Source organism: Pleuronectes platessa, chromosome 12, assembly GCF_947347685.1.
Source record: "Pleuronectes platessa chromosome 12, fPlePla1.1, whole genome shotgun sequence".
Lineage (NCBI taxonomy): Eukaryota > Metazoa > Chordata > Actinopteri > Pleuronectiformes > Pleuronectidae > Pleuronectes > Pleuronectes platessa.
The window spans coordinates 8,197,270-8,267,643 of record NC_070637.1 but is presented as its reverse complement, the minus strand read 5'-3'; the positions used below and the strand labels follow the sequence as shown (position 1 = coordinate 8,267,643).

Here is a 70,374-nt window from a genome sequence, read left to right as displayed (position 1 = left end):
AATGTGCACTGCTGCACATTGAGATGAGATCTGTTTATATTGTGTGTTTATTTCTTTGTCATTTCAAATGAAAGCATCATAAAACCCCTGGTCAAGAAAAGAAAGTTGATGTTTCCTGAGTGTGCAGTTTGACTATAGGACTTTTATTAACTCACGAATATTAAGGAATAAAACCAGTCTGCCATATTGGCTCTTGCTGAAGGATAGTAAAATACAGTGTAACCTAAATAACAGATGGAATCTAATGTTATTCAACTAAATAAATCAAATCCTCTTCAATAGACTCATCAACACATTCTATCTAATTAACTCATCAGTTCTATTTTTCTTAAACTTTAGCATATTACTTGCCATTGCGATGGTAATATGCTTTGTCTAAGAGACTCTGTAGCAACGGGTGTAAAGAAAGATTATCTTTTTACTTTGTGCTCAGTGATCAATCTCATAATTTAAGTAAAACTATTTTAATTTAAGGGACATGAACTTACAAGGAGGAGTCCTGTGCTCTTACAGTCTATAGTTAAAACCAAGTTCTCCATGGTTCACAAGCAACATTATCTTAACTTGTACCTCACTCTGTTACTGAACAACCATGTATTTAAATGTTAAACTTAAGAGAATCATTTAGCTAATCTCAGCTATTATACATGTTCTGCATCGCCCTGTGAGCGCTTAATAATATGTTAACTTATATTGTTTTCTCATGGCTGCTGCATTCTAACATTTTTTATTTTTTTGAAATCTGTGATATAATAAACAGCAAATTGTTATTTAAAAAAATTTGCTTAATTAATTTAAAACACATGCTTGGAGGAGAAGCTGAGCGGAAAATTTACGAAAACCTCCAGATGCTGGTGGATTAAGTGCTTTAAAGCCTTATTGAGTCTCTTGAGATGATAAGTCCCTTCTTATTGCTTTATTAAATTATTGTGTCATATTGCATCAAGATATAAGATGCAGCAGTTTCACAAACGTGTCGAGATGTTCATGTGGTGTCGGAATAATTATAGGAAATTTGTTCTTGACTCTGTAAGCTTACCAGAACTCTCACTTAAAGGTTTAGTGTGTAGAATTATGTGACATCTAGTGGTGAAGTAGCATGTTGCAGCTGAACACCCCTCACTTCACCATCCCCTTCCAAACATGAAAGAGAACCTGTGGTAATCTTCAGTCATCACCAAAACTCAAAAGATGTTTATTTTGTCCAGTCGGATCACAAAATGGCGGCCTTCGGCGAGAGGACCTGCTCCTGAAGTAAATATTAAGTATTTAAATATAAAGGGCCCGTTGTAGGGTAAAGAATTATTCGTACAATTTAGATGAAACAACTAAGTATTCTAGCAAAAAGGCTGGTAAAGGAGTTGGCGAGCTGCTGATGCTCGCACTTACAATTAAAAACCCATTGACATTATTCTACAGTCAGCTCTAATCTAAATACTGTGAATTTGTCAAATGTTGTGTTTTTCTCTCATCAGCACCCACACCTATAACTAATGCAATTTTTGTATGAATGTGCATATAAACTATTTATGTCACACTTAATCCTTTTTCTTTGCTCTTACTTATCATGCAAATATTGGAAAAATCATAAACACAACACATGTTGTTTGTAGCACCCATGTTTTTTCCATATTTCAAGCACAGTAAATATGAAAGTTTTTTGCCGTTTTTGCAACTTTAGAGTTCTGAATAAGTTAAATATAATTTGATTGCAACTTGAGATCAAACCATTTCAAGGCCGACTTCAATCTAAAGTTTTCAAAGAGCAGGTTTATGATTTCCCACACCAAGGTGTGTATGTCCCTGGTCCTGCTGTCTGCAGTCTAATGGAACGCATTAAGAGCTCCGAGAGACAATGGTGGGACAGAAGTGAAAATGTTCTATGAGCCCATATTATAGGAAAATAAGCAGAGGTTCACAGAGCAGTTTACCCCCCTGCATCTATACCAGACAGGGATATTGGGCTGCACATAGATTTCACTCACCCATGATATATTTATTAATAATTATTAGTTAGTTTTATTAATAAGTTTTTTGTTGCGTATTCATCTTCTAATACTGCCTGCATGTATCTCTACAGGAAGGAACTGTATGACAGCTGAAGGTTGTGAATATTCAATGTCACATTTGCAGCATTTATTTCAATTTCTGAGGGAGCACTCAGCTTTTACAGAGAATCACTTGAAATAAAAGCCTTGTTATCTATAAGTGCATTTAGACTTTCTGCTTAATATGGGCCCGTTATCAACAGCGCGGTTCATTAGTAGATTTCCGATTACCCCTTTTCTCATAAAACCGGGTCCTTTGAATTTCTGCTGTGAGAATAAAAAGGAAATTCCATCCCTCTGTTCCTCTGATGGTGTCTTTATTCGTCCAAATGCCACTGTTCTGAACATTAATTCCACCGGACAGCTGCTAAATGCTGGTAAAATGCTTTGAGGTTTCCATTTGCACCTTCCACAAGGATTTCTAAGCACATCACCTCGAATCCATTAAATCCAGCTTTGAATCTCTTGACAGTTCTGCGAGTCATCCACATGTAACATTCCCATGTGATTACGACGCTCCTTGATCAATCTGAGTGAATCACTTCATGATTGAGCGCCTGAGTCTCCAGAGTCTGGGGCCTGAAATTGTCCTTTATAGATTTGGTATTATATCTGCAGCAGCACTCCTCCTCTGCTGTTCCCCAGACTTTCACGTTTTCAATTTCACCTCTCTGCCTTGTCTTGCCTCCAGATGAGGGTGACACCATTGCACCCCGGCCCTACATGTATCTGTAGAGCACATCAAACCTGCAGGGACTGATACTCTTCAATTAACTTCGACTGGGTTTTTAGAGGGCCGGGAATGGAACCCAAACAACCAACTTGGCTCTTCTTTTGTGTTTAAAAAGTGATCTAGGCCCGGGGGAAAGCAAATCCCCTATTTTCTCTCTGAATAATATGGGTTGAGTTTAGGCAACTGCAGGTTCAATCTGGCCCTATCCATCACACACTGTTACAGGGCAGGTAAGTGAGTGATAAGGCTCCGAGCATCTTGGAAGGACAATGTTTCAGCGTTTCATCCGCAACAATGTGACCTGCTTGCTGAACACATTTTAAGTGCCGTCCAATTCAGTGGAGCACTGCTGAGCCACGCACATCTGCATAAGTTTCTGTCAGACTGGAGATAGTATTGTGAATTGTTGGGTTATCATAAGAGAAGCCGCTTTTGTCTCACCCCTGCGGAATGCTAAGTTTTTATATTTGCGGCACAAACATAGATCCTGGGGTGTTGTTGTTGTGTATTTCCTATGGCCCTTATATGGTAATTCATCATCCAGCTCCTGATACATACTGTGAGAGTGCCCAGTGAATGTATTAGGTACCAGCACACATGCTGCTGCACATTACCTTGGGATATTTTGTATGTGAAAACAGGAGGGATGTCAGGCCTAGATGCTGTTTTGCATTCTCAAAGAGCATGAAAAGCCCGAGCTGACAGAAAGGAAATGGAGGCTCAGGCTCTCTTGCTTCTTTACTATGTTTGAGTTTCAAATGCAGGTAATTTCACTTTGGGCAGAGGTAATGGAAACAACCTAGGTGGGCGACGCGCCGCAGGTTTAATAATGGAAACCATGGTCTCGAGGGACAAGTCCATCTTTGTGAGCAACAGAGAAAGTCCATTACCCTCAGTGTTTCTGCGCCTAATGCAACGTCTTATTCGTAATTGAAAATCAGAGGTGTGTTATTGCACGGGGATCAAAATGTGAAGTGGTGCCGTGTACGCCCACCATTAGACAACTTGTGATAGAGCCAGAAATATCCTTAAAAGTAGAAATGATCTAAAACAGTTCTTCCAACCTTTTATGTCTGACGGAAAGTAAAGCATTCCTTCATTGACACCATCCCTCATGATTTTAAAGTAGATGTTAGGTGACGCTACAATGAATTTAATATTTAAGTTAGTTTGGTGAAGTTTTTCTTTTCTTAACTCATACTGGGAGTGAAGCTGGACCCTTTAATTATTTACACAACATTCTAGCCAAGTATTTTTTAGTGTCTGTCCATTATTTTTTAGCTGACTTTTCTAATATTTATCCATTAATTTTACCAAAGTGTTTCAACTATATTTCCACTCCGATTAGCTATTTTAACTTTGTATTTATAACTTCGCTAAAATTGTAACCATTTATCTGCTCATTATTGCTAAATTTTCTTGGTTTGACTGTATTTAGCTATTTATCCATTCTTTCAACTAACCATTCATTTTAGCTATTTATTTCACCTTTTTATCTAGGCCCTATTACATTTTTTTTTTTTTATCAATTAGGCTTGTAAGGTTAGACTCCTCTCTAAGCCACATCCATCTAGTTTATTGGATATATTCATTTTTACTTAAATTTTTTCAAATGGTGTAAAAAAAAACATAATTTTTCCAGTTTTAATTGAAATGTACTAAATGAAAAACTGTCAGTTAGCCTCTGAGTGAGTGAATAAAAGAACAAGTAAATAAATAAAGAAGCTTCGATTATGTATAGCTGTAGTCTTTTAACGGGATCAAGGAACATATTGACTTTAACTTTCTCTTCATCAAGTAAATGAGCCTAGAATGTTGATGAATTTCTATGTGTCCTACTTTTTGATTTGCACTTACAAATCCTGTGCGTTAGAACTGACTGTGATACACAATTAAATGTAACCTGGACAATATGGCAGAAAGTAACACTGTGACCAGTGCCAGGTAATTGTTTACTGGTTATCAATTATTTATTAGTTCATATTTTAGCTGTGTGGTTGGCCTGCCTGCTAACTAGGTTTCCTGGAGTCTGCTGGGAAAACCGTGGCCTGCGGGTGTTGACTCAGTCTGGTGTGAGCTGTGCACTGTAGCTGGCCATACAATTACCAAAGAGCAGCAGCAGCCCATCTCTTTGTAATCCTGGCTCAATGCTAATTATCTCCCAAGACAAATGAATCAAGATATTTGTGAAGAGATAATCATTTAATATTTCCTCTGCCCTCTGTTTACTCTGTCTGAGGTTTGAGAATTGCTGATTTACAGCAGCACAATGTCAGCTGATCATTGTTCTGTCTGCAGCGTGGTGTCTATATGTTTCCATGCATGATAAATGCTTTGAGTATTTTATTTGAAATTATTACAAACCTCAGTCATTTGGTTAATAACTTGCTTGTTGATCATTTCTGAGGAGCACTTCATTTACATCTTCGAATCATTACGCCTCCCTTTCATTCTAAATAGACCTCCATCTCTGGAAGCTCAAGGGTGTGCTTTCTTGTAAACTAATTAATGTAATGATGAGAGACCTGAGGAGGTGACGCTTCTTTTTTCCGATCACCACAAGTGTTTTTTTTTCTCATGCAGCCTTCTTTCCAAAAACAGGACAGGCACTGACATCTCAACTTACTCATGATGCACAGCTGCTTGTGTATCTGCCGAAGTGACATTGCATTATGCTGACTCTCCCCTGGGGAAAGTTAGCATTAAACATCGTGCTCATGCAGCATCATGATAACCCCCAGGGTGGCTATGCTTTGCGGGGGAAGAGCGTGTGTGAAAACCTCCATATTAAGAGCTTTATAAAGAGCAGATTTTTCCACTCCCGCCTCCCTCATGAAAAATGTACAGCGGCATATTCATTACTTCATTGAGCTAACTGAGTGCGACAAGCGGAGAGCTGCAGCGACGGAGGGCAGGAAAGCAGCACTACAATAAAGCCTTTGGCCACTCTCTGAGGACATGGCTACCCCCGCCACTCATGGCAGCTTCATCTCTGCACTCTGTTTGGATTCTTCCAAATGGGCGAGAGTGCCACATATGGCATCAGACAGAGTTCACTTCAGCCAATTTGCCCTCTAATCCAATGCTTCCGTAGTCGGCGGCCAGTAATCAATTCTCTGCTTTTACAGTGTGATGAATATGACCCGTGAGCAATGACTTGGGACCCTTGTGCTATAAATACGGCCATGCATTTCTATCAGTTTACAACACATACAGACATAATCCCAGAATGCATTAAGCATCAGACACGGGGCTCTTTGCAGTAGCTGCATTAAATATCATGGATACAAAGAGACAGCTGAATATAACTGTGCTTAGATATCAAGCCCTATATTTGTGTCTGCAGGTGCCTGAAGCATCAAAGATTTGCTGTGTATAGAAGTAAGATGAACAAATGCAACCGTATCAGTGTCAGTGTTCCCATGTTGAATGATTCTGTCCATCTACATTGCGGAGCGTCCTCTCTGCTCTCAGATGATCCATCCCCTGCGCCCTGAAGCCATATCTCCTCCTGGCCCTGCCTGTCTGATCCCGGGGTGTCATCCTGGGTCACCCTCTGCACTGTTAGTCTGATTAACAAAAAAAAATGCTCGGCCCAGAGCAGCATACTGTCTGCAGCCACAACACCACAGTGGTGACTTTGCTTTGATGACCCCCAGTCTGCAGCAGCAATGCCTCGTAATCCAGAGCAACAGTTCCTCTCAGATGGATTTAAGTTCGCAAATGAACAGATACTGCACTGTGGAATTGGGCCTGGCACCATGGGCGAGAAGTGAGATTTAAATAATTTCTGAGAGCGTGGAGGAGTGTGGAGAATGGCAGACAAGCTGACTAATAACACAGGATTCAGTTACAAGGGCTGCTCTGATGGTAATGACTCCTCACACCAGAAATATCTGATTCCCCGCAAAAACACAGATATCTCATGGCTGAGCTGGGATTTAAATCCTGCTACAAATTGCAAAAATAATTCCCCCTGAAATAATTGGGATACAAAGCAGAGAGGAGGCTTTATTTTGGCGCACCGGGGAGTTTCTGTTGTGGGAATAACTAATGGATTTCAAATGCAATAAATCTTGTGGACCTCTGGACCTATATCACCTCATTTATTACAACGGTATGACGCTACAATCAGCACAGCTCTCATGAGACCCAAGATTGATGCAACAAATGGTATGAGTTATATTCTTTCATATATGTGGAGAGTGATTTTCAAAAGGAGATCTCACAAGTGTCATTTGTGCTCTCCTTTTGTGGAGGAACACTGGGTGGGAGTCGGGCATATTCACCACTCTGCTATCAGAATAACTCTAATTAGGCTATTTTTAACACATCCTTTTCAACAGCTCTCGGGTGTTTACATTTGCTAATGACAGCCTGAGTAGAAACTCATCTATCAGCTAGCATCACCATCATCGTCGCAAACAAATGAAGATGAATTCTCTCCCCGGAAAAATGCCACTTACCCAGACTGCCTTGGCTATTCCCCTATTTACATAAAGCATATATGTATATATGCAGTAGCTGAGTTGATCATACTAATGTATTTATGTAACATATTTACATTTGACATTGCATTTCAGAAATCTAATTAATAATAAGCACTGAGGCACAGAGTTTTGATGGTATTGTTTGTTTGCTGTTGTGACTGTATAGGACAGCTCCTTCAACTCATAGCATGCACCACATTACACCCTCTGTAATTACTCTTCTTGCATCCTTGGGATTTTTTCCTCTAAAAACACAGCATACACTTCTGAGTGTAAAAAATATCTTGTTTATCGTTCATGCACAAAGTAAAAAATAACTTTTAATATTTCTTCAGGGGCTTGAAGGGTGTCTGAGATATTCAGCAGTGGCTTTATGGTTACCTTGTAGTACAATAAGGCTATCTCAAGCCCATAATGCATCATCATAATATTACAACTGGGACTTGTACATTTCTGCAGTGATATTAAACTGTCAGTTACAAAGGCCTCGTTCCAGTGGCAACGTCTGACAATCCAGGCTCTATCACGCCATCTAGTGGCCAGCAGCAGGGAAAGCAGCCAGTTGCATTCTCCTTCACTTTTTCTTTTCTTCTTTATTAAGAAAATAAACAGATGCTGACCCATCACAAGAAGCAATGTAGCGGTCTCTCAGGAGGGTCACTGAGACCTGAGGCGAGCCCGAGCCCTCTCATTATTATTTGCCACCAGAACCCATTTGTGCAGAGTAATGTTCAAGGGACAACAGCCGCCTCTGAACATGGACAAAACAATTTTATTTGGTCAGCATGATGAATTAGTATTTGTGGGTTGACAAATTAAAGCAGCTCAGAGGAAACATTTTTGGTCACGAATGCCCCTCAAGGTGAATCATCGGCTTGTAGCGTCCGAAATAGATACCAGGGGAGGATCATTAGATCTTTGCTCTCCCCTTTATTGTAGCAAATAGCAAATAAATGTTAACACATAGATTTGATGCAGAGGTATGTGAGGCTGCGCAGCCGGCAGATCATGTGGCCTCTGTGCAAGTCAGCCATTTGATCTGAGCTGCAAACAAAGACAGTCTCTGGGCAACCAGCATTCACTGCATCATTATCGCTGACAGCAGATCTATGACCTCCTCTGTCAACCACACACTCACAGACACACACACACTCTCCACTGTTTCTGCACTGGCAGGAATGAGTGCGGTTTGGGATCCCTTCAAGCCTTTCCCTGCAGAGCAACATGTCATCAGACGGCTGAACTACAGTTTGTATGGGACTGGTGGTAGAAACGGACCAGCACGAGAAGCTGGAAGAGCAAACTCTCCTTTTGATAGATTTCGGCCGCCTGCTGAACCTGTCACCCTGGCTCCTTCGCGCAACGACGTCCCCCTGCTGGATCCTTGCACTGGTCAGCTGAGCGCAGGAGCGGAGGTGGACCTGGGGGTCAAAGGTCGACCGAAATTCATAGATTTCCATCATGTGGCCTCTGCCCTGTGGGTCCCTCCAGGTTTCAGAGAGAGGGCAACAACAGCCCCGAACCCCCCTTGTGTCTGCTTGGACCTGAGTGAGAACAAGGCCTTGAACTACAGGAGGATCCCTGATACAGTCTTCAAAGCAAGAACCAAAGGTAAAACTACAGTTAACAGTTTTTATTTGAGACTAGACTATAGATAGAGCCCATCCCAATTCGTATCAGATGTTGCATTGTTGCGTTGGTAAGATTTATGAATTTGGAAAGAATGAGCAGTAGTAAAGAATGGATTACCAACAGAAATACTGCCCCAGGGCCCTGAACATTGGATGAATAAATCATAAAACAGATTTTATGTTAATCTCATCTTTAAATGTCAGATTCTTCTAATTAAGGGGCCAGAATTTGAACCGAGGGTCCAATTATATTTCTAACATCCATGTACAATTTCTGATTCATTGAGAAGCACATGCTCTTTATCTTTGAGAATTGTTTAAACACACTCGTACAAATTATCCTATTTATTGACAGTAAGTGACCTGTCTATAAAAAAAAACAATACTGATAGGAGAGGGGCACTTCAGGGGTCAAGCAGGGAGGGACTGGCCCACCCCTGGATCCGCCCCTGTGCAATGTTGTTCAAGTTGTTTTGTTTTGCTAAATATCCGACACTGGGCATGCTGAGTTATAACCCTTTAAATGAACACTACCAAGACATTTTCAGTTTCTAAGTCAGAGCCTATGTTGTTAATGTTATGTGTAGTGGTTTGACTCTGAGCTCTTCATTTCTGTTTGTGCCATTATGCAGTTTTGTGAATGTAAGTATTAGAAGCTTTTGCCTGGTGTTTATTTGGGGACTTACCACTGGCAGCAAACGTCCTTTAGTTCTGAAATGGACAACTCGTTGCAAGGACAGTGTATTAACCATTTCAGCTGTTTTCATTGAGGTCTGTTTAACCAGATTTAAAAAACAAACAGACACTAAGCAAACCATGTGAGTAATCAAAAAGAGAATTACCCGTGGCTATCTTCAAATGTGTTTTGTGTTATTATGCAATATGCTGTGTGTGTGCTCTGTACCTGATGTAGAGGAACAGAGGGTCAGTGGGAAACTATGGCTGATTTCTGTGTCAGGTTCTTCTTGTAGGGTCTGGTTACAGATGTGCTTATGGTTCCCAGTTTGCAGAGACTTGATTATTGTTCTATTGTCCTTAGGTTCAACCACTGCTGATAAAGTTCAACCAATGCACCTCAGGCTCACTGATAAACACACTGGACCACAGGTGGGTGATAACTGAAATTGATGCCCTACTAAAGTGCGGTTACTTGGAAATAATACTCATATTTCAACTGCACTGTAACCCCAATAGATTTCTGTTTTCATTCTCCTTGGTTTCCTCTCTTTCACTCTTAGGGCATTGAAACACTGACTGATTTATAAATTGAATCTGCATTGCGGACAACACAATCATCTGATTGAACCAAAGCTCTGTTTGTTTCTGGTTAATTAATCACTTCACTACAATGACACATATTAAATATGAAAGAGCATCTCTCAAACACACACACACACACACACACACACACACACACACACACACACGCACACACAAACACACACATACACACACACACACACACACACACACACACACACACACACACACACACACACACACAGACCTCCCCTCAGTTCTCCCCACACAGGTTGAATCCTCAGCCAGTAATTATGTGGGCAGATGTTCACTTTGAGAATATACTGGGGCTTTATTATTTAGTTTGTCACTCAGCTAATTAAAGTCGTCATAATTACCTTGACATTCATTATCCTGGTTTAGGAGACTCAGTTGTATGAGGAGAGGAGGTTTAATGAAGGTCTGTATTTGGACTGTCTGACTTGTGGGAGGAGAGAGGTGAACACAGTGCTGCTCCCTCAAGTGTTCAAACAACACATTGTCTCATTGATTCATTCAGATTCACTTATCTGGATTTTTCACTTTTGCTTTGTAAAAGTCATCCAGCACCGTCTGGTTCAGGTCGAACAGAATCAGGCTTCATCCTATGTTTTAATTTGAATGTGGCAATTTCAAATCAAATCGATCTCTATTCACTCAAGCGTTTTGGCTTCTTATCAGTTTTATCCTCATCAATACTAACATGCCTGAAAATGCACACATGACCTAGCACGTACACCAGGCATGCGTGCACCGTTGTGCACAGGACATGCTGGAACAGCTGTTAGCAAAGACAAACGGGTCAACAATGCTTTTAATTGATTATTCATGTTCGTAGGGAAAGAAGTTGGTCATGTGACAGGAGCCTATCAAGTTAGTGATGGCTGCTTTCAGACATGTTTCCACTCTGTTGGGCTTTTCAGTCTTTGGATTTTTCTGTTCACCACTCTGGTCCAGACTGAAATATCTCAACAGATTTGGAGGATGAATCCTGAAATCATTATAGAAACACAGACAGAAATATCACAGTTTCTTTTCATGGAGGAATTTAAGCTAGGTTGAATATAAAGATGTGTCTCAGATCTAGAGTCATTACAGGCTTCAAGAACAGAGGTCATATTTAAGATCACCCCACTGGTGTTATGTTGTTTACAGCTCAAAGAGATGGTCTAATTAATCATTTGAGATTTTAATTGGAAAGTGATGTTTGATTTGTAACTGGATTTACATATTGTGTTGGTTAAAAAAGTATATATTGAATGGATAACAGAAAGAAAGAAAGAAAGAAAGAAAGTTAGCTATTGACCTCTGATTGAGTATTTGGTTTGGTTGTTAGTTTCTTTCCGACCACAGATTAAAACCACTGACAGTATGAATGTTGTTTTCCAGGATGACATCTCCTCTGATGTGAGACTGTGGACAGACCCAGTGGCAGTGCGACGCTTCAGATACACATCTACAACCCACAGGTCAGACACACTGACCTTTCATTGTCTCCTTTTAATAATAATAAACTGAAACAAAGCTCAGTCCCCACATCATTCATTTAATACAGTCCACACACACACACACACACACACACACAGACACACACACACACACACACACACACACACACACACAGTGTCGTTTTGCATTGAGGGTTGTTGGGGGTGATCAGGTTTGATTTTGTGCTCCTGAGATGTCATCAGGGAGCAGTGCTGCTTCTTGTTGTGTTAATTACTGCTCATTGAAATTATGCAGATAAACTGTAGCTTTGCTTAAGGCCTCCGGGAAGAATACGTTCCCCTTTGATCAGCTGTCTACTCTACTTTGTGCAATGAACGGGACTGTTTAAGAATTCAAACTGAAGCAAATAACGTTTGGAAATCAAGTGAGTCCATTATAGAGCTCTTGATTCAAAACTTCTCTTTCAGGACTTATGAGAAAGTTGGTTGGGAAACGAAGTTCCCACGGTGCTTGAATGAACCAGAAACATCCCTGACAAGAAAGGCTGACCCGCTGAGTGAGGGTCCCTCGACCAGGCGCTACAATAGTAGACCTCAGCTGTGGCAGGTGAGCCATGGAGAACAACAGGTTAACTCTGGGTGGTGGCTCTTAGAGGTTTACATTAATCGCCACAATTAACTGAGAATTTCTTTTTTTGGAATACCTGATTATTCTGAAAAGGCCAGGATGGGCTGATACCTCTGCTGAGCTGAAGTAACTCTTTCCACACTTGCAATAGATTAACCTCCCTCTGTTTTAACTTGGTGTCACAAGAATGGAGAGTGAAGGAAGGGGATAGGAAAATGAGGGTCAAGGATATCTTTATTGTCCCCGTTAGATGGATTGTACAGACAGTATCCACACAAACCTCAGACACACTGTAACATAAGAGATGGACGATACTAACAATATAAAAACCTTATAATAACACACAAACAGGAAAAAAACTAAAACCATACAAAACGTCAGGGTCTCAATAATTTTAAATCACAATCAATTATTGAAAGAGGCAATGACACCCGGGACTAATGAATTGCTGTGTGTATTTGTCCAGCCTATAGGCAAACTAGGCCCCTTCTCAGAGTCTGGGGTCGGATGGTATTCTATATTTAAACATAATCAGGATATGTAAATTAATTTGTCCTGTTTCACAAAGACACATGTGCATCGTGGACATCTTACATACATGGACTGTGAGGAGGCAGTGACTGAGAAGAGGATGAGAGCAAAACTGAAGGCTGTCATGGAGCCTTTCATCCCCTCTCTGCTGAACTGAGGCAGCTCAGGAGCACGTTCAGTCACGGACTCATCCAGCCACGTCCCTTAAGCGGTTGGGGGGAGGGGGGGGGGCTGCTTTGTGGCATCAGCCATTAGATTGCACAATGCCACAGTACCTACAGTCAAACATTGAAAACTTCAGGAAAGAACGGCTGCACATTTTGCACTGCATATATCGCAAGGAATGGACAAACTGCACATGAGCACAACCTTGATCCCCATCTCTATGCTGCGCATTTCTGAAAAAACTTCAGTGTGTATATATAGCATTATTTCTTCCTTTTTATATATAATATTTCTATTTGTATTCATATTTTGAATCTCAATATAATTTCCCCCATGTACTGCTTCTTTATTGTGCTGCTGTGTCATTTGTGACTTTCCTCTCCACAGGATATATAAAGGAACATCTTATCATTACAATAAATCACTGTGTTGTGTTCCTCATACCTTGCATAGGAACCATAGGGATTGGGTCTTTTGTAGGAGTTTGAGATAAAATAGGAAAATATAGACTATGACCCTGAATATCTTCAGATTGATGTGGTAAAAATGTACAAATGACAAAACACTGCATGCAGCCTTATTTGAAACAGCTCGGTGTAGTTGGGAAGGTCAGATTGTGTATTACAATACATCTATAACACAGGTTTACACACTGTTAGGGGGTATAAGAGAAAGATAAAATCAGTCCTTCCTGGTGTAGATGTCTGATAGACTGAGACAAACGATCTGTTGATGCTGTCCTCTGTAAGTCTATAGGAGCTGAGTGGAGCCGGCAGCAGCTTCGACCGAGGTACGATGCCAAGAAACCCATATCGTTGTAAGTTAAAATAATAATCAGTGAAAACTCTGTTCCTGTCGAACTAAACAGTTTTATGCTGATCTGCACTGACCTCATGTGACCCCACTTTCTCCTTCTTTTCAGTTGCAGCGGATGTCCAAGGTCGGGTCAGATCCCTCTGTACACGTGAGTACATGTGTCTGAGAGGTCACCGCCCATGAGCGTCTGACTTACATGTTGTAATGAATGATGAGGCATGTACCCACAAAGCTGACCCTGACCTACCTTAACATGCATGCTCTCATGTATGTGCAGTGGTACGATTGGCTCAAAGAACATGGATAGTATTGACAACATGGATGACACCTTTCAGCCGCTCACCCTGAAGAGGAGCATCGTGCCGCCGTACACACCAACAGCACGGTGAGTTCGACTTTCATGACTTTCTCCAACATTCAATTTATTTAGTTTTAGATTTTTACACTAAATAGTTTTAAAACTCCTCTCACATGGTGATAGTCGGCCTCATTATGTGTGATCTTGTGATATTGTGCCAGACGAACCACGATCCCTGGTTACATAGGCCGGGCTGCCTATGCTGACGGTGGTGCTGATGCTGCACTCCCTGTCCTGGCTCCTGCTCGCTCCTCTGGGTGAGTCCTCACCGTGACTGGTCACAAACAACTGAGGCAGCAAAACAAATCATTGCCTCAAGTTTGCCGCTCTGTAGGCCAGTGTTTCTTGTTTTCTTTTATTATTCAAAGCAAATACTTTTTCATTAGTTAGATTTGACTAATTAATAAATTCTTTCCGTTTTTCTATTCTGTATTGTATGTATGTGTTGGTATTATTTTTCTTTAATGCCACTGTTGGAACGTGGTCTCAGATTTTTGGTTTTAACTGTAAAACACATATTTGTATAGGCCTGTGGATTAAAGACCTGGGACAAGAAATATTCGAAATGTCCACTGGAGGGCGATCTAATGCACTCCACTGACATTCTGCCTCAACTTCTAGTCACACTTCTATCGCATTTTAATGCACTTCTGTCTGTCCTGTCACTGGGATCCTTCACGTCTCTGAGGTTTTCATGTATTTATTTCTACAGTTTTTTTGTATTTTTATGGTTAAGGACAGAGGACGTTGCACCTTGTACAGATTATAAAACCCTATGGGCAAACTTTGTGAATATAGTCTGTATACAAATATAATTTTGTTGACTAATGGATATTTAACTGCCTGCCTTCCTACATGCAGGCAGGAATCATTATTATTCCAAAATTATACAAATGGGTCATACACGTAAACATTTTTGATGAATAATTGAATAATTGAAAATGTTTGGTACATTTTAAAGGTTGTTTAAGTATTGACATCAATTTGCAGATGTTGGGGGGGATACCAGGGACACCAGGGACACCACAAACTAAACACTCCCTACCCCCTAAGGTTAAACCTAGAAGTCAGAAGTTACCCCTAGGTTCGGTTGACAAGATGTAGAGGGAATATAGTGATGACCATATGTCAGACATATGTTATTGTTATTTAAATGTGGACAGACAAAGAGACATAAAAAAGTAAAACCAATTACAACTAGGGCAGAAAAGAAATCTTTTAACCTAATCCTGTATCAAGGTCAAGGTCAGGCACAGTCAATTAAATAAACACATATCTTTCTGTTATCTTATTTCCGCATCCTTCCTTCTTTCCTCACTTCTAACGCATCCCTTTCAAATTCTGTTGTTTTTTGTATTTGCATAAGTGTTGATTTTAAAATTGTTATGAACGAGCTGGTAAGATAATTGTCACTAACAGTAATTAGAAGCGTTCATTAGAAATTTTTAAAACAATGGAAAGAAGGGAACATTTTGGTGAAATTAGGATGAAACTAAATGAATTATTTAGTAAAAGTGTTAGTCATAGTCAGTAATAGTCAGCTGAACTGAGACCATGTCAGTGTGCGTGAATGCAAGTGACAAGTGTTTGCCTTGGCTCTGGGAGTGCTCTCTGTCTGTTAAGGAGGCGTAAACCTGTTTCCTAGTTGGGCCTCACTTGAGCGAACTTTACCGGCTTTTGGAGCAGGCATCTCCAGATGGCTGAATCCAGAGCAGCTCGTGGTAATCGTGGTTTTTCACAACCCAGATCCATTTTCCTGGTGCCTGACACCCCCCGAGATCTGTTTCCTCTGCTGATTAGGCTGGCCTCCCGTATTTTTTCCCCAAAACAGAAGAAAAGACAAGCACTTGGATTGATTAACTGTCTGCTGCAACGGTTAGACGCCTTGGGATTTCCACTTGCAGAGCTCGCGCCTTACACAAGTGTCTTTGGGGATTTTTTAAGTCTCAGTGTGATATTGGGTCTTTCAAGATAACTGTTGGGTTCTTGGATTATTAATTCATCCTAAATGATATAGAATTTAATGACTGTTAAAATATTTTCACAGGGCAACCGAAGAAGCGGGGAGGCCGGTTTTCAGCCACGCAGCGCCCCTGTCCAGAATGGTGACCACAGCGGCCCCCTGTAACCCCTTCCTGAGACTTCCTGTCTCACACACCAACACACGAGGACACATTAGACAAAGCAGATGAGAAAGTTTTGAAGGTGTCGGCTTCCTTTTTATGCGCTCCAATCTGTTTATATGAATACGTCTATAATGATGTGATGTCAGTGACTGATTCGCAGGGAGTTGGAGAATAATGAGATGCCCCATTATCATAATTTCCCTGATTTAGATGAGTGGTTTTCTAACTCTGGGTAGTGAGCGCTTGCATTGTGCTCTTAAACATTCACTCTCTCACCGACTCGCTCACTTCTGTGTGTGTGTGTGTGTGTGTGTGTGTGTGTGTGTGTTTGTGTGTGTGTGTATGTGTGTGTGTGTGTTGCATATTTCTACCCATGCATTGTGTTTCTGCCGTGAAGGGTAAATACTGACAAAACAGAGAAAATATGGATGGAATCAAGGATTTTTTTGAGTTATGTTTCATACTTACCAGTATAAGTTATGGTGTGTGTATAATGGATCCATTATGAATTACATTTTGGTATTAACCCAGGATAATTTGCTCGTTAAAGCCACATTATATACACAGTCACTCTTTAAACAGCGCACAGTTTGCTATAGATGTGACTCTCATGCAAACTGACATTACTGTTGTTTTATGTTTTTTCGTCTTCATGCTGAGGACGGTCATAGAATGAGATAGTTTTTCCTTTTTCTCTTCATCTACACTTTGTTTAGATTTAGATTTCCAGGGATTCCTACAAGAACACTGATGATTTTCTCAGGCTTTAACCTCATGTGATCAATAATGCATTCATTTTCTAATCCACTTCTCAATTTGTAGCTTAATGATGTATTATTTAAATTCTGTAAAACGAAGGGACTTCGTGGAGCAGAGGCTGATAAAACCTTAAGTTTTTTTTTTTTATAATAGTCCAATATTAAAAAAAAAGGTTCAATTAACATAATGCAGCTCTGTAGCATTCTTTATTAGAGGCCATCAGTATTGTGAACCTGTTATCCCAGGACTGAACTTTTCCTTTAGGCTTGATATCAATGAACATTTCTGAAGTTAATTAATGTATCTTGACCACCAATTTATGATCTGGACAAACTTGAATTGAAGCTTAAATCTAGGAAGCCAATCCCAATATCAAATGATGGAGGGACCAGACTTTACTGCAATTGACTGAAGAATTTGGGATCGTGGTTTCGGACTTTTATGCTTTGGACTTGGAGATGTCAGCCACTTAAAAATATAGTTTGATGTTTTGGAAAACAAGCTTTCTTGCTCAGAATGACATTATAAGATTATTATAACTCAGTTCTGTACATGAGGCTATACAGCAAACAGCGGTTTGCTAAGAATACCATAGAGACTCAAAGCAGGGAAATAGCTTTTTCCTATAAGTCAATGACAATGTGTTTCCAATTCCTCCCACTATCAGGAAATAAAGGTAAAACATCCTGGATTTGAACGCTGCCACCTTGAACATTTGGAGTCAGAATCTGTGCAGTAGCAATCGGGGGAGGTAGCCATGGTAGCAAGGTCCCATCAACACAGACATGACCAATTGTGACTCAGATGACATTTCACTCTATTCATCAAATTCAGACCAAACTCACTGGAATAATGAACGCTTGAACAAATCCCTAACCTGACATGACATTGAGAAAAATGTTTTGTATGTGTAGCTTTTAGTTTGGTCAATATCCAAGCAGTCAACATAGTGGAGGCAGGAATTATGACCTATACTGCCGCCAGCCACTAGATAACAGGCACCTTCGATAGCAGTCATGTTGTCCATCTTTATATACGTCCACTATTTGCTCTACAGCTACACAAAGTCAGCAAACAAGTGGTAATTTGACCATCTACTGCACAGTGAAGAAACTCAAAATGCTTCCACACGGTTTGGGTGCCGTAAATCTATTTACTGTTTTCATGACCTGAGGAAGATCTGCGTAAAATTGGGTCTGCACTTTTTCCACAGCGGGAGCTTCTCGCTCAGACGCATTCAAACAATTTCATACACAATTTGTAAAGCGCCTAATATAACAGTTCCTACAATGAGCAAGCATTTTGGTGACACCGGTGTCAGCTCTTATCACCACAAACTCTCTTGACATCTTCGTTGGTGTTAGAAAGGTCATCAACTCCCAACTCACTTGCGGTGAATACTGCAGAGGATCTCATGCTGTGTTCTCACATTGGCTCCTCCGGACTTTCTGCAGACTATAGGGGACCAGATGGTGAAAGACTATGGCGGCTCCCTCTCGGACATTTGCACCCACACGTACATCTCCTCCGGAGAAACTACGTAGGGTCTCCGGAGTTCAGAACATGTCTGACAGCAGGTGTAGTTACTGCTGGGTCAATAGGGCAGGCGATAAGTCAAACCATTGACTGTACATATATATATATAGATGGAGGAATACATGTTAAATACATTTTCCAATCATTTTGATTTAAATTAGTTTTCAGATGCTATAAAAATGGGGGGGGGGGGGGGGGGGGGGGGATGTCATGATTGGCAGCTGAGACCTTGCTGCCGCAGCTCCTTTCCCCAATCACTGCAGCGCAAACTGACTGGCTCCAAAGGTACAAGATGGCAGAGTTCGTATCCGGGATATTTTGACTTAAATTCTGGATAGTGGGAGGAAGTAGACACATGTCGTTAATCTTCAAGGAAATGACTTGTAATGGTCTGATGTACTCATATGAAGTCATTACAGTTCAAATACTCATTTTTTCCAACGTTTGACTGAAAATTTGAATGAACCTGATAACCATCACCTCTTTAACTCACTAATTAATATGTTATAGTATGACTCTCAGGTGCCTGATGGCTCTTCTAAGCCGTAATGCTAAACCAAGCCACACCTTCTCCTGGCTGTAGATTATTATTAAGCAAATAGACTTATGGGAGGTATCAATCTTTTTATCTATCTCTCAGCACGACAGCAAGGAAATGTTAAAGCGTTGCATTAGTGTACCCAAGATGCTGTTTACTGTTGTGTGTGAGACCAATAAAACTGAGTAACCCTCCTCACAGCAATCATAACTCTATTTTCTAAAAAAAATTAAAAAAGGTCCCCCTCCCCTCATTTTCCAGCCTGTGGTCTGCATCTCATCACTAGCTCCCTTTCAAAACAGCCTCACAAACATTGTGATTGATTCAGCCACTATCCTCCAGGATCTCTCAATGCCTGCCTGGGCTGGAGATTAATTTCCTTTTCCTCATCTTAGTTTTTACTCAGCGCCTCTCTATAAAAAGGCTAAATGTCAAGCATGCCTGACTCCTTCTAGTGACACGTCTATTCCAGCAGATAATTACCATAAGGAAATTGATGCTTTAGTGTGCAGAGGGGAATTTAATTTACTCTGACATCCTCACAGCATAATGCGTTCCTAAAGAAAGAGAGTTTCTCAGTTTGCAATTGACTTTTTAGATAAATTGGACTATTTAATGTGATTATCAGTCTTGAACGTCTTTGACTTATTAAGGTGTTGAAACCAATTAAGGGTTACATGCTGCTCATGCTTCCAAATGTGAAACAGTGAATACTGCTTAAAGATCCATGAAATAGGAACCAGCCGGAGTCTATTGTTCCGTAGTCGCCCTGCTACGTCGCCTGATGATGTTTTGAGACTTTCCATAATGATATTAATTACAGCAACATCAGGTTGTGGATTAACCTGAGGGAGCAGAGGGTTTTGTTGAGTTTGAATTGTAGCAGGGGGTTGCAGCTTGTATGCGAAGTGTAATCTTTAATGCAGCAGAATGCATAAATGATGTTATGAATTGTTGGAGCCCTCTGCAGAAATCGGCTTTAATTTGCAGGCATTTGCATATTAGCAATGACAATTTACAAGCTTTGTCCAAATCATACTGCAGGATGAGTATCAGTAACTCAGCCGGAAGTGAGAAGCGATTCTGCTTTTGCAGTAACTTAATTTTTTAAGTTAAAATGACATACAAGATAGACACGACAGAGAGATAAACATGAAACCGTTAAAATTACGTATAAGAAAATGAATGATTTAATAAGGGTTTCTGGAGTAGAGATAAAGTAGGGTGTGTGTGTGTTTGTGTGTGAGTGTGTGTGTACGTGTCCCTTGTGCGTGTGCGTTTGTGTATGCATGCAATGTCTGTCTTCATGGAGCATGTCCATGTTCAGTGGACAAGCTAATACTAATACACACATGCTGTCACACATCTTTATAATAGTAATAATAAACCAATGTGCTATGGTATAATACTGTTACTATCACCATTATTGTGTGTGTATATATATATACAATAAAAATTGTAACATTAAAAAAATAATTATCCCATGCAATATAATTTTTTATTAATAATCATATGATGGGAAATGCTAAACAAATAAAGACTGTTATAATAATATTGCAGTAACTTCTCTCAGATCCTGCCTGAACGGTTGTCCTTACAGTATTCTGTCAGTGAGTGAAGCTGCTGTGTCACTGAAGGGGACAGTATCTCTGGGTCCTGGAAGAGCCCCAGCCTGATTGGACACCTCTGCGGGTTCACTGATGCCGGGTCACATCACAGTCCCAGCATTCCCTCTTGGTGGCCTCAGGAGTCGCACCCATCCTGCAGCCTGGTCACACCTGCACGTGTCCGAGGACTGCAGCCTCCGAACGTGTAAGACAAAGCAAGGAGCACTGGCTGGCTGGCTTTCAGGAAGTTGGCGAACCTTGCTGCAATCCATGTTATGGCCGTGAAGACACAGCAGGCCGCAGCTCTCCTGCCCAAAGTTCCTCCTTTTGCAACCAACTGCCTGAATGTTGTGCTTCTCAGGAGATAAGGGCGGCTTCCAACGAAAAGGTGACTCAGCAATCCAGCACGGCCTCTCCTGAGATAAGAGCGCTGAGGGGGGGCCTGAGGACAGTGGGATACTGGGATAAACAGTCACAACTAGCAGAGACACAGTGGAGCAGAACCATCACGTTTTCTGGGAAAGTGACTATGAACTCTGCAGTGAATACATACAAGCCCCATCTCAACAGTTGAAATTTAAGTTCAAATAATTACAGATGGTCCACTTCAGCAGATTCTCATATGCGATAATAATGACAGGACCAATTTGAATATGAGAGACGAGTTAGCCAAACCATAAGTCATTATTTATTTAGAATTTCCATCAATATTAATCCACAATTTATATTTATTTCAATAATTTCAGATAATATGTGGACACCCATCATTCAGATTCAAATTTAACAATTGCTCAAGAGACTGACCTTTAGATTGGCCTTTAAAGAAAATTGGAAAGTTATTAACTACCTAAAAGGGTCTGTATAGGGATTGTGGCTGCTGCTGTGCATAGTTGAGTGTAGATTATCAGCACAAGTCTTATGTCCAATTCTAAACCTGCCTGTTTGGAATGAGCTGATCGTGTGTCCTGTGTTAAAGGGATAGTTCACCCAAAAAATGTAAATTCATGTAAACAGTGTTGCAGCCAAAGTGACCTCTTCTCCAGATATAATAAAAAACAGAAGAAAAAGACAACAGGACTTGCGGACACTTGGGTGACACCACAGGAGCAGTAGGGATGTTGTGGAGGGATGTTGTGTTTTTTCTATTGTTTTATAACCTGTGTGTTGGTCACAATAGACTTCAATTGTGTTGGATTCGGCTGCAACGTTGTTTACCCCTGAAACTCCAGAAGTGTTGTGTGGACCCAAACACTTCACCCATCCTCCATCAGCATGGTGGTGAATAGATAATGAGTAGATTTTCTTTTTTCGGTGAATTATCCCTTTAATGCTCTGGAGCTAGCCCAGAATTAGCTTTGTCCCCCTCAAACAGCTCTACAATAAACTATCTATTTGATTGTTTATGCGTTGGATGTTGTCTGCAGAGCTTTTTTAGAAACAGTCTGGTGCAGAAGTTAGAAACTTTGTGTTCATCCTAACTGGTTTAATTGCTGTGAAGACGTTGTAGTGAGTGTTTTTCATAAAATGAAACAGAATTTGTTGTATTACTGTTGTATCTGGCTTTTATATAAGTTTGAATAATTGATTTGATGAACTCTTCATGAAGTAAAAACTCTGTAATTTATCCTAATAAAAAGCATTTCAGCAACAAAATTAGCATTGTGCTTTTACTTTGAAGACACACTGCCAAAAGGAAGTGATTCTAAGAATGTTGTTTCATGACAGAGATCAGCACCCATCTCAATCCATCTGTGGCAGTCCGACATAGTGAAATTAAAACACTCAAATTATCGAAATGCTCGGGCGTCCAACTTGACCTGCAGGTTGACCCAGTTACCAACCACTGCTGTAGTGTTTACGAGGACATAGAAGAAGACATGATCAACTGGGTCCACAGACTTAAAATGCACTGCCCAGCCCCCACTGACTGCCACAGAGCACTGGTCGCCTGTTTATTAAATTTGTATTAACATTGAACGTATCACATGTCCAAATCACACCAAAGTCAACACTGCGCTTCCTCTGTCAATGTTCAATTCACGTGCCAAGTGTGAAGCCCATAAGTTGGCAAGATACAAGTCCCACATTCAGACAGGCAGATGTTGGTGAAATTAGTAGGTTGATCAGTGATGGGAGATGAAATATTGGGACCTATCCAGTATTTCAGTTTCAAGGAATGACTAAATGGAGCTTGTATGTGGAAGCCTCTGAAGCAAAAATATCTCCGATTGGTTCGGACTCACAGAATCAGTGGCATGGTGTCGGTTTGTGGAGAGGCGAAAAAATAACCCCTACATCTTCACGATGATCATCTGCAGGACTGAGCCGCTGGGAGTGAGGGAAGAGGCTCTCCGTTTACATGCATCTTAAAAGAGCAAGCGGCTCAGAGTAAAATGTTGAAAAGGAAAACAATGTGCTCTGACACACTCCTGATGGTGGACACCTGCTGATGTGATGAGGTGGGACAGGGGGCTCTGACACTGAGGGGAGAAAGTCTGATGCATGAAAGACTATACACATTGGGGGGAAAAAACTCATTATGTGGGAAAGAAAAAACCAGTTGTGTTAATTTCATGGACTGCTTCAGCGTGCCAGAACAGGTGACAGTGGAGGGGGGGGGGGGGGGGGGGGGGGTCTCCAATATGCAAGTGAGGACCCCCCCCCCCCCCCCCCCCCCCCAATCAGCTTCCTCAGTGTGAACGAAATAAATAAACAATGAACGGTCCACTCTCCTCGCGCGCCTCATCCCATCTCATGCATGGCTGCCAGTGATGGTCTACTGGGTGTCAGCTTTTTATTGGCACGGCACAAAGCGGGGTGCCAGGGGCTCTGCGCGGAGTCTGCAGACTCGGCCCTGTGGATAAAAGCGAGCAAAATGCCTCAGCACAGCTCAGAGGCGTGAAGTCATGTTGGGCTGGAACGAGGAAGTGCAGTGGAGAGGAGGGGAGGGACTCCGGGCGCAGCTCCATGGGGCCGCGGCGGCGCTGCGACCTTCTGCACATGGAGCCGGGGAGAGTTGGAAGAACTTCATACTGCAAACTCAAGGAATAGCAGGTAAAGTGACCTCCACTGCGCCTCTTCTGCTCCACACTGACCTCGCAGACTCTCAGGAGCTCTGAACTCACTCAGTTTGGTGTCTAGTCTTAAGGAGTCGTTTGCGCCTGAGGGAAAAAAAAGAGCTCTCCATTAGTTTCGGTGCAGGTGCAGCCTCCGCATCAGATCCCGTTTGCTGCGCGTAATTCTCCTCTGGCTCACCACATGTCAGTGATTAATTATCCACTTGATGTTTTGTTTTTTGATCAAATGACTAGAAATATGTCATTTTGAAATCCTAATGTGTTCCCATGGAGCCAAATGTTCGAGAGCCATAAAGGAATGTTCCCTATTTCCCTTGCGTAATTTTCTTTTGGGAACATGCGGATAAATTATTTCACAATGATGTTGATTCATATAAAAACTTCAGAAGTAATTTGATAATTTCATAATTATTATCCGCGCATTTCGCTATAATTTAAACCTGTTTTAATACATTTTACAATCCTGTTATTTATAGCACCTGTTGCAACAGATGTGCGCACTAAACTTCACGCAGTCTCTATCTGGAGTTCAGCAAAGTACTAAAAGATCTCTTTTAGGAATAAAACTTGTATTAAAATGTACATTTGACGAGAATCAAAAAATTATAAAGCGAATGTGAAAATATTTTGGCGCCGCTCAAACAGGAAATCAGTACGCACCGACTAACGCAGCTTCTCATGTCTAAGAAATAAATCAATAATGGATAGATCTGATAATTTCCTATCGCTAAAGTCTTTGTATTCACTTGCTCCATGCACACAGTCTGAGTTGTTAAATGTGTGTGTGAACGAGAGAGAGAAACACACACATGTAGGCAGGACTGATGAAAGTTTTTTACACAGAGGAAGAGAGTTGTTCTTCAACGCCCAGAAAAAAACAAGACACGATAGATTCACAGAAAAACTGATGAGGAAATTGATCATTTAAAAAAAAAGTCTGATTTTAAAGAAGTCGAGCCTCTGTAGAAAACATTTTAGACTTCCATTAATCTTAAATATTTATTAGATAAGGAGTTCATTTACTTTTTTACAATTTGTATAAATCATTGGATTGACATTTTAATGTATCATACAAGACATATTGATTCAATGTTATCTTTCATTTTTTAGTAAGTATGGATGGATTTGCAGTTCACATTTAAGTAAAATGCAGTTTCCTTTGTTAAGTTGAAACATTTAAGGGCTTTTTACCACCATCAGACTTGAATGCAAACATTTAATAAAAACACTTGGACAGAGAGTCTTTTGAAAAGTTGGAAAAGAACCCCGGCACCTGCACTTTTTCACAGCTCGGAGAGAGAGAGAGGTGCAAATCTGTCTTCGGATCCATTATCTTTCTTGTCAGCAGAAACAGAAGCAGGAGGGGGGCAGAGGAAGACAGGCAGTTATTAAAATGATTGTTGTCTGAATAGCAGAGTAGTGAAGTGTGTCAGATGCAAATGAAGGAAACTTCTCCTCAGCACCTCAACTCTCCCCTCACCCCCATCGATGAGCTCCCAGAACACATCCGCTCACACTATGTCTACCCACTTACACCCATACATTTCATGAATTACTGATGAGACTCTTCGTGTGCATATAGGAACAAAGGTGGCCGTGTCGCGCACTGTGCAGTGTAGGATGAACTCTTTTCCTAAAAGTCGATAACAAGATACCCATAACTTCATTAGTCCACATGAACCACATCTTTTCAGTTTGATTAGTTTCTGCCTACAGTGGAAACCTTTAGTAAAGTATACAAGTAATACTAATTAGAATGATGTTTCAGGTTATTACACACACACTCACTGATAGACATGGCCCTGAAAAAAAACCTATAATGAATATTAAATATGTCATGCTATATCGTGTTATCTATTAATAGCAAGGTTTAGTTTTTGTAAGCAGAAGCGTACAAAAATATTCTTCCTGGTCTTAACTCACCCTTTTTTTTATTTCAAAAAATAAATCAGTCCCACTTTTGTTACTTTTGTGGAAATTATCAAATTATGTCCTATTGTATGAATATAAATACGATTTATAAAAAAAATTATTACAGAGAATGTATTTTAAGTAATGTTTCTTTACAGTTTTTTTATTTCTAAATGTGTCTCTGTTACACTGTGCATACTAATGTATACGTACACACCAGTGTGCAAGCCTCTTCCAGAGTACCATGTCTTCACTTGTGTGGTCCCTCAGTATCTGTTAACGGTTTCGTTGTTTCTCATCTCCACCCTGCTCCCTGGTGTAGTTTTTGCACCTCACTATGAGCAGACGCCTCTAACCCTAACCCCCCCCCCTGTCAACACACCACCATGATACACCAAACACACACACATACGCACACACACAGGAGGAGGACCGAGAATTCTGTCAACCCACAAGCCTCTTCCTGCCTCTCCCTCACTCGATGAACTCAGACCTAAACTTTTCCAGTCCCCCCTGCGCTGTGTCTCAAGTCTTTTCTGTGGCTTCATTTTAAGCGACTGGAAGGTTCCACCTGCCCACAGTTCTAACACACACACACACACACACACAGACACACACACACACACACGCACACACACACACACACACACACAAAATCCTGCTGTTTTTATCTTTCCAGTTTGTTCGTACTACACAAACGATAAAATAGGTCATGACTGATTTGTTGAATGAATACATCAAACATTTTAACTACACTATAGAAAGTAAACATTTTTTTTTAAGTTTTCATTGTTTTAAAAAGTAAAATTTAAACTGAGGCAAAGCACAATTCCAGTCCTGTTAGACTGAGGTACAATAGATATCTGTACTACAATGCAATACAACCATAAAGTTTTTTGTGACAGAAATATGCGCGAACCATGTCGATAATAAAAGCCGTTTGAAAATAGTCTCACTTTCTCGAACAAAATAGCTACTTCCTGAATATTCCACGTGCACCTTACTTTCCACATGCCTACGCAAGTAGGTTGTGGCTGAAAGTAGGGACTCTCTTTTTTTTTCTGTCGAAGCCCCCCCACCAACGCATCCGTGTTTCCCATCGCACCATCTGCCCAGAAAAAAGGGCACATGAGAATACACCTCCCCTCTGTACCCGACCTCCAAACTCCAGATGCTGAAGAAGCTGCTGCTGCGGAGTCGGAGCTCGGCAGAGAAACACGCAACACCCCAGTGTTGTGCTTGAACAATTCATCTGCACCAGTGACCTTTGCCCCCCCCCCCCCCCCCTTCCCTCACACTTGTGTCCTGGGCGTCTGCAGGAGCTCCTGACTTGACTCCGCAGAATATGGTGTCTTGCGACAGAACGGCCTGGTCGCTTCCCACTATTTGTTCCAAATGTGTGGAGCCATCTGTCAGTAAAACAGGAAGGCCTAGGTTCCCCTTCTCCCTTGGGCTTGTTTCGCTATTTTCGGGAGCTTCACTTCTCCCTGTGTGGCTGCTTGGACCGGGCAGCGGCCCCACCAAGGGCTTCTTGAAGTGGCGGAGCTGGGGCTGAGGCTGTCGGGCCCATCTGCTGCAGGCTTGAGGGCCATCCATTATTAATGGGGCCACGAGCGCTGGTGACTCCTCAGATATTCAGCCCTGGCCGGAGGTTTCCTTCTGGACTCAACTGCCGGGTCTTGCTAAAAGAATTAATAAATAAAGAGAAGATCTCTGTCCTTTGGCCTGCTTTCTGTCTCTTTTCTTTTCTCTGCACCTTCCTGTTGCATTTGCTCTTCTGACTCTTGCCCTCCCGTCGCCGTCTACTTCTCTGCCGCCGCTTTATCTATCATGTTGCTGTCTCCTCCACCTCCTCTTAATCTTCTTCATCTTCTGCTTCTTCATCTTTTTCGTCTCCTCACTTTCTCTCACTCCCTTTGTTTCTCATTGTGACTTGCATGCATCTGTGCCCTAGCTGTGGGCTCAGCGATGCATGCTCAGTAAATTAGAGAGAACACGAGCGCCGATCAGCTGGGCACGGCGAACACCCGCATCCTCGGTGACCTGGGGGCCAGTTAATTTTCTGCTTAATTTTGCGGCAGTCAGTTTGCATTTTTGGATGATTACGTGGCAGGAAATTAACAATAAATAACAAATGTGGTCTGAAAGCTCATTCCCGGCGAAGTCACGCTACCGGCGGGCCCCATCAGCTGGAGCCGAGCCACTTTCCAGGCTCAGGCTCTCTGTCAGGCTCGTAATGAAAATGTCTGTGATTCTTTGTAATGTAATGTGGGGGACAGTGGTGTGTCTGCGGCTGTGACAAGAGTGATCTCACTGAGGTGACGGAGTCATGCCGAGAAGAACACCTTTTACTCCACTCGGGCTTTTTATAATGTTGTTTCCTCGGCCTGCACTTGATTAAACTTACACACAGATACATCTCTCTCTCCCTCCCATTAGAGTACCTGCACCGCATGGAGACAGAGGAGGCCCAGGAGATGGCCCTGATGCCAGGTAAAAGACTACCTACTGCATGATTGAGCCATTGAGCGCAGAAAGTAAATACAATAGGCCCACAAACAGGCTCGCACACCCACCTGGAGGTAATTTTGCTTCTAGTGAATGAAACACATCGAGGGGTTGCGCTGTGAGTGATGGGTGTTTGCTGGTGTGTGTCTCCCCAGGCAGGGACAGCCCCCCTCCCACCGAAGCGTCCGAGGAGGCAGAGGAGCCGATGGCCGTCCCAGAGGACCTGTCAGCCGGCTCCACCCACCAGCAGAACAACAGAGGGGACAAAGGTACGTGCACGGCAACATCTCCTCAAATTCACCCACAGCCACTCAGAACATCCCTGGTGCTCTTGTTAATTTAGAGTGTGAGATTGCCACATTAAGTGGAGTGTATCCCATGGAGCAGCAATCAAATGAGGAAAAAACCCAGACGAGGGCCTTTCCCAGCTGTAATGTATTCATTCCCAAAGCATCCAAATCAGAGTTAAACACTTACATGGGAGAAACATCAGTAATATCAAAAGCATAAAAAGCATAAGGATGTTTTTATAACTTAATCTCATGCCCATCCAGTGGGAGACATTTGCCATTCCAAATCCCTGGGAAAATTGATTTAAAGCTGCAAAGGGACACATTTAGGTCATTGGCAGACAAGGTAAAAAGAAGAAAAAAAACACTTTGATCCATGGTGTGTCATTAATAAGCCGAATCTTAAGGAATAGCTAATGTGGCCTTGATTTGAGTTTGTGAACATCAAGCCAGGGAATATCATGGTGAAAATAAGGAGGAGGCTTTCAAGAGGGAACCACAGCGCTGGTGTATATTTATCTCCTGCCTGCTGATGTGGGTGGTTAGTGGAGAAAATGTGAAAAGTTAGTCAGACTTAAAATTCGCAGGACAAATAAGTATTATCATTTTGATTGATATTATTGTTTATTCCTTCTTAACTATGTTTAAAGTGCATTCATATGTTAAAGGAATGTCCAGAATATAAGGGACGGCCACGGTCAGTGTTAAAGATGCACTCAGATGGAGGAACTTGCCAAATGTATTGATGTAAAATTGGCACACAATCAAAAATATCTAAGGATCATCAAAATTTGGCTTGGATATTTTATTTACATCATGATAAATAGTTTTTACCCGATCGCAGAAAAAATATAACATGACAGCTGAACTTTCACCGCCCTCTGAGTGTTTCTCTACCTTTCCAGATAACGGCAAAGATTAGAGGCACAGAGTCAAAAATAAAGTAGGAGAGGAAACTGAAATAGGATGTGTAAGAGTTTCCAAAGAAGAAGAACATTGCCATCAGACAGTTTCAACACTCATGGAGATAAAGAGTTCAGGAACAGGGCCAAGCTCGAGACAGAAAAGCGCATCGCTCTACCACATAGGTCACACACCTGCACACACACACACACACACACACACACACACACACACACACACAAACTTATCTCACCAATGTTCTTCGTCTGACTTTACAGCAGCTGAATTGTCATGCAGGAATCTCTGAATACTTCAGAACAATTGACGTGACCATGTTAATTTGTGTTACGAGTTGCTTTGTAGAGCCATGTTTTATACGTCTGTGCCCGTCTCATCTCAGTCGACTGATGGACGTTTAGTACAATCTGGATAAAACTAGAAAAAGAGCCTTCAGATAATTTAAACATTTAACTTTCATTTACACCATGTAAAGACAGGGAGTAGGACACAGCTGTCGGTGTGAACATCTGACCCTATACCTGACTTTCTGTTCTATCCCGATTCAGTATCATTACTGCGTGGGTGTGTGTGTGTGTGTGTGAAAAAGCCCGAAGAGCGAAAGGAGGGAAGTGCAAGTATCTGGTGATCTATGCATCGCTGCCTCTGTGATAAAAGCCTGAATGTGTTATAATTATCACTCAGGATCATGTGCCGCTCAGTTCTCTGTAATGAAACAGGCAAAACAGCAGAGGTCTGTAAGTGGGACATAGGACCTCAAGGCATTGAATGCTCAAAACCTCAAAACCCATGTTCTTTCCTGTTGCAAATAAGTATTTGCTGCAGTTTGGCATTGACATTATTGCTATACATTCACAATATTTCAAGTACAAGGTATAAAAGTCGACGTTAAAATCTATTTTGTTATCAAATTTTTAAATGCTCACTATATTTAATTTCTTCTTACTCAGCTATAACTGAAATAAACAAGATGATCTTCGTCCAGTGAAATGATTTCACTTTCAGTGAATGAGACTGAGCCCTCTAGTTCCCGAAAACATGGAGACGAGTGTTTAAAAAAAGAAAAGTGTGAGGGGAAAACAGTCTGTTTTTGGTGTTCCTGCAAGTCGTGTGTTACTGGCGTGGTTTAACACATGCGGTTCCACTACCTTGCACACAGGGTTATTTTCAGGCAGTGAGAGCAGCATAAGTCAGTAACAGGAACCTCCTGCAGTCTCCCTGTGTCTCCATGATGCAGAACTAACGCACTTGTTATCGTACTTTGTATTTATCATTGATCTCTGTCAGAATAGTTTGACCATTTATTTTTGTATGCCAAACAGGCTTCACCGCTATTTTGGCCTTTTACATACATATTCATTTGTCACTTCTGTCAGTATTTGTCCTTGCTGTTTCATTTTCAGTTACAGTTACCTGTAATCTGAGAATCAGATCGACACCAGGTTAGAACATTGTTTTTGTGACCTGCTTTGTTTGTCTAAACTAAAGTGTGTTCTGGCAGTTGCTTCCCAAAACGAACTAATCAGGATGTGTGACCGTGACAAACATGATATAAAGTAAAAAGCCTTCTTCCTTCTCCCAATTTAGTCACAACTTCCCCATATCCATGCGAAGCAGGAACATGGTTCCATTCTGTCTGCTTTTGCAGTCTGATAACCTGAGAGCCTCACTGCTGTGTTACAATTTTAAGGAACTGACCTTTGCAGATAAAAAAAAAAGGTTTTGCTGCATTGATCCAACTATTCATTTTCCTTAAATCTGTGAGAATGTACAAAATGCTCTGTGCAGATTATGCGTTGCTTTACGGTTATATTTGTTGTTAAAATGAATATTCCCTGGATCAGTGGCTGCACTTGTCGGAGAAATGCCTCTTGGTGTACTGAGGAAGGCAATAGTATGAATAAATCTTTTTATTGATTAACATAATTTTACAAGTCCCTGTTGACATAAGAAAAGTAGTTAAGTTATCTAGAAAATTGTGGCAATTTGATGATTTCGAAAAAATAAGGCAATGACGTATTAATAAGAAACAAAATCTTCATATTGACTCATCTAACATCACCTTCTAAAAAGGGGTGAAGCTATTGAGCGAGTAGAGAGGTTGAAATATTTAGTCTTCTTAAAAGGAATTGATCAATAAAAAGCAGAAGCAGAGGCGTTTATATAGTTAGCTAAAATAAATTATGTATAAGTAAAATGGATAAGTAGGCAAAAAGTACAATGGTTAAAATAGTTAGCTAAATGTCATGTGTAAATGCTCGGAATAGATAATGCTAGCTAAATGTACAATGGTTAAAACTGTTGCATCCAACTACCGACATATCTTTAGGGTTATCAAGAAATGGCTGAAATAATAAACTAGAGATAATAACAGTGTAAGTTCAAATGAAGGGAATGGTTTAATTTGCTAAAAGTTATGGCAAAATGCTCAAAATATAAGTATAGGGCCATGTCACTGGGGCAGTGGGCGCACAACTGACATAAACAGTTAAGAACCACCATTGTTATTGTTATATGTAAAAACCAGAGATTTCTGAAATGACACTAAAGATTTCATTTCAATTCAATTGCATATTAACCCTTTGTGGGACTGAAGGATTATATTGTCTTATCCTAAAAGCTTGACGGTATCAATAGCCTAAGAGTCTTTTGTGAACATATAGATTTCTGCCTACATCCTCATTGCAATGTAATTGAATGCATGTGTAGTGTGTGCAGTAAATAAGTCCTACACACTTCTGCAAATAACTCTGCGTCATCTTGTGCATTTGAACAGAACCTCAGTAGCATTCAGTTTTCCTGCAGTGAAACCTTTCCTTCTCTTTGCGTGCACGTTGTTGTGTTTTTGTCTCAAGTCATTTCAGCAAACGACGAGAGAGGTTGTCCTCAAAGGGTCAACAGTTGAACAGATGAGAAGATTGTTTGTCCTGCAATAGAAAAAAAAAAAAATCTTGCGTGTTGATAGATGATTGGATAACGTGACCCTCGTGATCTCTTGTTGTTAGTTCTCAAATTTTGCTCCACTACCTGCTCTCTATGGGAAACATTCTGTGCATTAGGATATTTATGTTTCCTCGTGGCTCTCTGTGAAAATCAGTAAAAGAAAAAAACCTGTTTCAGTTACAGGCTGTTTTACAATTCCCTTCCCGTGCTTCCCTTTCTGTCACTTCTCCATAATTCTTGGTATTTCAGTTAGACAGGGCCCTCTTTCTGAAGCTTCCCCTTTTCCATAGATTCCTATATTTCATGATTTCCCCTTCTTCCTCTTCGGTTGTACAAACAGAGCTAGTGGCATGGGGAAATCAGCCTGCCACCACACCATGACATGCAACCACATTCTGGGACTTGCGAGATCTGTCAGTTCTGTGAAATGAAAGGTTTTCTGGTGGGAAAGTAAGGAGTTGGTAGTTTAACGCAGAGGACACTTCTCTTTTTCTGATCACTTCGGGAACACCAGAATAGAGATGCTAGATTTTCCTCTAGTTTCACAGATGACGCAATTCTTAGTTTCTTTCTGTGCGCTTAAAAGTTCCAAATGTCAGAGGCAAGACAGATCACAAACCTTGTAAATGAACAAGGTGGTGAAAGCCATACACGCATGTCTCTCTCTGTGTGTGTGTGTGCTCATCGCACACTGTGGCTCTGATGCACACCGCTGTCGTCCCTAGTTTCGCACTGTTTCCTGTGTCTCTGTTTCCTGTTTATCTTGCTGTCATTCGCCTCACCAAAAGTGTGATAGTGTGAGATGATCTGTGTGTTTCTTCATCTCATCACCGACATCCTCAAACAGTGATCGTGCTCTCCACTGGTGTATCCTGATGAAATATGGGTGGCTTTGTTAGAAAGAAGCAGGAGAGTCAAACAAAATGAGTCAGTCAGGAAGTGATTCATTGAAATAAATCTTACACAAGCATATTGCAAAATATATTTAAAAAAAGTAATTGATAATATAGATGAGATTTAAAACCAAAAATAAGTTTCTCACCGAAATAAAATGCCAAACAATGACACAAAGACAATTTCAATAAATCGCTTAAGCAAATTGGTCTGGTAAATTTAAAAAAAGAAGAAGATACAAATAGAAATAAAAGAAAATAAGAAGATGAAGAACAAAACCATAAAAATAAAAAGAAGAGAATGAGAAGCCATACTCGACCGAAAGCAAACGAGGGAAACTTACAGTGTAAAGTAAAAGCACCAGTATTTTAATAAATGATCACTAGGGTAGTTTCTTCTCATGTCACATTATCAACATCACACTGACAAATTGCCCATCTTCAATAAGTAACATCCTGAGAGAAGCATGCTCGTATTCTAAACCGTGGCCCCCCCCCCCCTTGCCCTCTTTTACAGTCTGTAACATTAAAGTTGAGGCTCGCAGTGATGAGGAGAATGGGCTGGCCTGTGACATGAATGGCATGGAGGAGGAGGAGGAGTGTGCGGAAGACTTGCGCGTGATCGATGCCTCCGGGGCCAAGTTGAACGGCTCACAGCCGCGCCCCAAAGCCAAGGCCTTCTCCTCGGCCGGCGGTATCCGGCTGCCCAACGGGAAGCTCAAGTGCGATATCTGCGGGATAGTTTGCATTGGCCCCAATGTGTTGATGGTGCACAAGCGAAGCCACACTGGTAAGCCAACCTGCACTACTTCATGCCCTTCCTTTGCACCCATGTTCACTGTCAGTATGAGAGGCTGGATGAGGGCTAGAAAGGTGTCTGCTGTGGCTCCTCCATAGATTTAGACTCTAAATGGCAAAAAAAAAAAAAAATCTCAGAGTAGTTGATTCCGACAAGCAATACAACAGCACATGTAGTCTGCCGTAGATTTGTGTTCTCTTTGCCTACACAATAATAATTAGAAATAGTAACAGCTTCAGAGCCTGTACTTATGAATTCAGACCCATAAATGTAGTTGTGGCGGCATGCCTGCATTTGGATGTACACCCTCCTATCGTGCGTGAAATAGACTTTGAGCGTGACATTAGTTTTCATTATTGTTCATCTAAATGACTAAATTACCACATGACAAGCAACTGGTCAAATTATCTTGCGATAAAGTATCAGAGAACTACTTGGTCCGAAAAAAGGGAGGAAAAGGCTATCTGCTGCAATTATATGGAATCTCCACCAAGTGACAATTATCTGGCTATTAAAAGTATTTTCAAATTTCAAAATTGATATTCTATTGTAATGGAACCAAACCAGTGGTGGGGAACATTTTTGAAAAAGGCACTTAACTGTCAAGCTTTAGAAACTAATGAAACTCAAAATGGAAGAAAGGAACACCAGACTAATGTAAATGCAAAAGAAACTACAATAAAGGATATAATGAAGTGCCTCCTATTTAAATAGAAAATATTCTGTGGTGAGTCTTAGCTCCTGAAATGCATTTTTAATGAATTTCCTCTTTTATATATTTTTGCTGCTTCACTGGTGACTCTTATTTTATGGGGGGCCTTTGAAAAAAAAGCCATATTAAAACCTTCTCACAGAATGCCACAACACTCAGAGAGGCTGGATATTGGTTTATTCCAGAAGCGCTGATCAGGAAGACTGGCTCTCAACACAAAGTGTTTCCTCCGCTTTATTCAAATGAGGCTGAATTTGCATTGTGATGTGCCGCTCTTATTTTAGAGATGAAGAAGAGTAAAAAATGAGATTTTCAGATCAAATTGACCTAGGCAATGGTGCATTACGGAACTGGCAGGCTGAGTCTGAAAGGCTCTTGTTCGATCAGAGCGCCAGGAGTCGGCGGGGCAGGGGGAGCATGGAGAGATGGAGTGTCACTCTGCTGTGAAACCCTCCTGCAGGCTGCTGGATCGCTCTCTGCCCTGGAGACGCTCCATCATCCGACTTGTTCTGGCGCTCGGGATGCTTGTAGTGCAGTGACCCCGCATTCCCACAGTAGCAGGCTGCTTTTTGTCTCCACATAGAAAAGAAAAAAGACGTTGTGATGTTATTGTTGTCAGATGAGGAATCAAACATGGTGAGATTAGGGAGAGCAGTGCAATTAGGAAAAAGCCTTACAAGCCATAAGTGAAAAACACAAATGGGTGCTGTTGAAAACATACAAGTGTGTTGTCGGCCTCTTTACAGTACAGTGTGTCTGTTGTGTTCTTCCCCGCAGGAGAACGCCCTTTCCATTGCAGCCAGTGCGGTGCCTCTTTCACCCAGAAGGGTAACCTGCTGCGCCACATCAAGCTCCATTCGGGGGAGAAGCCCTTCAAGTGTCACCTGTGCAGCTACGCCTGTCGCAGGAGGGATGCCCTCACCGGACATTTACGCACCCACTCGGGTGAGTACGCCGCCCCCCCCCCCCCCCCACACACACACTGCAAACTTCTGCACTCATGACATGTTCTTCAGTTCACACAGCGACAGCTCAGGGGGTGCATGAGGAAGTTGACAGGGTAGATATGGTGTCACTTTTATTGCAAATGCTTTGCAGAAGTATGTGTTAATGAAATGTTTTGCTTGTAAACAGTATACTCTTGCAAAGCCTGCTCTGACGAGGGAATGGTTAAAACTGCCACATTACAACTGGACACAATTTTATAATTTTAGTATGCAGGTTATAATTCGTTAAAATGCAACAATGCTCACAACATTTTTTATCAAAAGTATCGAGACGAGTAATTTGAAATATTTGTCCAATGCACTTTTTAAGTCACCACAAGTTGAGATGCACTTGCTACTAAATGGAATGAAATGAAAAGTAAAGGCTGCATGGAAGGTAAGGAAATCCATTAAAGCTTACAAACTGTGGCGAGCTCTCAGGCTATACTTGATATATGCTATTCAATATGATAATATAATTCAGATCATTTAATTAGTGTTAGGCTAATAGAATAATTTTTGTTATTATCAACAAATCCCATAAAAATATCTAGAACCAGTAGTCGTGATTGAGACTTCCCTACCCCATGGCTCCTTTGGTTCCTGTGTGAACTTTTAAAACCAGGTCGCATACACGCAGGTTTATAAAAATAAAAAAAATCATTCATGTCCCAAACCAGTTAGGTACTCTAGTTTTTAACACGTTATTCAAATATCAGTAAACTGTGCATTTCCCTGTGACTTGTATGAGCTGTAGATGAATACATGCTGAAGAGTATTAATTACACAAGGAGGATGTATGTTGACATCTTTCAAAGGAAAATTACAGACAATTTCTCTACTATTTTGGACAATGACAGAGCTCCATGCTGTAGTGGGATGTAGACACAGTTTTAGTCATACTGAAGTGAAGAGTAATTTATTTTCTTCATAATAATTTAATATATTTTATTTATTTAACTTTTCATTTATAGATAGAGAGATAATAATAATAATGATAATAATTTAAAAAGACAACTTTAAATCCTCGACAGGGAAAAAGTAAATCCCCTAATTACGTAAAAGTAGTTCAATTTAATTCACTCTAAACAGGAATATGTTAATAAAATACCCACTCTATGTAAGCTTTTATTTGTAGAGTGTAAAATCCCCTCCAATTGCCTCCAGAATTCCCCCAAAAATACACGAGAAGTGACCTCAGTACTTACAGGTTCATGTTCTCCCAGTTTATGGCACTGGACTTTCCAGGGATCATCAGTGCGAGTTCTGCCGTCAGGTCTTCTCCTTGGCTCTCCTGTAGGTGGTGCTCTTTTCTTTGTCTGACCACTGTCAGTGCCACAAGCCCAGTCGGTCTGTTTCTATTTGTTCTAATTAAAGTGGATACATCAAATCCAGCACATCACCACGACAGAGCACAGAGGAGAGCAGAGAAAGTTACCAAATACATTTATTAAACATCTTCAAGGCACCTTACTCCCACAACATCTGCTCCCCGGGCGCCGTGCATGGCTGCCCACTGCTCTGTGTGTTCACTGTGTGTGTTGGGTCCTGCTGTGTTTACACGGATGGGTCAAAAGCAGAGGACGAATTTCCACCATTTGCATGTAGTGTGTCTGTGTATGTGTGTGGGACCAATAAAATGAATCTTGATCTTGATCTTGATCTTATCATTTTCTTGGCAGTATTCATTGCCCTGTTCACTGATAAACTGTTCCTTTTTGTTGCAGTTGGAAAACCCCACAAGTGTGCGTACTGTGGGCGGAGCTACAAGCAGCGCAGCTCTTTGGAGGAGCACAAGGAGCGCTGTCACAACTACCTCCAGTGCATGGGCCTGCAGAACAGCATCTACACAGGTCCGTGCCTCGAGAGACGCTCACTTCACACTTCACCCAAATCTGATGACCTACTTTCCCCAGAGCCAAGTGCTCTCTATGCATGTGAACCATATTTAGACTGCTTCAATAAGTGTGATGTTGTTCTCTTCGTGTACTTCATGTCATGCCCATTGGAATATTGTAACAGTTTAGGTGCATGTGAGTGGGGGAAATGACAACAGGGGAAAAAGTCACAGACACATCGTAGCTAGAGATTCCATAATGCTCGTCTTTTATTGCTAACATCCACTTCCGCCTGACGAAGCCGACCACCTATCAAACATGAACCAAACAGAGTCCAGTTGTCACCTCAACATTCAGTCATGAATTGGAACTAGAGTAAGAGTCCAGTATCACATCCGCCCAAAGCAGGGCATGCTTCCCAACTAACTCAGAACACAATGTCTGATGATGTTGTGTCTCTCGTGTCTAGGCAACACATAATGTCTTAAAGGTTCAGTGTGTAGAATTTAGTGACATCTAGTGGTGAAGTGACGTGTTGTAGCTGAATACCCCTCACCTCACACTCCCATTTCAAACATGTAAGAGAACCTGTGGTCGTCTTCAGTTTTCTAAAAAAACTCGAAAGGCGTTTAGTGGACACCGTAAAAAAAATGGCTCCAAATGTAAATAATATGTATTTAAATATAAAAGGGCCCATACTATGGTAACAAAAACAACAACCTGTACAATTGATGATTACAGGTGAATACACACTAATGAAAACATCACTAGGATTATTTGACATAACATTTTGGACAATAGATCCCTTTCACCTAAATCATACACACTGGACATTTAAAGGTACATTTCACAATTTCGGCGGCGACAATATGCAACCAAAATACATTACGTTGCATTCATAGTGTGCTCTGTGAGACAAGCATCACCAGGCATGTGTTATCAGGCACCAGTTGTTCACTTTAAACCGTACGACCTCAGATTACATTGACTCTGAAATCTACCTCTCTGTCTTGCTTTCCAGTAGTAAAGGAAGAAAGCAACCAGAATGAGCAGAGGGAAGACTTAAGCCAGATGGGATCTGACAGAGCCTTGGTGCTAGACAGACTAGCTAATAATGTAGCTAAGCGTAAGAGCACTATGCCACAGAAGTTTGTGGGTAAGGGCTGAAATCTGCTTCCTTTGTCTGAAAGAAATACAATGTTACTTCTGAAAGCTGCTTAGATGAAGCTGTTGTGTGTTTTGTGTTTGTTAGAGGCCACCTCGGCTCAGCATGCAGTATTAGAGAAAAAATGTCAATTTCTGCAGCTCAGCCTGATTAGGAATTTGTTTGATTGCCTTTAGATTAGGAATTGTATCAATATTTCCTGAGTGTTTAATCGTGGATATTATATATATTTTTAAATACGGATAGGAGACATTGAGACATTAAGAAACAGCAAAAGTGAATTATTTTCCGACTCAGCTAGAGAGGAACAGACACAGTGGAATCACAGAGTGTAGGTGAGAGTTAGAGTTTGTAATTAAAGTTGAACCTTCACATTGCTCCTCTCTCTGGCTCTTCAGGTGATAAACGTCTGTCCGACCTCTCCTACGATGGAGGAGCAGGCGAGCTCATTCAGCCCCACGTCATCGACCATGCCATCAACAGTGCCATCAGCTACCTGGGAGCCGAGTCGCTGCGGCCTCTGGTCCAGACCTCTCCGGCCTCCTCTTCTGACGTTGGCCTCGGCTCCATGTACCCCCTTCACAAGCCGTCGGCCGAGTCCCACGTGGGCCACAACCTGTCTGCCAAAGACAGTGCGGCCGAGAACCTGCTGCTGCTCTCCAACTCCAAGTCTGCCTCCAGTGAGAAGGACGGCTCGCCCAGTCACAGCGGCCAGGACTCCACCGACAGCGACAGCAACAACGAGGATCGTCCAGGCAGGGCGACCTCCGGCCTCATCTACCTGACCAATCACATCACTTCGGGGATGAGGAATGGCGTGCTCCCTCTGGTGAAGGAGGAGCAGCAGAGGCAGTACGAGGCCATCCGCGCCAGCATGGAGATGGCCTCCGAGGGCTTCAAGGTGGTCACCTCGGACGGGGAGCAGGTGAGGGCGTACAGGTGCGAACACTGCCGCGTCCTCTTTCTGGATCACGTCATGTACACCATTCACATGGGCTGCCACGGCTTCAGAGACCCCTTCGAGTGCAACCTCTGCGGTCACCGGAGTGAAGACCGGTACGAGTTCTCCTCTCACATAACGCGAGGGGAGCACCGCTACTGAGCCCTGACACACACACACACACACACACACACACACACACACACACACACACACACACACACAGTCCAAGTGTACATAGTGAAAAATGCCACATATACTCTTAGATATGCATCTGAAACAAATGCATAAAAAAACTAAATGTAAAATACACTGTTATTGTCTGAAAGGTTTTTCTTTTTTTTACACGAAGATTGCATGTATGTTAAACACAGATAAACGTGTACAATTATTAAAGATATTGCTTAAATTTCATTTAAAAAACCATGCTCAAAAGAAAGACCTGGTATTCATTTGTCTTTTGTAACGACAGAAAATGAAGACGACACAGCTGAGGTACTGTGCCGCTTCATACACACAATTTAAATCATTTATTTACAGTTGCCACTTGTATAAAATGTACAAATGTGACTTTTCTTTTGGAAAACCAGGCAGCAACTTTTTTTCCTAGTTTTAAAATAGTAAAGAGCTGCATTCCTTCATTAACGCAGTCATTTAGTGATGTGTCTGAAATGTCAGTAGAAGATTCTCCAGCTGTTTTCATGAGAGGAACTTAAACGTCAGAATTAAAATCCACTCAATTAAAAACGAAACAATCAGTGTGGATAAATTCACGTTTCCCTCTTAAGTATCAACCTGTTCTGGTATTTGTAGCAGCTTACACATTATTTATATCACATTTAGACAAATCCTGTCTGTTTTTGTATTTATTATAATGATTGTCGTTTGTCTGTAGGGTAGTTTTATTTTTTTAAGTTGCATATTTTTCTGTTCAACTGTACTAAATGTATTTGAGGTGAAAACATGACTGCTGCTGGACGCTTCTCTTGGTTTTATCATGAGGAAATGTTATCGTGGCCCTTTTTTGTTTTGTACCTGATAGCTAAGAATTGTCTCACTCGCATAATGAGAGTGAACCATCTGAAAAGATCCTTATGCTTGCAAAATATCAATAAAGGATATTTTATATATGCACAATGAGTGTTGTTGTTTTTTTCTGAAGTGAATGAATTTAGAAAGCGGATATATGCCTTCGAAACTTTGTAGCATGTAAATGAGAATTAACAGTGTTACTATAATTAATAATGACTAATCGTAACTGTATATGGGTCATTATGACTTTATTGTACATATAAACAGATATCGGCAAATGTGTTTTTGAAAGGATCGTTTTCTTAAGTAGACCATGACTAAAGGAAAAGTTTATTTGACTTTTACCGTTTTGTTTTTTTTCTTCTTCAGACATATGGAGATTTTATCTCACCCTCTCGAACCTTCTAAAATAATTAAGGTTGGATGTCATTCAACATGCGGCTCAGTCCTGCCTGTCAAGGGAGTGCCAAGACAGAGGGAATGACTGGCATCTGTGTATAGAACGAAACAACACTGACCATACTGATAGAAAGTTTACAGTTAGAGGGGAATGAATGAGTAAACACCTCCACACACTGTATAATTGCTGTTGGTGTGGTTAGAGTTATCAGACAGAAATGTAGTTATTTCTTATTCGAAATATATTAATGTTTTCATATAATTTCACAAGGATGGACATCAGACAGAATACACACCACAGTTGGAACTCTCTGCACAGAAACCATCATGCTAAAATTGGACATACACACAAGAGACACACACGCAAAAAGGTGAGTTTGAGAGTGAAGACACCCCCCCCCCCCCCCCCCCCCCCCCCCACACACACACACACACACTTACACACACACACAATAGCATGCTGACATGTTTCCAGGACCTGAAGAGTGCGGCTGGTCCTCTGAGGAGCAGCAGCAGCAGCAGAGAGATGGGACGGAGAGGATCAGCCACTGGAGCAGAAGCCCAGGCCCGCCTGGAGACGTCAGGTCAGGGCCGATGTATGAGCTCGCCATCATTGTGTGGCGACGGCCCCGTCCAGATGGCTGCTGTGTGATTTAGCAGAAACGGGAAGCAGCTGTGGCCAGCGCTGTGTCCCCCCATGCTTGACTGGGGCCTGACATGCAGAGGGAGGGCATTTGCATGAGAGGGATAATGTGGCCAACCAGCTCTGGCCCTGCCAGGATCCCAGATCTCACTTCTGCTTCTCAGGCAGCTGACTTACATGAGTACCCGACTCAACCAAATCCAAATGTAATGTCAACAGGATCCAACAAGATGTTGACCACTCTTTTTTACTTTAATGGCCATGGCAGAATATTTAACATCCACTCTGGTAATATGGTCTCTGTACCAGGGTTTTCTCAACATGGGCTCAGCTTTCCTGATAAAGGTGGTGAATTAAATGATACAATTGAATGCTTCGTTTAACAGTGTGTAGTTAGCTTACTGTCCATCCTCATGTTTCAGATGTATGTGGATTATTAGCAGTTCAATCAAACAGCAATATCCCCTCTAAATACTCACTTGGTGTAAATTTCAAAAGAAAATAAAAGCCATATAGATGTAAATAATGGTCTGTACTTACATTGTATTGTGTTTTTCTTGATAACCATAAAACTCTTCACAGTACAGTTTAGCTATTAATCTATTCACACACAACCACACAGTGAATCTATGTGCAGCACTTTCTTTTTCACACATTACTCACACACTGTCGGCACAGCCTTCAGGGTCAATTTGGGGGTCAGTATTTTGGGATAGAGGAACCAGGGACTGACCCTCCGACTTTCTGGTTAGTGGACGACCTGCTCCGCCCCCTGTGCCACAGTTGTTGTTTTTTTTCAAAGAAAATAAATAAAATTTAATATAAAAAACTTGTGTGGCAGATTTTTTTCACCTTTTGTATCAATGATCTCATATTTACCTTGTGAACCTCACATATACAGATAACTGTACCCTGGCTTATATAGAATTAGCCTTACCTTGACCAGCCAAGTCCAACCCTGATAATATAATACAAAATTGTGTACCGCTCAAAGGGACCATTTCCAGCAAAATAAGTTTGTTTGATTCCCTGCTTTGAAGATACAGTTCTTAGGATTTCAGTTACAGTTTGTTTGGAGATGTTTAAAGCAGCAGCTGATGAATCGATTAACACGGAAGTCTCATGTTGTTGTAATAAGTCAGTATAAATTACAAACACAATCTAATCACGTGTTGAACACAACATGTAATTGCCCTAATAAAATAAAAAAGCCACAGGATTTGCTGCTGCATTGTTCCATCATGCATGTGAATGCAATTTGAAAGTCCTAAAAGACGTTATTACAGAATGGAAACGTATTGAATGTTTATTGATGAAGAAATGTTGCCCATTAAATAAAGTAAAATCAGGGTCTGATTTTTGCGATATATTTTTTTATAGATAGTTGTGATTCATACATATTATTGATTTATGGATATTTATTCTGAGTGATTAATCCACCACTGTGTAAACCTGATCAACTCAAAATATCCAAAGCAACGCAAATCAAATACTCATTTTACTTATCAATACTTCATTTTCAAATGTCAGCGTTTAAGAGGTAATTAACAAGAACACAGGCAGCAGACATCTATTTGTCTGTTTTCTATGAAGGCGCTGTGTAAAGTGTGTCCCTTTGCCACCACACAGCCCCAGATGTATCCGCTGCTGCACAGCCACAGTCAAATGGTGCTACAAGCTTCCACCATATGGCTCAGTCTTCAGCCTATACTCTGTGGACTCTATGGATCCCGCCAGCACCAGAGGAATTCTGTGCATATGTCCCAGTCCAGCTGTGAGGAGTCCCCACGTTCGGAGACGTCCACAGGGGGTAGAAAGGAGGGGAAGTGAGGGGGCGGGTGCTTTCAATGCTGGCTAACTCAACAAAGTTTCAATACAGAGGCCAACCACACACACCTGAATTATTTATTAGGGACTTGACAAAAAGATGAAAAATAAATGAAAGTATTTTTTCATGGTCTTCCAGATTTTTAAACATTATTTTCATTAAATTTACATGAGATTCATTTGATGTTTGCGCAATCTATAATGGTCCTCTTCATCAGTAAAGTAAGTACGACCAGTGAGGGGGGGACCATGAACATTGTTAAGAAGATCAAGAACCAATAACTTTCACTTGACCACAGGATAATACGTTTCTGCGGAGATAGTTCCAATCTGACCTGGACAGATCCCCATGTCTGCTTCTGCACCATAAACCCTGTGGATCAGAATAGGTACTAAAATAATGTAAGTCACACGATTTCTCAAACATGGGAAGTGTTGCAGTAACAGATTTTCCTGTTGGGTCCACTGCTGTCTTATCTCTACCAGGAAGGGAGGCAGGGCTTTACAGGTTTCTGTAAACATGACACCCAGGATACTCTCTGTGTGTTGCCCAACTTCAATGGACAGGATTAGCACACCCCGCCTCAGGGGACATTTCAGCACAATGAGACCTGAGGCATAATGTGCAAATAAAACTGTGGCCACACTACCCTCTGTGGATTCAGAGGGAGAAGGATGAAGAGGGAAGAGACTGATTTGGACTTCTGGGGGATGACGCCAATACTGATATTAGGGAGTTAATTTTTCTGATATTGATAGTTTAAACTTAACAAAAATACACATATTTTCTGCATAGTTAATTCTGTAAAATAAGTTTTTAATATACGCGGATATCAGCAAACACAGATTCCAATATGACTGTGAAAAGCTCATATCAACCTATATATTAGTTAGGCTCTACTTACACTCTGTTCAAACTCTGAGACAGAACAAACTTTACTTTGTGGAATTTTACTCTATTTTATTCAAGTAAAAACAACAAATTTGAAAACTTTATTTATTGAAACTGAACTAAACAAGACAAAAGTGAAGTCTTAACATAAGTGATATTGGTGAACATGTCTCTTGGAATATATACCAACTGCTGAATGTTCAACCTTATTATTAGAAAAAGGTTGCTCACTGTATAAACAGAGTTCCCCGTCTCTTTTAGAACACAGTTTATCTAAACAACATGGTGCCTAATGCTTACATCGAAGTTCAGAGCAAAGAATGTGCATAAGAACAAGCTTCAGACATTGAGTCCACACCCCTCATGTTGTTTACATGCATAGCATACATTTTTTTTCCGCTGCTTTAATATTTTACAGAGCTGAAACTTTCTCTCATCCCAGTTCAAACAGAGGTAGAGGACAAACAGGATGGGGGGGGGGGTCAAATGTTTTAACGGCCACATCCAAAAGTCTTGTTCCACTCTTCATACAGCTCCAAGTCTTTTGATGAGACACTGGGTCGAACCGTCTTCAGAGCCTCCTGGAAATCACAGTAGAGGATTGGTCGCACTTGGTCTGCGGTGATGGTGGCGATGTCGCTGAGCTGGATGCTTCGGATGGGCCCCAGCGCCGCCTCTCGACACAGCTGAGTCATGTCAGCCCCGGAGAAGCCCTCAGTACCTGTCACCACGCTGTTCAGCTCCGGCTCTATCAGCTGGTTCCTCTCCTGGGCCATGAGGTTGGTCACGATCTGCCACCGGGCGGTTGCTTCAGGCAGGGGGATGTATAACCTCTTTGACAGGCGCCGCCGGGCAGCCTCGTCTATCTCCTGAGGCCGATTGGTGGCGCCCACCACTAGGACGCGGTCCTCCGCTGCTGTGGCTGCTCCATCCAGCTGAACCAAGAACTCTGTCTTTATCCTGCGTGATGAGTCGTGTTCCCCGTCTGTTCGCTGGGACAGCAGAGAGTCAATTTCATCAATAAAAATGACAGCAGGCTGGTGACAGCGGGCGATGGCAAACAAGGCCCGCACCATTTTTTCTCCTTCACCAACCCACTTTGATGTGAGCGATGAGGCACTGATGCTGAAGAATGTGGCACCTGATTGACATGCAATACATTTTCCTATCAGAGTTTTTCCTGTTCCTGGGGGCCCGAACAACAGGATGCCTTTGGGCGGACCCCTGAGGCCAGTAAAGATGTCAGGTCGCATCATGGGCCAGACCACGATCTCCTTTATGGTGGTCTTGGCAAACTCCAGACCTGCGATGTCATCCCAGGACACAGGAGGCCCATGGTCCATGATCTCACTCATGATCAGCTCGACTATCTTTGGCTCAAAGTTTTTCAGACTCTCGTCCACGATCTGAGGCTCCGTATTGGAGTTACGGCTCTCCCCCCCTTCCTCCCCCTCCTGTCGTGGAATGGGTGACACAAATTTCGAAAATGTACCTCGAGGCCTGTTAGCACCCAGAGATTTTTTCACAGCTGCTGCCATCCCAGGGGCCTGGCCTCTCTGGGGCTGATGGGAATTTTTCTTCTGTTTGTCAACGATAAACTGCTCGCGAGCCGTTTTGAAGTTGCCCCCAGGTCTCGGGTCAGCGGCTGCTTGACCTCCGTGTGAGCCCCTGCCAACGTCCCCTCCATCTGGGTTGTAAAAATTCTTCCGCTTAGATGGATTTGAGGTAGAGACGAAGGAGGACTGGAAGTTTTGTGTGCCACCTGCAAGGCCAGGGCTTCCCTGTGGAAGAACTGAAGAAGAACAACTAAACACCGATTGTGGTCGAGCTGAAGGTCGAGAGGATGAGTTTGGATTAGCTGAGATTCCCTCAGAGCCTCTTGGCCTCTCTGCATGAATATTCGCAGGATTATTGCCACTGTTAACCTCTGTTTTAGACTGTGGTGGTCCTATGGGTTTCAATAATGCAACGTCTGACCTGACTGCAGAAAAGGGAGTTGACAGGGAGCTGCCTCTGCTCTCTGGTCCCACAGATATGTTAACATCTGCTGGTTCCACAAGGGAGTCTCCTCCTCCTCCCCCTGTCTGTGCCAGTATCATATTTTGCACGCAGGGCAGCTCCAGCACACTCTCCATAGTCAGGGACGACTCCCATTTGTCGCTGTGGTTCCTCTGACTGCGGGCCAGATGCAGTGCGCTCTCTGCGTAGTTGTTGAGCCCCGTGCGGGGGTCATCCGAGTCCAGCACCGCAGCATAGCGCTCGGAGTAGGTCCTGAGCATGCTGGCCATGCCGGCCTGTGAGAGCTGGGAGCTTGCCCATGCATACTGAATGGAGAGGATGTGGGCCCGGTAGGCATCTGCCGTCTGTTCAGGTGTACAGTTGCCAGATGAAATGTCAAAGGACCTCCTCTGCCATTCGTCCAGGTGTGCGCCACTCATGCCTGGCCTGCTCCAACCTGGTGAAGGAGAGGGGACAAGAGTTATTAAAGATGCATGACCTTAGTAAAAGCCAAGGCACACAATCACCCATGACCCACACGCACACAAAAGTTCTGTCTTAAAATATTACATTCTTAGAAGACTGTATAACTATTAATCTGAAACTACCTACTAACTCCACAAACTGGACTTTGAAATTTGAGCTCATCTTATCAGCTTCACAGTTCACACTTGGAGTGTCTGTTGTTTTATGTTCAGACGAAGTGCAGTGCCCAGTTTTGTGTGGTTTATTCATGCTGTCCATTCAATATTAAGACAAATGTAATAAACAGGCCACCAGCATTTTGTTGCAGTCAGTGTGGGAGGGGCAGTGTGCCTTCAGTCTGTGGACCAAGTTGACCATGTCTTCTTCCATGGCCTTAGATAAACCACAGCAGTTGTCAGCAAATGAGTCAAACTGCAGGTCAAACTCGATGAATGGTCATTCTAATAATTTTTTTATTTTACCCAATCAGATCGACTCAATTACAGAGCGTATATTTTAGAAAGTTGTGAACTTGGTACTGAAGACTCATCAAACAAACTCGTTTAAAAGTCACACAAGAGAAGAGTAACAAAGAAAGTTCAGATTCATTTTATGAAAAATATTGGCTGTGAAATCAAAGATTAACAACTTCACTCTCCACCATAGACTGTTGGTAAAAAGCGCTGCACACAACATCCAGTACACAAACACTAAAAAGTGACAGTATATTGTACATCTGTTTGAGGAGGACCCACTAATGACAAGGCTAATGACAAAGCTCAAGTAGCTGCAGCCCTTTCACACAGGACAAGAGAACAGCCCATTCAAAACAGGCAGATTTAGAACTGCACAGCCCTGGTGTGTATGAATGAGATGATGTGAAGATGAGCAGCTGCACAAAGTTCACAAAGCAAAGTTGCAGCAGTGTCCTTCAACGACAGACAACCATTGGTTATACTGTGGGATCAATATAACACTGTCGTATGTTGTGATAAACAGGTCCCACTTCCATCTGTTTAATGCCTCACAGCGCAAACAGGGCCAAGGAGGACGGACGTCACTTACTATTGATGATATCTTCTTAACTTCCCCGATTTTAAAAAGAGGAATACATGCACACTGCGCTACGAACACAACTCGTTAACACAGCAGCCATACAGTTTAGCAGTTCCCGCCTCCTGTTTCTTCCTCAGCAGTACGACTTCCTGTCCCGTCCCATTTCGTTGTTCTCAAACTTTAACGGGTCTCTGTCTGTCTCTTACTAAACGAACAACCAACATGTCTGTCTCTTTACTTAAGGAAGAACCACCAACTCGAGAATAAATATGAGGCAAACAAAGAACAAAATGAACAAACTTAATCCAAAATAGCGGAAGGGGACACATGTCGTGTAACAACAAGGGAGTGCTCCATTTATCCCCCAGGTTCGCCCAGAGACCCGCCCCTGTCAGTTAATGTGTTAGTATATCGCTTTATTGTCCACGTGAAACTTTCCATTGTTAATATTTACTGAGACAACAAATTAGATTCTTGCCGAAGTTCAAAAAGATCCTGTGTTGAATTTAAAACTATTTCTCTCAGTTGTAGTTGCCACACCACTCGGGTCCTCGCTGCGTATTTGTAGTGAGGTCTACGCCGCCATCGTGTGGTCACAAAGCGCTAAACAAATTAAGCGACTATAGTCGCCCCTTCACGTTGCATTATGGGAAATGTAGTACAAAATGTTAGAAATAAGGCAGAAAACGAAACCGTAATGTAAATTATTTTTTAAACAATCAGACTGGAACATTAATTGTATTCAAAGTTGAGTTATTTACTTATCCTGAAAGTCAGAAATAGTTGTTTAACAGCTACTCGTCGCGTCAGTGTAACAGTGTAAACTACAATAACCATAAGCAGCTTCATGTTAGTTCCGTCGACAGTAGATGACAGCCGCTAAGCTTCAGAGAATGAAGCACGCGCCGCCGGAGGAAATTGTACTGCGTTTGTGATGTTATGTAGTTAAATATCGCGTTTGTTTACATTTGCGTTGACGTTGATAATCTTTTCTCATTGGCCTTTAAGGAGGGATCCCGGAAGTCTGTTTGTTAGCTGTGAACAGTGGTCGCAGCCCGTTAGCCGAGCCTCAAGCGGAGACAGGGCATAGATGAACCCAGACGGGACCAGCCCCAGGAGCCGGTCACAGCAGCATCAGACACACCCTTGTCTGGAGGTGGCACTGGATAAACTGTGTCTGCTGACCGCCATGACACTGCTCTCCCTCTCACGCTGCTAATACAAATGCGTGTTAGCCTCAAACTACTGAGTTGTGAGTTAACCAGGATGTGTGGACTGGATCTGACTGACTCATCCTCCTCCTCGTCATGGCCCGGAGAGAAGAGATAACCCGGACCAGGCTCTGCGCTGCGGTGCTCACCAGGCGGCCTCTCAACTAACCGGACGGCTCAGCCATTGGCCCAGTCACGCTTTCTCTGTGTAAATGATAAGACCTCGCAGTCAGTGTGGCGTCATGAATTCCCCCGTGTACACCTTTGTCACCCGTGACGAAAACAGCACCGTTTATGCCGAAGTTTCCAAAATCCTGCTCTCAACTGGTCAATGGAAGAGGCTGAAAAGAGACAACCCCAGATTCAACTTGATACTGGGTGAACGGAACAGGCTTCCCTTCGGACGTCTAGGTAATCATGTTACTTTTGCAGTTGTCCTATGTTAGCAGCAGACAGAAGTGTGTGCGCGTGTTATTGAATGTCTATGGCTGCTGTGACTGTGCAAGGATGCTCATTACAACAACATCCTGTGCAAAGATCGTCTTTTTGTTGAGATGCGCAGTGGTGGTCACATGTGACTTCTCTGAAATGAATGTTAAAATGGCCTCACTTGGCTTTTACAGGTCATGAACCAGGACTGGTGCAGCTGGTCAACTACTACAGAGGAGCAGACAAGCTTTGCAGAAAGGCGTCCTTGGTCAAGTGTGTACTTGTTCTCTTGTCTCTCCATCATTCACATTACTAATGCACTTATGAGTAAATCATTTAAAGGGGATTACATTAGCTGACCATCTCCCTTCTCTGCCGCCAGGCTGATAAAGACAAGCCCGGAGCTGTCCGACTCTGGTAACTGGTTCCCAGAATCCTACATCATCTATCCCACTAACCTCAAGACCCCGGTGGCTCCAGCCACAAATGGCATGAGCCATCTGAAGAGCAATCCTAAAACAGATGAGCGAGAGGTTTTCTTGGCCTCTTATCACTCTAAAAAAGATAGTGGGGAGGGAACAGCGTGGATAGCAAAGTCTTCCGCTGGAGCTAAAGGTAAAATCTGTTACAAATGAGCCTTTATGACAGACATTTTACCTTAAGTGTCTTCTTAGATTATATTTTAGGTCAATATAATATATATTCTCCTTAATTAACCCTCTGTTATGTGATATACTGCACATATTATGTACAGTTTCAAACTTATAATGTTGTAAATGCCATTACTTATTCATACTCATTCCAACAGGGGCTGGTATTTTGATATCTCATGATGCTAATCAGCTGCTGGAGTACATCGATAATCAGGGTCAGGTTCATGTCATTCAGAAGTACCTGGAGAATCCTTTACTTCTGGAGCCGGGACATCGGAAATTTGACATAAGGTGAGTGTGTAGGGTTTAACCCACACAGATTGTGTTATTTGGTCTGAACCTTGTAAGTGAAGCTCGTTTGGTTTGTGTTGTGTGCGTTTGTCAGGAGCTGGGTGCTAGTGGACCATCAGTATAACATCTATTTGTACCGGGAGGGTGTGCTGCGGACTTCCTCAGAGCCCTACAACGACTCTGACCTTCAGGACATGACCAGCCACCTGACCAACCACTGCATCCAGAAGGAGCACTCCCAGAACTACGGCCGGTATGAGGAGGGGAACGAGATGTTCTTTGACGAGTTCAGGATGTACATGCTGAACACTCACAATGTCGCCCTGGAGACGAGCATATTACCTCAGATCAAGCAGATCATAAAGTAGGTCCCTCAAGTTTTGCTGTGAAAACCTTGGTGATCACATATCACATTGAAAGCTGAAATGTATCGTTTCTTTTAACAGTTGTTTAGTTCGATCCCAAACACACAAATCAGCCTATCTGGTGTGGTTGGAGGCATCTTCAAAATCTACTACTGAAACTTGTCAAGTCAAAACTGTCCTAACCTTAATTAAACCTGGAAGTCCCTTGGGATTGTATTTTATTTTTCTGGGGAGATGTGGCCAATATATAAATATCAATAGTCATTAGTTTGACAGATGCTTTACCTTTTACAATTCACCTTCAGGCAAGTACAGGTATATTAAAACATGTTAGCTGCATGACTCTAGTGATGGTAATATCAGTACGTCATCCATCCTTCGTTTTGGTCGAAACACTATCAGTGGTATTGCAATGAATATCTATTATATATATATATATATATAATACTATTTTACTTAGTACCACTATGAGTTTGACATTGTAGCTAAATGTCCTTGCTGGATTAATTATAATGACTTTAGTGACTTAAATTTAATTTGCTCTATTTGCTTGGTTTATGACGTTTTACATGCAAAAGAAATGTCATTCCTCAACTGTACTTTGTGACTTTTACCTGATAAACATAAGCATCAACAAAGGCTGCTGGCTTTATCATTGTGAACATGTCAGCATCTCGCTTTACTGCACACTCCAAGAGCCGTTACCATGGCGGCAGACTCTGAGTCTTGTTAATGGTATTATAAGTGATAATAAATCTCTCCGTATCCGACATGTGTTTTATAAACATCAGAGCTACTAAATCTCTAGATGCTGCAGTTCTTAGAAGTTCCTGAGAAGCTGCAGTTTAAAGTGCACTTGCTGTTGCTGTGCTCTTTACGAATCACTGCAGAGGTCACTGGATCTGAAGTTTAACATGCTGTTGTCCTGGTTTAATTCCACATGCAGTATTTAACATTGCACCAAATGGCAATGACAGTGAAAACTGATGAGTACATGTATTCTGTTAAGATAGTAATTTGAAAAAGTAAATGTAGCTAGGAAAGGCATTTTTACATATGAATCATTGTTGGAAAAAGATTCCTCAGAGTTGCGTCGTTTCATCATATCATTGTGAAGGATGGTAATCTCTACAGTTGTGAACACAGCCTCACCTGCAATGCAATCACTCGTATTAATTCATCATTTAACAGTGTGGAAACGTGAACAATAGTGGAAAACTGTAGAACGTAGTGCAGATTACAATAAGAGCAGTAGGAGTGCAATAACAGAGATAATGATGTTAGAAAAGATAATTCCTCTGCAACAGTGCATGCTGGGATGCCTTATTGTACATTTCCTTTCTAACAGTCAAGATCTGTGATTCGTTGATGCCTGAAATGTTGATAAGAAATATGTTTGGTTGGTCATGAGTCTGTCGTCTGGTCTCACAGGGGCTGTCTTTCATGTATTGAGCCGTCCATCAGCACCAAGCACCTGTCCTACCAGAGCTTCCAGCTCTTTGGATTCGATTTCATGGTGGACGAGAGCTTCAAAGTGTGGCTCATTGAGATCAACGGAGCTCCTGCCTGTGCACAGTCAGTAACATTCAGCTGATCATTCATGCTGAACATATTCTTTCTTGCTCTGCATCTCAGTCGATTTGTTTGTGACTTACACAGTGTTTCTCCTTTAAGAAATAGTATAGTTCTAGTTAATTTAGTGTACTCTGCCGCTTTTGTTCCTCCAGGACAGTTTTGCCTTCTATTTACAATATGGGGAAAACCAAGCTTTGAAAATTAGTTGCAACCTTCTCTGCTCTCTTCCCCCTGTTCAGACCTGGTATTTACATCTCCCCTGAGAGATCCAATCACAAGGGGACAGAGTTATTTTTGTCTGTTCATACCTGGCATTAAAACACATCCTGCAGGGATTTCCTGTGGCTTGCGATCAGATCTCACTTCCTTCCTCTAAATGCAAATAAAAACGTGAATAATTTTACAGATGTGTCCGTTGCAGAGTCGTGTTGGCGCGAGTGATATGAACAAGAGAGAAAGCAGCATAGCAGGGACAAGATTAAATATTTTATGATATTATGTGGTGATCAGTGGCCACAAACAAATTAATATATGGGAACTGAAGAGTAAAAATAAGTGTGATTCATTTTGAATGTGCAGCAGGTCAGACCCGTGGCTGTTGTGATGAGGATATATGTAAATACCAGGTCTGAAAATGTTTTCATTGTTTTAAAGTATAACCCTGATTCAACTTAAATTCATTAAATCAGTCTGACAAGTGAACATATTTTCACTTCTCCTATTCTCTCCTCCTGCAGGAAACTATATTCAGAGCTATGTCAAGGCATTGTGGATGTGGCCATTTCCAGTGTCTTCACCCTGAACAGCAGCAGTGACTCCCCCTCTGCCTCCACCTCTCCTTATTCCTCCTCTCCATCCTCCATGTTCACCACCAACTCCTGTTCCTCTCCCAAACTGAGGGCCCCTCTTCACGTCGGCCCTTTCACTCGACTGTAAGCTCACACTTGTCTCCTCCAAACTAGAAACTTCCCCATGCTCTGTCCTCGCCCATAGAGGAGATGTAGCACACGCCAGCGAGCAGGGCCTTTATTCAAACCTCCCACTCCCCAATTCCCCAGGCAAGTCAGGCGAGGTTGAGAGGGAGTCTCTCTTTTCATGGAAATCACTGAACTGCAGAATTAATCTCTGCGCTCCTCGTTATGCATATCATAAACGTGCGGATGCTGATGAACGCGTGGGAGTTTCTGAGTGAGGACGAGGTGCCCTTCCATCTCAGTCCCGCCGCCGCCAGTTTTCTCCCTAGGAAGATGAATGGAGCTCTGAGGGATGTAGAGATGCTGCCAAGTGAGACTAGTGCCTTACATTTCCAGCCATGCTCCCTTAAAAAGACTGCCAGTTAGCTTGCTCTGTTACCGTGACTTGTACTTGTTCTATAAGCATTTGCACTGTTGCAGTCAATGCAGTCATGATCCGTCCACATGAGTAAGCATAAAACAGATTCCCTGATAAGATCTTGGTGAACTTGTTATTTTCTCATCAGACACACATTTTTTTATTTGTTTTAATCGTTTTAATTTGAGTCTATTTTTTGATCTGCGGGATGCTAACAAGCCACAGGGGCTGCTCTAAGCAAACCTATGACTCCCTTCTATAATAGGAGCTAATATACGAACCAAATAAGTCTGATGAGCGAACCAGTCAAGGTTTGACATCATTCCTCTGACTTCGCAATGTGGACACTACAGAGTATTAACACGGAGGGCAGGATGGAGGCATTAGTGATCAGGGAGATCGTCCCTTTGCTCAAACGCCCAAGTTTACAGCAAGCTCCCTGACCTTTGACCTCTCCATGAAAACGACTCCCTTAATAGAGTTCAACGGTGTTGTTCCAGAAGTGAAGCTCCCATTAATTTTCAGATGTCACGTCAGTACAATCGTATCGTTTAGCATTACTACACAATGTTACTACACTATACACTATCTGAAACACTGTAGACGTACACACAAGACACAAACTACAATATATTGCAATACTATATCAACAATAAGGTTGAATTGAAGAACAAACCCGTTGGAAGTCGTTGGAAAGGGATCATTCGCAATGGTTTGTGAGATGTGTAGTTCCTTTGCGCTTAAAAATAATTCATAAAACAGTCCTGTACATTTTGCCTTTTTCCCCACTATTTCTTCAGCTCTGAATCCAATGTTTTATGGTCATGATTCATCTTGTTGCTGGTCGGCCTGGCTCCAGACTTTTTTTTTTCATATGTATTCTCTGAAACGTCAATTCAGAAAATGTATGGGAAATTTACTTCCGAAACCAGAGCCATTCTTTAAGTGGGGCGTTCAGTGTTTAGTTAAGCTGAAGACACTTTGATTTGTCATTTGAAGAGAGCATGTTCGTGTGAACGCATGTCGTAGAACGCATCCTCATTAACAGAACCGTTTGCCCCCAGTTTGTTAAGAGCTGCCCTTATATCTGTGTTCTACTTTGGAACAGATAAGAGTGTAAATGTAAAGTGTTGTTAATAACTTTGTGGATTATGTTCTTTTTAATTGTTAGAATTGAAGTAGAATAGATTGTCCAACGTTTGTTGTTGATGATTAGAATTAGTGTAAAACCCCATGAAATAAAACAAGTATAAACATTTGTTTATAAGGGAGCTGATGGAGACCAAATGGAAACCAAACAATTTGGTTAATTTGATGAAATTTGTATGTTTATTTTTTGTTTAAATTAAATTTGTATGTTGATTTATATATCATGGGGTCAGAAAAATGTTTGAGTTCTTTTATTTCCACTCTTTGTGAATAGCTGAGACATGAAATGGAACTGCCTAAGTTTCTTTACTCCCTAATGTTTAAGTAGTTTTTTCCTTCCTGGTCTCCAGAGGATAGGAGTGTGTTTCCATTCAGAATGAACAGCTGCATGCTGGGTGGTTGATTTTTGTTGTGTTTGCAGGGAGCTCATTTTAGATACAGAACATGTTAGTATTTCTCTCATGATGTTAGAAACCCTGCTGCTCCTCTGTTTTAACCTCAGTTCAGACGTGTGAGGCTTTGTTTCCTACACTATATGAGTAACATAAGTTAAGGGACACCGTCACAGCATTTATTCATGTTTTTAATCTCCTTGTATTTGTGTTTACTAGAAGACTCTGAAGAATGAAGGATATGCGAGTGGTTTGTAGGTCAGAAAAATGGGATTGTCTTGGGCGGGCTACACTGACATTATACAACTTTGTTGTAAAATGAATCCCAGAAACTAAGGACAGAGTCTGGTGAATCAGTTTCTGATTTCTGCTGTAGCTGAAAAGATGTTTGGAAAGATGATGATGTAAGTCAAAAATTGTTTTGTAGGGCACGATTATGTTGTTTATTAAGTTACAAGGGTTTGAAAGTGGATTTTGAAATCCAAAAGTAAACTCTCAGTATTATTTAAATTCAATTAGCTGGGAAATGTCTTTCCATCAAAGGGACGGGTGCCTTAGAGGGAATATTGAATATTCATTAAAAAAACAAACAAAAAAAAAACGATGAACCTCCTACATTGAAATGCACCTTCATTTGTTTGTACTGAAATGAATTAGCTTTGTTCATTATTCAACCTGTTGTGGATTCAATGATGTCATTTCCATGTCGTCAGACTTTCTTTGCACATCTGACAAACTTTCTCATATTTCGTTTTTTTTCCTCATCTTTACCAAAGATCAAATTCCAGTTGTAAAATGTTTTGTACTTACTTTAATCTGAACGTAGTCACATCGACTGGCTAACGGGATTGTAAAGCAAGTCTCATATTCAGGGCGACGTGTGTTCTGTGCTTCTGTTCAGTAATGTTTTATTCAGAATCTTGCATGAACATTTGTCTTTATCAGAAACAATACTGCTACAATAAAAAAAAAGTATCATCAAACTACTGGCATCTTTCTGACTTGACTTGAGTAAAGAAACATCTGTAGTAGACAGCTGTCTCCTGGTAATAAAGGACGATTTTACAGTATCCTCCAGTGACCGCTTTAATTCAAATCACACAATTATAATGTTGGATACTTGATGATAGTGTGTCAGATTTAGTATAAATTGTCCTGGTACAGCCTGACTCTTTAATAACTGTACACAGGAAAAATATAATGCCTAATGGTAAGGCCTTTGGTTTGGAAGGATACAAACCCATTTCAACATAAGTTGTGTCAGGTGTTTTTCTAAAAAGTTAAAATTAATTTTTTGCATGTTTATATATATATATTTTATTTATACTGCAAAAAAACTTCCTTGAGAACTGGATAGTAAATAAAACTTTGTCTCCACAAGGTGGCAGTAAGTCAACAACAAAGAAACGACCTGACGCATAGCCTGCACGCGAAGGAGAAGTTCTTCCTGTCCTGAGGGATGTACTTCCTGTGTCACTGTGCACATGTGGTAAACAAGCGTCCGTGTGTGTGGGAGTGTGGAGCATGGACTTTTCTAAAAAGTGGAGTAATTTACCCACAGGTCCGAGTCTGAAGAACCTGACCCAGGGCGGGTTCGGTGTCCTCAAGGAGACTCAACATGAGGCGGTTCAGGACCTGACGAAAGCCCAAATCGAGTCTTTCGACCAGGCTGTCACCAGCGGACTGATCCGGGTCGTGCAGGTCTGCTCTCACTTATTATTACACTTAGATATTACTGTATGTGGAAAATGAGCCCTAGCTGTCACCTTTAAATCAAATTTTACGTAGTACAAATATTTGTAAAATAATGGCTCTAAAATAATAGTCTTTAGCGGTTTACTATAAATAAAATGCTGCCTCCCTAAATTATGTATAATATAAAGTTAGTCTAGCTGTTTACTATAAATGAAATGATGCCTAACTAAATAATATAAAATAAAGTTAATATTTAGCTTTTAACCAGAAATGAAATGATGCCTCATTCAATTATTTATAAAATAAAGTTTGTAAATTTTAAATAAAACTGCCACAAACCAGATTATACAAAAGTTAACAGATAGTCTTTAGCTGATAACGCATATTAAATTACACCCAACTACATGACATATAAAATAATGTTAATATTTAGCTGACAACTATTAATGAAATTACACTCAACTAAATTATGCATACAATAAAGTTCATTCAGTTTTAGCCATGTTTGCTAACATTTGTTTTGAGTATTTCTTGAAATCTGTGTTTTCCTATTTGTGTTGGAAAACCAATCACTTAAAACACAATGTTCGCAGCTCATCTGATCTCAAAATGAGGAAACTTTTGCAGACTCTGTAATAAAAAGCTGCACAGCAACGCAAAACCCACCATGAACCTGGTTGAGTGCTTTGTCAATGTGAAAGTTAGCAGATTCAATTCACTAAGGTGTCTATGCTATCATTAGAGAGCCACTGTTATTGTTTCAACAGGAACCAATATGTCAGTTTTTGGGTCTCTGCGACTTTCTGTCAGTGTTTGTGTTGTGGAGGTTTACTCATTGTTTTGTGATGTGACGCGTGTTCTTCAGGCCATCCCTCCCCTGGAGTTCGCTGTCAAAAATGACAGGATCAGCCTTTCGTTCGTCGAGGCCACTATCAACAACCCGGTGGTGGCCAAAGGGAACGTCTGCAGGGACATGAGGGTGTTTCCTGCAGAGTGCAGGGGCAGGAGATGCTCGTACAAAGGAAAGCTGGTGGTAAGATTCATAAATAGTGTCATCATGATTTATTTTTAACTGTTTACATTTTCACTTCACCTATTACCTAACTTTTAATGCATCATCATTGACGGATCAAATCAACATGTGAGAGACTAACGGTGCCTGTTATTCACCCTCAGGCTGACGTCAGCTGGTCGGTCAATGGAGTTCCCAAAGGCATCATCAAACAGTCCCTGGGTCAGGTGCCAGTCATGGTGAAGTCCAAGCTGTGCAACCTCCATGCTATGTCTCCGAAAGAGCTAGTTGAACACCATGAAGAAGCAGAGGTAAGAGACACGTCTGTAATATTTAAAATATAAACACGTACCCATTATATGAATCCCTGTTCGTGAAAAAGTGTAATCTCCCTCAACATATTGACAGGAAATGGGAGGTTATTTCATCGTGAATGGAATCGAGAAGGTGATCCGAATGCTGATCATGCCGAGGAGGAACTATCCTATTGCCATGTCAAGACCTAAGTGGAAGAGCAGGGGCCAGGGCTACACTCAATATGGTAAGTGTAACCCCTCAGAGAATGTGCAGAAACTCAGTGACAGTGGGTGTGTATTCACAGAAATCTGTATCTTTTAAAATGGGTACCATTATCTTTTTCTTTTTTTTTTTGTCACAGGAATATCTATACATTGTGTGAAGGAAGAGCACACAGCCATCAACATGAACCTTCATTATCTGGAAAACGGGACTGTGATGCTGAACTTCATCTACCAAAAAGAGCTCTTCTTCCTCCCACTAGGCTTTGCGCTCAAGGTACTTATCAGGGAGAGTGTCTTTTCTGAAAAGAGTTGAAATCGTGCTTTGAACTGCTGGTTCAAATATTGACAACAAAGGCCATTTATTTTACAAGGAAAATGATTTAAATGGAAAAGCTCATATTATAATCACTCAGACCAGGGGGACAACAAAACAAAACAAAACAAACTAACTGGGAAGTGGCTGCTAACTTAACAGAAAATAATGAAAACAAACAGCTTGATTTAATAACTAGGTGAAACAGCAGAAAACAATCAACAGAAATGACAGTCCACCTCTGCTATTCAACATATTATAAATTCCATGTTTAACAATAGTTTTTGTGTGTGGTGCTGGTTGCTTGGAGTGAGCCATCTTGGTTTCTTATGTCTCTGCTTGGCAGCTAATCACCTTTTGAGCGGGGAACCGGACCACCAACCATGTCCTCACACCTCCACACATTATTTATGTACATGTGTGTGTGTGTGTATATATATATATACACAAGCACACACACGTACAGACATCATACATTTACATCAGAAAAATGACCACAGTAGTTTAAAAAATGAAGCAGTCTGCGGCATTCAATTTGGAGTGAAAAGAGATGTTAAGAGTCCACATCACAGAAGAGTTCCAAAATATAATAAGAATGACTTATTTTTGTGTTGGATAATTAGTTGATCAAGCAGACTTGCTCTGTCGTGCCCTCTAGGCCTTGGTGGACTTCACAGACTTCCAGATCTTCCAGGAGCTGATCAAGGGCCGCGAGGACAATTCCTTCTACAAGAGCTGTGTGTCGGAGATGCTGCGTATCGTCATGGAGGAGGGCTGCACCACCCGCAGCAAGGTGCTCAGTTACCTCGGAGAGCGCTTCAGGGTTAAGATGAACCTTCCTGAGTGGTACACAAACGAGCAGTGTGCCAACTACTTGATAGAGTAAGCTTTTATCAAAGATGGATGAGACATTTATGTTACTTAAAACCTCACAATGCACAAGTGTGGTATTTTAGGGTACATTTAGTAACAGGAGTTGTGTTCCATTTTGAACAGGGAGTGCATCTGTATCCACCTGAGGTCCGATGCGGAGAAGTTCTACCTGCTCTGTCTAATGACCCGGAAGCTTTTCACATTTGCTAAGCAGGAGTGCATGGAGGAGAACCCCGACAGCATTATGTGTCAGGAAGTGCTCACTCCTGGTCAGCTCTACCTCATGTTCCTGAAGGCAAGTTTGTTTTAAATCATTCAAACTGGTTCTGAACAACTGTTGGAGCTGATGTGGAACTGATTCGGTAAAAGTGTTTCCCATTAATTATCAAGACTGTTGCAACCCGACATACGTCCCACCACAGTTTCTTAAGAAACCAACATTTTTTATACCTTTCATAATAACATAAGAGATCTCTAACTGGGTGGGTGGAGCTGCAGTTCTATCATGGAATGAGGTTGTCTTTCTCACCTGAAAACTTATTTTAACTTGGAATGTTTCTGGTTTGAGTGACCTTCTTTGTGTGCGTGCGTGCATCCCCATTGCCGCCATAGAATAAATTACTTCTGTTGTAAATGATGGATAGAGGAATCATTAAGTGAGCATCTGCACTGATCAGCTGTAAGTGATTTAACCCCTAAGATATCTTCACAGGAGAGAGTGGCTGCTTGGCTGGTGTCTGTAAAGCTGGCCTTTGACAAGAGAGGCAGCAGAATAAATGGAGGATGGAACGCTGAAAACATTATAAAGCTTTTCAACATGGGCGGTGATATAACCAAACCGTTTGAATTTCTGCTGGCTACCGGGAACCTCAGCTCCAAGACAGGTGCGGCCACATGAGTCTGAATACGTGTCACAATACAAAAGCAGAGCTCATGTACTAAATACATATCGCTCTCTCCCCTGACCCCAGGTCTCGGCATGCTGCAGAGCACCGGTCTGTGTGTCGTAGCCGACAAGCTCAACTTCATCCGCTACCTGTCCCACTTCCGCTGCGTGCACAGAGGAGCAGCGTTCGCCAAGATGAGGACCACCTCTGTTCGTAAGCTGCTGCCTGAGTCCTGGGGCTTCCTGTGTCCCGTCCACACCCCGGACGGAGAGCCCTGTGGCCTCATGAATCACATGACAGCCAGCTGTGAGATCGTGGCACCAACCTCGTCCACCACGTCCCTGCCTGCTCTGCTATGTTCCCTCGGTGAGCTCCTTCTTCAGATTGCAATTCAGTTCATTTAAAGCCGAGTTCTCAGGAAACAAATGTCAAAGTTGCTGGATTACTGCATAGTTCACACTACTTGACTCGCTGTCATGTGATCAGGAAGCTTGCAGACATTGTGAGTTCATCCGACACACGAAAACTAACAGAGCTCAAATGGAACCCGACAGACATTAACAGACTGTGATTCACTGCCCCACTAACTCATGGTTATTTCCCTGATTACAGACATGTCGTGTGTTAAAAATCAGGTGCACCTCACCACTACACCTCATCATTGATTGGCTTGAGTTGTCATTGATTCCGACAAAATTTCCAGCAGATTGAAAATCCGACACTTCGGCGAGACTATATAATCATCTCTTTTAAGAGTTCCCACGTTGCGACTGCAGATCAAGCGCCAATAGGGGGACTTTTGTCTTCAAACTGAAAAAGTCGTCGACTGGCGAATCAGGCTCAAAGTCGTGTTGTGTGACTTGGCTTAAGCTGTATAGTCCAAATTCACCATGTTGTCCTGTTTTTGACACAAGTTTTAAAGCACGTCATTAAACTGAATTTCATATAAAGAAATCTTCTCTGTCTCCGGTAAGGTGTTTGTCCCGTGGATGGATCCCCTGGTCAACCCTTTGCAGACTGCTACCCTGTGGTGCTGGACGGGGCCGTTGTCGGCTGGTTGGAGACTGAATTAGCTCCAGTTGTGGTTGACTCGCTCCGTAGGTTCAAGGTATGATAGTGAAATATTAAAGAGCGGTACTGCACATGTTGTATGTGCAGAAAGGTGACATTTATATGAAATACCTTCAGGTACTGAGAACAAACAAGATCCCTCCTTGGACTGAGATCGTCCTGGTTCCCAAGACAGGCAAGGCCAGCTTGTACCCAGGCCTCTTCCTCTTCACCACGCCCTGTCGTATGGTTCGGCCCGTACGCAATTTAGCTCTTGGAAAGGAGGAGTTAATTGGCACCTTTGAACAAGTATGTGTAAAACCAAGATTTGAAAAAGATGTATTGGTAGTTCTAACCAGAACACAACTGAAATTCCTCTACCTTGCTGCAGCTTTATACCAATGTGGGCATCTTTGAGGGGGAGATCGAGCCCGGTGTGACCACACACCAGGAATTGTTCCCTCACAGCATGCTGAGTGTGGTGGCCAACTTCATCCCCTACTCAGATCACAACCAGAGTCCTAGGAACATGTACCAGTGTCAGATGGGTAAGTCTGAGGACACAGCTAGAGCCTGCACACACCTCCACTGGTGAACCGGCTGAGTAGATTCAGATATTCCAGTTCTTTCATCGTGTTTGTCAGAGACTAAACATGTGCTCTGTGTAGGTAAGCAGACTATGGGTTTCCCCCTGCACTCATTCATGGACCGCTCAGATAACAAGCTGTACCGGCTCCAGACCCCACAAAGCCCGCTGGTCAGGCCCTACATGTACGACCACTACAACCTGGACAACTACCCCAGCGGCACAAACGCCATTGTGGCCGTCATATCCTACACAGGCTATGACATGGAAGATGCTATGGTCAGAAAAATACAATAGTTACTATCATTTTTTACTCGGAACAGAATTATGAAACAAGACACTACATAATGAACTAATGACGATTATTTAAGTAAAATCCACATTTATCACACCTCTTAGATTTTGAACAAGTCCTCTTGGGAGAGAGGGTTCGCCCATGGAAGCATTTACAAGACTGAGCTGGTGGATCTGGCAGACAAGGTGAAGGGAGAGGACGGCGTGGTGTTTGGGACCAAGCCAGGTGATCCTAAGGTGGACGGAAGGCTGGACGGCGATGGACTACCTCACATTGGATCAACACTTAAATATGGAGACCCCTACTACAGCTACATCAACCTCAACACGGGCCAGACCTCCATCAACTACTACAAGTGAGTCTTTTTTTCATCAGCTCACTAAGTTATGCCCCTTTCAAGACAATGTTTTTACTTTTCATATTCAAGAAAATGCATTGTTAAAATTTTAAAATTACAATTATTGTGTTTCTCCTCTCTTTATTTTTAGGAGCCAAGAATCCTCTGTAGTCGACAATATAAAGATCTGCAGCAACGACAACGGCTCAGGCTATTTCAAACGAGTTTGCATCACCATACGAGTGCCACGAAACCCCACCATCGGGGACAAGTTTGCCAGTCGCCACGGGCAGAAGGGCATCCTGAGCCGCCTGTGGCCGACTGAGGACATGCCCTTCACAGAGAGCGGCATGACTCCCGACATCCTCTTCAACCCCCACGGCTTCCCCTCCCGTATGACCATCGGGATGCTCATCGAGAGCATGGCCGGCAAATCCGGCTCCCTGCACGGGCTGAGCCACGACGCCACACCCTTCACCTTCTCTGAGGAGAACTCTGCTCTAGAGTACTTCGGTAAAATGCTCCGGGCTGGAGGTTACAACTATTACGGCACAGAGCGGCTCTACAGTGGCCTGAGCGGTCTGGAGCTAGAGGCCGACATCTTCATCGGGGTCGTCTACTACCAGCGGTTGCGTCACATGGTCTCTGACAAATTTCAAGTGAGGACCACAGGAGCGCGAGACAAGGTGACCAACCAGCCGGTGGGAGGGAGGAACATCCAGGGAGGCATTCGTTTTGGAGAGATGGAGCGAGACGCCCTTTTGGCGCACGGCTCGTCCTTCCTGCTTCAGGATCGGCTCTTCAACTGCTCGGACCGATCAGTAGCTCAGGTGTGCATTGACTGTGGCAGCCTCATCTCCCCTCTGTTAGAGAAACCACCTCCCTACTGGTCGTCCATGCGCCACCGTAAGACTGTGTGCAGCCTGTGTGGCAAAAGTGACTCTATTGACTCGGTGTCTGTTCCTTACGTCTTCCGCTACTTTGTAGCCGAGCTAGCAGCGATGAACATCAAAGTAAAATTAGATGTAAAGTAAATTTTACAGTAGAATGAGTAGATACCTGCCTTAAATATGACAGTACTAATCAGAAGGAATTTGTTTTATGAATCTGCTTTTGTTTTGTTAAAATGTGTCTCAGTAAAGCTGCTGGAATGAACCATGCTTCAGATCAAATATACTGCACAGACATGATGTGTATAAAAAGCAGCCAAATTCCCAAGACACTCAACTGCTTTGTCCAGTGTTTTATTAGCAGAAATGACCAGCATGTGATGGGGTGAATGTACTGACACATTCTGTTGAGGTGTATACAAATAAAAGTTTTTTATACAGTCATTCTGAGTGTTGAATAAAGAGGAAGTATTCAGACACATTATTTAAGAAAAGAAGCAAATCCATACAGACACACAAAATTTCCCAAGTAAAATTATATAAGTACAATCAGCTTAAGCAAAAGTGCTAGGTCTGCAATGAAAGGGCCCCTGTGACTAATAATTTATATATTATAGTTAGCTTGTTGATGCATTTACTGTTTGAAGTGAAACTAGTTTTCAATTACAGTATATGGTTTGTATTTTGTAAGCTTGTATTTTTTGTGTTAAGAAGCAGAACATGGAAAAGCCTGAGTAAAGTACATGTGTCACCAAATTATATTTGTGTACGTATTTGAGTAAATGGTATGATTACTTTCCACCACTTTATGAATGAATAGTTGGTACCTGAGTGCCCGCAACAATGATTACAAATTCTACTTTGGACTCCCATGTAGTTAAAAATGTAAACATCAACAGATTGCTTAAAATGAATAAAAGCTGAGAGATATCCAGGTCATGACATTCATCTTAAAACATTTTCACGAGATCCCACTTGAAATTATGTCGGTTCCAGTCACCATTTGATTCTTAATTCAGCTGTTCCAGTACATGTGGCAGGTCCAACACTGTGGGGACAGTGTAGTCTGGTTTCACTGAGCCCTCTGGCACTGTACCTCCAGCACTGCTGATCCAAACTGTGGCCCGTACTCCAGCATTAAAGCCCCCCTGAATATCTGTGTCCAGAGAGTCTCCAACCATAACACAGTCCTGGGCCTCCACCCCCAGCATGTTGAAACACAGTGTGAAGATGGAGAGGAATGGTTTCTGCTCTGCATGTTCCCCCCCAACCACAATGGCATTGAAGAACTCCTCACATTTGACTGCCTCCACTTTCTCTCTCTGGGTCTGAGCGACCCCGTTGGTCAGCAGCAGCAGCTTGTATCGGCTGCGCAGTTGTTTCAGGAGGTCGCAGATTTGAGGGGACAGACTGAGAACTTCCAGCCGACTGTTTTTCCACAGAGAGTAGCACTGAGCTGCGAGAGACGGCGTGGTAATACTGCCCACTGTCTCCTGGAGGCTCTCCTCCCAGTGACCCGCTCGTACATCATCTATGGATCGTCCGGCTGCAGGTTCAAAACACTCACGGAAAAGCTTCTGCTTGAACTTGTCACAAATGCTGCTGATGGTGTCGTCATCGAGGCCCAGTGTCGTCTTCAGAAGTTCACCGGTCTGTGAATCACACGCAACAGATAAGAGGTTGTGTAAGAAATATGATGGACACTTATTTTGATGTATTTGGGAATTTGGCAACCTTTTAATAGTTGTAAATAACAATAAGATTTTTAAATGAGGCAAATATTTTGGATTGTGTTAGTGCTGGGCAATAAAACAATATCAATTATTGCGATATATTTATAATTAAAAGTATATATCGATGCACATCGATATATTGCTTTTGCATTGTGTACTGTAAGCGCAGTTAGAAGACATAACTGATCTACCTCAGATTTGTAAAATGTTTTGCTGTTTGTCATTTTCTACTCATAGAGAAGACTTTAATCCACATCCTTCACTCAAGAGCTTCAATCAGTCTTCAAACTTTTACAACTTTGTTTAGTTTGTCCAGTCTGGGCTACTGTAAAAAAAAACATGGCAGCCTCCGTAGAGAGGACCCTCTCCTGATGTAAATGTTATGTTTTAAAATATAAATGTCTCAATCTAAGGTCAAGAAAATAACAACTCATACAATTCAGATTAAACACACCAATGAAAAAATCCCAAGGATTATTTTGTATTCAACTTCTGCAAATAGATCCCTTTCACTTGAATCTTACACCCTGAACCTTTAAACGTGAAAAAAAGATAAGTCGTCCAGTTAAATAGGATGCATAACTAATTATCATTAGAGTTTATCCTGCTGTCACAAATCAAAATGTCTGGCATGAAGACACATATTCAAATTGCACAGTACATAAGCTCGGGCCACAGGAGAGGTGTCAGTGTCACCTCCTTCAAGCTGAAGCTTTGAATATATCCAGTTTCTTTCTTCTCGATGACAACAGTGATACAACATTTCCAAAACCAAGAGAAGCTTAGTTCACAGTGTGTCTGTGTTATCTGGTGACCTGAAGTTTAATGGATCAGCAGCTGAGTCCCCCCCCTCAACTCCACGTCACAAACATGGCCGCTGACCCACCGACGCTACATGAGGAATGTGAATCACCTTTCGTATCGCCAGTGCACTCGCCCTGCTGGTTTCTATCAGTGTGTTGTCCAGGTCAAATATTAAAGCCTTCACTTCCCTGTCCATGGCTGCAGGTCACCACACCGCTGGGTTCAACGAGGAAGCACCGCGGACTGAAGTGCATGCTGGGATCTGTAGTTCTGCATAAATGCTCAGCGCTTGCAGGTTCTGTCCTCTGGAGGGCGCCAGATAATAAAATGAGAGTGATTATTCTAATTTATTGCGAGTCGGCACATGAGGTCATAGATTAGACTTTAAATATTTGTATTTAATCTTGATCTATTCAGGCAGTCACATTTCAGAAGATTCTGAAAAAACATCACATATTAAAGATGTAAAATGTCCAAGGGGAACAAAAGCTTGTAGTTTGAGGGAAGTTTGTAAATCATTTCATTTAGAAGGTTTAACTGAATCAACATTGGTGCGTACATGAGGGATGTCTACAGTTCAGAAGTTACTGGACCGTGTGCTGTATGTACTAGTTTTACAGAGAACAATGATGTGAGATAAATAACAATAGTTTTATTCAACCATTTTTATTATTATTTGTATTGAATTACATTTATTATTAATTATTTATATATTTATTTATGAAGATTTATAGTACATGCATGGCCAGAAAAGCAGTTTGTATAGAAGCATAGCCTCTATATTAATAGGCTCCATGTGGGGTCTGGCAGGTAGGTAAACAAATACATCCGTGTGTAATAATCTCAGCAAGCTCTCCACACAAATCTCCCATGCACTAGTTAGAATACATCATTAAAAAGTACATTATATTTGAACCTTTGTGGGAAAAACAAGTAAATTAAAGGCAAACATACTGCATAAGCACATATTAAACTATAAGTAGGTTACTGACTTTATTGCGAATATAAGTGTTTTTGAAATATTTGAAAATATTTAAGGGATTTACAAATAATAAGGTTACTGTGGAGACGCCAGTACACATGTTATATATTTATTATATACGGTAGGTTACATTTGAATAAATGTATTTAAACAACAAATTAATGGAAGAATTTAAAACAGTAAAATAAATGTACATAGATACTCTCGACACATGATAAAACTCAAAAGTCGTCAGTTTTGTGGGAAGAATTGATCCATAGTGAGAAGTTTCCCTCATTTTACTCCTCACACACCATGTTTCACACGCCACGCATATCTCTTTTCAATCAGGAACAATTATTCAAGTCGTTGATGACTGATCTGTGGTAGGATCCTGTTATTATTACCCACCCTGAATTATTTCTAGAGCGTTAACCAGAACCAAAATAGACAATCAGTGTCATCACTTGTCTAATTAAATGCCTTACGTGACACTTGACCATGGATATTGCCAATTGAAACACATATTACGTGACACTCTCTTTCCAAATCGAAACCTACCTCATTTCTTATGCAACCTGTCCTCTAACTCGCTCTCTTATCTGGCAGCGGGCCAGAGGTTCACACGCAACAGTGTGCAGGCCTGTTGCACTACTTTACCAAACCCCATCAGAAATCACAACAATCCTCTCACACTTGTGCTGAGAGGAAACGGATTCCAGATCAGGTGCTCCAGTCGTCAGCAGCAGCCTGACCTAATTATCTCGGTTTCGTTGGCCAGAAAATGTCAAAGATAAACTGTAAATCAAGGAATGATGAGAGAGGCCTAACCTGCTATTAGCCGTCAGAACAAACAACACCTGCTGCTCGCATGCAAAGGAGGAGTATGCTTAATTAAAAGAGACACTCGCAGCAAATGACCTCAAAACCGTTTTTGAATAACTCTCAGCCATAAAAAGCAGAGAGAATCATAAACATTGGATATGTGGAGAGGGAACTTACAAGTGTTAGGATGGAATTCCCCCTCTCATGCGAAGGAAGAGAAAAAGAAGGAAAAGGTTTTCCCTAACAGGCCAACTGTGACTCGTCCTAAAAAGTGCAGGCATCTGAAGGACGGGTGAGGCCTGGTGTCTTTGTCTGCACGACACCATTCCTCTTTTATCTGTGTGTGTGGCCGCGGCTGCACATAGTCACACGCTATCTCTCAGTTGGGCACGAATCTCCCCACGAAGGGGTATTGTTCCACCAAACACCTTACAGACCTTTTTATAGCAGGAAGACAACACGTTTGATCCGTCTCATTTTTCCATAAACACTTTGCCATCAACTATTATGTTCCTGGGACCCCTTCCTTTATAGCAGGGGCATTTCATCTGAGCTCCGGGTCTGTGGGTGTGAGTGCTGGAAGTGTTTATGAGGAGGTGGGTCTGCTTGTTATTCGTGACTGGATGGGACAGGTGTAAGCCGGAGGGACCGGTGAGTCTTGTGGTCGTCAGAGGAAGGCGCTTATTATATTCAGAGGACTGCTGCACCTTGGCCAGTGAGCTGCAGTCAACTGTGGCCTGTACGTGACACCCGGAGTGAGATGGTCACAAGCGAATCAAGATATGAGGATTAGCTCTCACAGATAGGTCATCTGTGCCATTCTTGACCAGGTGGCGGCAAATTCTTCCTATTAAATATTGATCATATCTTAGATGCGAAAGATATGGATCAGACTTACTGCTGTGATACAAAGGACAGTTGCTCCCATCAAGACAAACTCTGGTCACACACACGTAGATGGGAGATTTTATCGAGGCCAGGGGAATGTATGCGCTACAGTCTAAATAAAGACACACTAGTGTGCGCCTAATGCCACTTGTCATGGTAACAGGGGAAATGTGGCAACCTGCACGTACACACAAACAAACAGCTTGATCTGGGGCAGGATGGTGCCACTTCAGGCGGTTATGCAATCCCCTCCATGATCAAGGGCCGATATGCTTCTCTGTAAAGCTTATATAAATTGTGTGTTTGTGGCCTACAGCGACATTTCTCCTGTTTTCATTTTTAATTCATATACATTTGGTATTTTGTCCTGTCCTCTGGAGGGTGGAGACTCATGTTTAATGAAATGAAATAACCTTCAAGGATGAGTCTTTCGATATTGTGGGTACGTCGAGTGTTCCTGCTCATGAAAGGACTCAACCTCCATAGTCGTCAACCCAGTCTCATCAGAAAACGTTCAATGGCAACGTTGGTCCACTTGGAACAACGTTACCATCTCACAATCTGAGAGGCCAGATTGTGAGATGGTAACATTTAGTCCTCCCATTGTTTTGCATTGGCGTGTTCTCACGTCACGTGACTCTCAAGCTCCTGTCTGCGGAGAGGAAAACATGGCGGAGATTTCCAGTTTTTTCAGATAAAAATATAATTTTGTAACTTAGTTTGGGCATAAAAATACATTCTGAAACCATTTCTAGCGAGAAATGTGCTCTTTGCTTCCACAGTCTTCAGCCAGTTCGTGCTTATGATAAATATTTTAATAGTTATCACGCATGTTTTTATCGTTGCTATGATGGTTGCCATGCCACCACGGCGCAGCTTGGTGTTTAAATCACAGTCCCTGCGTGGTGTCCTTCAGTGATCGTGAATGTTATTCATGTTATATAATAGTAATATTTGAGGCTAGATTACATCTCTAATGAGAAGGATCCTGCGAGTCTGTTCATACCGAGGCCGGCCCGAGTGCGCGACCGGACCGAGTGCGCGAGCGGACATGACGTGTGGCTGTCGTAAAAACCTTATTTGTAAACAACCAGTCCTTTAACTCGGGGCTGCGTCATAAACACGGAGCGCTTGGAAGACCACGACGTCATCTTCCTTCTGTCAGGTAAGTAGTTTATTGTTTTTAAAGATCGTTACGATCTAGGTTTACAGTCCGAGTGCGGAGAGAGTCCGTCAATCCACACTATGGACGCTGTTCATCAGCTAATACGCCATTGTTAGCCACATGCTTCAGCCCACCGTAGCCTGTGCTACCTGGGA

The 70,374-nt window shown here is 41.9% G+C and overlaps 6 protein-coding genes and 1 long non-coding RNA gene across 17 annotated transcripts; 4 read left to right on the top strand and 3 right to left on the bottom strand.

The window, feature by feature from the left end:
• Window positions 1-8,449: 8,449 nt before the first annotated feature.
• On the top strand, window positions 8,450-14,387 carry LOC128453814 (spermatogenesis-associated protein 48). The gene is made up of 8 exons (XM_053436904.1): window positions 8,450-8,882; window positions 9,942-10,009; window positions 11,570-11,649; window positions 12,097-12,235; window positions 13,702-13,769; window positions 13,875-13,916; window positions 14,046-14,153; window positions 14,288-14,387. The coding sequence occupies exons 1-8, from the start codon at window positions 8,450-8,452 to the stop codon at window positions 14,385-14,387; spliced, it is 1,038 nt and encodes a 345-aa protein (XP_053292879.1).
• A 9,019-nt stretch (window positions 14,388-23,406) lies between these two features.
• ikzf1 (IKAROS family zinc finger 1 (Ikaros)) lies at window positions 23,407-40,812 on the top strand. 10 transcript variants are annotated; one of them, XM_053436278.1, is made up of 8 exons: window positions 23,407-23,746; window positions 28,120-28,173; window positions 28,344-28,457; window positions 33,753-34,025; window positions 35,524-35,691; window positions 37,460-37,585; window positions 38,592-38,726; window positions 39,134-40,812. In XM_053436278.1, exons 1-8 carry the CDS (start codon window positions 23,599-23,601, stop codon window positions 39,835-39,837), a joined length of 1,722 nt encoding a protein of 573 aa, XP_053292253.1. In that variant the 5' UTR covers window positions 23,407-23,598; the 3' UTR covers window positions 39,838-40,812. The 10 variants fall into 10 exon arrangements, with proteins under 10 accessions (XP_053292253.1, XP_053292252.1, XP_053292251.1 ...); XM_053436276.1 differs by having other exon boundaries at window positions 23,585-23,746; window positions 38,595-38,726; XM_053436280.1 differs by having other exon boundaries at window positions 23,651-23,746; window positions 28,120-28,262.
• On the bottom strand, window positions 23,742-26,223 carry LOC128453396 (uncharacterized). Its single transcript, XR_008341501.1, has 3 exons — window positions 25,898-26,223; window positions 25,043-25,102; window positions 23,742-23,853 (listed from the first exon to the last, which is right to left on the bottom strand). It is a non-coding gene; the product is annotated as an uncharacterized LOC128453396 (long non-coding RNA).
• Window positions 40,813-44,372: 3,560 nt separating the features above from the next.
• fignl1 (fidgetin-like 1) lies at window positions 44,373-48,347 on the bottom strand. The gene is made up of 2 exons (XM_053436295.1): window positions 47,997-48,347; window positions 44,373-46,923 (listed from the first exon to the last, which is right to left on the bottom strand). Exon 2 carries the CDS (start codon window positions 46,904-46,906, stop codon window positions 44,960-44,962), a length of 1,947 nt encoding a protein of 648 aa, XP_053292270.1. The 5' UTR covers window positions 46,907-46,923; window positions 47,997-48,347; the 3' UTR covers window positions 44,373-44,959.
• A 504-nt stretch (window positions 48,348-48,851) lies between these two features.
• On the top strand, window positions 48,852-56,367 carry ttl (tubulin tyrosine ligase). 2 transcript variants are annotated; one of them, XM_053436518.1, is made up of 7 exons: window positions 48,852-49,609; window positions 49,822-49,900; window positions 50,010-50,242; window positions 50,436-50,571; window positions 50,666-50,824; window positions 52,368-52,511; window positions 53,249-56,367. In XM_053436518.1, exons 1-7 carry the CDS (start codon window positions 49,411-49,413, stop codon window positions 53,445-53,447), a joined length of 1,149 nt encoding a protein of 382 aa, XP_053292493.1. In that variant the 5' UTR covers window positions 48,852-49,410; the 3' UTR covers window positions 53,448-56,367. The 2 variants fall into 2 exon arrangements, with proteins under 2 accessions (XP_053292493.1, XP_053292492.1); XM_053436517.1 differs by having other exon boundaries at window positions 50,666-50,935.
• A 480-nt stretch (window positions 56,368-56,847) lies between these two features.
• On the top strand, window positions 56,848-64,602 carry polr1b (RNA polymerase I subunit B). The gene is made up of 15 exons (XM_053436713.1): window positions 56,848-57,085; window positions 57,945-58,112; window positions 58,256-58,402; window positions 58,500-58,632; window positions 58,750-58,886; window positions 59,584-59,807; window positions 59,922-60,093; window positions 60,511-60,682; window positions 60,770-61,051; window positions 61,660-61,793; window positions 61,874-62,044; window positions 62,127-62,283; window positions 62,404-62,600; window positions 62,721-62,971; window positions 63,105-64,602. Exons 1-15 carry the CDS (start codon window positions 56,909-56,911, stop codon window positions 63,985-63,987), a joined length of 3,405 nt encoding a protein of 1,134 aa, XP_053292688.1. The 5' UTR covers window positions 56,848-56,908; the 3' UTR covers window positions 63,988-64,602.
• On the bottom strand, window positions 64,182-68,479 carry nanp (N-acetylneuraminic acid phosphatase). Its single transcript, XM_053436714.1, has 3 exons — window positions 68,344-68,479; window positions 66,490-66,685; window positions 64,182-65,495 (listed from the first exon to the last, which is right to left on the bottom strand). The coding sequence occupies exons 2-3, from the start codon at window positions 66,574-66,576 to the stop codon at window positions 64,854-64,856; spliced, it is 729 nt and encodes a 242-aa protein (XP_053292689.1). The 5' UTR covers window positions 66,577-66,685; window positions 68,344-68,479; the 3' UTR covers window positions 64,182-64,853.
• Between the last annotated feature and the right edge of the window lie 1,895 nt (window positions 68,480-70,374).

Coding starts and splice junctions, on each gene's coding strand:
- LOC128453814 (XM_053436904.1), top strand. CDS start 8,450: ATGAGTGCGGTTTGGGATCCCTTCAAGCCTTTCCCTGCAGAGCAACAT. Junction 10,010..11,569: donor ATAAACACACTGGACCACAG/GTGGGTGATAAC, acceptor GTTGTTTTCCAG/GATGACATCTCCTCTGATGT. Junction 11,650..12,096: donor TACACATCTACAACCCACAG/GTCAGACACACT, acceptor CTTCTCTTTCAG/GACTTATGAGAAAGTTGGTT.
- ikzf1 (XM_053436278.1), top strand. CDS start 23,599: ATGTTGGGCTGGAACGAGGAAGTGCAGTGGAGAGGAGGGGAGGGACTC. Junction 23,747..28,119: donor GCAAACTCAAGGAATAGCAG/GTAAAGTGACCT, acceptor CCCTCCCATTAG/AGTACCTGCACCGCATGGAG. Junction 28,174..28,343: donor GGAGATGGCCCTGATGCCAG/GTAAAAGACTAC, acceptor GTGTCTCCCCAG/GCAGGGACAGCCCCCCTCCC.
- fignl1 (XM_053436295.1), bottom strand. CDS start 46,906: ATGAGTGGCGCACACCTGGACGAATGGCAGAGGAGGTCCTTTGACATT.
- ttl (XM_053436517.1), top strand. CDS start 49,411: ATGATAAGACCTCGCAGTCAGTGTGGCGTCATGAATTCCCCCGTGTAC. Junction 49,610..49,821: donor GCTTCCCTTCGGACGTCTAG/GTAATCATGTTA, acceptor TGGCTTTTACAG/GTCATGAACCAGGACTGGTG. Junction 52,512..53,248: donor GGAGCTCCTGCCTGTGCACA/GTCAGTAACATT, acceptor CTCCTCCTGCAG/GAAACTATATTCAGAGCTAT.
- polr1b (XM_053436713.1), top strand. CDS start 56,909: ATGGACTTTTCTAAAAAGTGGAGTAATTTACCCACAGGTCCGAGTCTG. Junction 58,113..58,255: donor CGTACAAAGGAAAGCTGGTG/GTAAGATTCATA, acceptor ATTCACCCTCAG/GCTGACGTCAGCTGGTCGGT. Junction 61,052..61,659: donor TGCTCTGCTATGTTCCCTCG/GTGAGCTCCTTC, acceptor GTCTCCGGTAAG/GTGTTTGTCCCGTGGATGGA.
- nanp (XM_053436714.1), bottom strand. CDS start 66,576: ATGGACAGGGAAGTGAAGGCTTTAATATTTGACCTGGACAACACACTG. Junction 65,496..66,489: donor GTGCACTGGCGATACGAAAG/GTGATTCACATT, acceptor TGTGATTCACAG/ACCGGTGAACTTCTGAAGAC.